The 65,187-nt window shown below is 32.2% G+C and overlaps 2 protein-coding genes across 3 annotated transcripts; both read left to right on the top strand.

The window, feature by feature from the left end:
- Positions 1 to 8,678: 8,678 nt before the first annotated feature.
- On the top strand, positions 8,679 to 43,270 carry LOC134243673 (uncharacterized). 2 transcript variants are annotated; one of them, XM_062725909.1, is made up of 4 exons: positions 8,679 to 8,973; positions 16,254 to 16,634; positions 16,895 to 17,266; positions 42,888 to 43,270. In XM_062725909.1, exons 1-4 carry the CDS (start codon positions 8,721 to 8,723, stop codon positions 43,268 to 43,270), a joined length of 1,389 nt encoding a protein of 462 aa, XP_062581893.1. In that variant the 5' UTR covers positions 8,679 to 8,720. The 2 variants fall into 2 exon arrangements, with proteins under 2 accessions (XP_062581893.1, XP_062581894.1); XM_062725910.1 differs by lacking the exon at positions 42,888 to 43,270 and adding an exon at positions 31,145 to 32,960.
- On the top strand, positions 39,420 to 41,149 carry LOC134243675 (uncharacterized). Its single transcript, XM_062725911.1, has 2 exons — positions 39,420 to 39,689; positions 40,879 to 41,149. The coding sequence occupies exons 1-2, from the start codon at positions 39,527 to 39,529 to the stop codon at positions 41,082 to 41,084; spliced, it is 369 nt and encodes a 122-aa protein (XP_062581895.1). The 5' UTR covers positions 39,420 to 39,526; the 3' UTR covers positions 41,085 to 41,149.
- Positions 43,271 to 65,187: the final 21,917 nt, after the last annotated feature.

Here is a 65,187-nt window from a genome sequence, read left to right as displayed (position 1 = left end):
TTACCTAAGTGTAACTAAGAAAAACGCTTTTCATATATGAACATTTGACAAACAAAACTCCTGTTGATTATGGTATGTATTGGGGCATATTGGTATATAAAATATGGAATTTTCATCTCATTTTGGAAGTTTTATGACAATTTATCGTAAATTTTACATGGAGTGTCTAAACATATAAGGCCTTGAAATGACGTAAAAAAGGGAGGGGTTTCCTTATCTATTATTCTACAAAGTTTTGCCCCTGACAAAAATGGTAGAGACCTAGGAAATGTTGAAATTGGCTACGTAGAGCATCCAGAGTACTTGTTTTCTAATGCAAAAAGAGATTCAGAAAGAAAAGGGATGCAAAAGTAATGTCGATTTGTAGTCAAGGTGTGAAAAGTCAATCACGTCAAAATTACGCTGATCAATGTGTTAAAAATATTAAACTCCAAAAAGTAAAGAAAGGGGTCGCAAAATCAAGCGAAGTTTCCTTCCAATGTATAAATCCATATGCAATATTATATACATTGAAAGCCGCTGATCATTGTAAAGTCATATAAAAGACGGTTATTAATGTGTATAAATGTACATATATAACTATGCAAAGATCATTGTATTATTATTTATATCTGTACTGAGGAAAACAAGTAACAGTTAAACGAAGTCTGTAAGCATATCTAATGTTAATTTTAAATTTCTGTTGAAGTTACTCTTATCATTTCTTAAGTGTTGAAAGATTGATTTCATTTCTTTCTTGAATTCATTCAAGAATATTGAAGTAGTTTTTTTATTCTTATTTTCATACTTGATGCTGTTTCTTGTTTTCCATATTGACCACTTGTATATATAAATCAAGTTGTTAATACAAATTCGAACATTTTTGGGTTCTCCAACGAATCTCAATAAAACAATACATACATCAACTTTGATTGGATTCACTACAGAAATTTTTAACATTATATTTTGAACCACTTCCAGAAGTGGTTTGACATGTATACATTCATAAAATAAATGTTTCTGACTCTCTATATTTGATTTACAGAAGAAAAAAAACATTTGCCATTTGATAAACATATTTTACTTAATTTTTCTTCAGTGTACAAGATGTTATGCAAGCATTTCCATTGAAATTCTTGAATATTTTGTTTTAACCTAACTTCGTAAATTGAGCCCCAAGTTCTTTTCCATGTAATTTCAATTTGCATCAATTTCTCCCATTTTTCTTGAGATTTTGGAGTGATATTTTTGTTTAATAATCTTTGTATATCTTTGACTTTAAATCTTCAAAATGTATGAACTTGTTTGTTCTTCTTTCAAACAAAACATTTTCACGCAACATTCTATTTACAGTATTTCTACCTTCAAGAATGTCAAGATATGTTAAAGGTATAGCGGCTTTAATTTTACTGTATTAAAAAATCCAACTCCTTTTGTTAAGAAGTTTTGAAAATATGCAAACATTAGTCTTAGAATCGGTATCCAAAATATCTCCAATAGTTTGTAAACCACATTTAATAAAAGACTCTATATATAGGCTTTTGCCCCGAAATTATATATATTTATTTTCAAAAATCTGACATTTAAAAATTTCATCTTTGCTTTCTGGTTATAAGTGTGATCTAAATTCACTGACGGCCAATAATGCGTTTTTATAAAATGTGGGTAGTTTATTAAAAGATATGTTCATAAGGTAAGAGCAATTAAAATAAAATATTCCTGTTTTGGATAATATTTTTTTTTAATTTTCTATTAATTTGGCAAAAAATAAAGGTATCAAGCTAAAATTTTTAAAATTTCTGCCCTATTTTTTGCTGTTGTTGTTTTATATTCCTTATCATTTTTAAAAGCACAGAGTACAAAAAACTAATTCTACAGTCTCAGTCCACAATCGTTTTGATAACCCCTCGTATTAAAATTAACTAAAACAACTTCTATTGTTTTTACATATCGTTATAAAAAATACTTGTTGAGATAAAAATACAATTTAAAGTTTCTTGTTTTATAGAGCGCCGGAAGCGAATATTAATCCTAATCCTTGGCACTAACGTTGAAATGAAATTTTTTAGCATTTATACAATCAGCTATCCCATCATACCTTATACTAAGAAGTGTACCAGCTGCTGTATTTGCAGTCTGAGTACATGAATGATATCAACAGTTGAATTTTATTTCAATTTCAACATTCTGACTATTACTTCATTTACTCAATAGCTGAGGTGACTAAATATTCATTAATTCGATATTATGTCTTGAATAGTGGTATTCATGAATGAAATGATTCTTAAAAACACATTTACATATAATAATGTTTCATAGTTAGTCAGTAATAAATAATAACATTTTATAGTGAGGTACGTGTTTTATTTCCTTTTAGAGTAACATTGAATCATTCCAGCTTAATTACGTACATCATCGCCAAAACTCTTAACAAACTGTGGTCACGTGCTTGAGTCAAGTATAATGAAATATAACGTGTTATATTTTTGAATGCAGTCAGTGATCTTTTAACTTTTTCCAGGGTAAGAGCATTAAATTATTAAGCATGTTTTAAAAGGGAAAATGCATGCTAGTAATAGTTTGCGTTACGAGCAGCAATTCAATATACTTGTTACAAAATATATTTTACTCCGCTCTTGATAATAAAGAAAGTAAGGGTTAATAGTAAATGTGTAGATAAAAAGCCACTTTACACACACACACATACAATATATATATATATATATATATTAGAAAAAAATGACAAGGCAACAATGTTAGTAAAACGTAAGCGCTTTCTTCATTATTTCTTCAGACGTTTTACATTTCAAAACAATTCAAAAATGTGACGTAATAACGTTACCTGTAGATAACGTCAACAACAATGCAATGACGTCACAATGCTAAAAGAGGAAACAATTATAGCGTCAAAGTAAAATAACATAATTCATAGCGTAATAAATAAGTCATGAGACAGTCTATTTTAAACTATTTAAAGATGGTTTAAAAATCTTGATAAAATGTTTTTCTTTTTCCCGTCTTTCTAAAACGTTTTCTGTTTTGAGTTTATAAAAGGGATAAACTGTGAATTGTCCCTGTCCACAAACAGCAAGATGTTCACTGAGTTTTATTTTTCTGTACTCGGGTTGGCTGATATGCTGTCTGTGTATACGTATTCGAGTGCGAAGGGCGGTCCCGGTTTCTCCTATGTATAGTTCTCCGCATCCAGCGCATGTTATACAATAAATCAGGTTTTTTGATGCACATGTCATATCTGCATTTACGGTAAATTTCTTATTTCCGAGTGTAAAAGTACTTCCCTCTTTAATATATCGGCAAGTTCCACAACGTAAGTCGGAGCATGTATTGACCGTGTATGAAATCCGTTGTTGAAATAAAGATTTGCACAATATTCTCCGGAGGTTTTTAGGTTGTCTTTTACTGTTGATGAATTTATATTTTTCCAGAACTTTAGACATTTTCTCATCAGTCTGTAGAAGGTTGTTGAGGTGACGCACTGTAGGAGTAATATTCCTGTTCTTCGGATTGTAGGTAGTTACAAGCGGTAATATTGAGGTATCCGGGTCGTCACTTTTTGAGGAATTGATAAGTGTTTCTCTGTCGATTTCTCTGGCCTTTTTTATCCCGTCCTCAATGATTCCGGAAGGGTAACATTGTTCAAGTAAATATTTTTTCAATTCATTTAGACGTTCATCTCTTGTTCTCTCGTTGCTAACTATTGTGCAGACTCTTCTAGCTAAATTGTACGGGATCGACCGTTTCGTATGGCTAGGGTGACAGGAACTGAAATGGAGATATTGGTGGGTGTCCGTCGGTTTGTAGTATATGTCTGTAGAAATCGACAGAGAAACACTTATCAATTCCTCAAAAAGTGACGACCCGGATACCTCAATATTACCGCTTGTAACTACCTACAATCCGAAGAACAGGAATATTACTCCTACAGTGCGTCACCTCAACAACCTTCTACAGACTGATGAGAAAATGTCTAAAGTTCTGGAAAAATATAAATTCATCAACAGTAAAAGACAACCTAAAAACCTCCGAAGAATATTGTGCAAATCTTTATTTCAACAACGGATTTCATACACGGTCAATACATGCTCCGACTTACGTTGTGGAACTTGCCGATATATTAAAGAGGGAAGTACTTTTACACTCGGAAATAAGAAATTTACCGTAAATGCAGATATGACATGTGCATCAAAAAACCTGATTTATTGTATAACATGCGCTGGATGCGGAGAACTATACATAGGAGAAACCGGGACCGCCCTTCGCACTCGAATACGTATTCACAGACAGCATATCAACCAACCAGAGTACAGAAAAATAAAACTCAGTGAACATCTTGCTGTTTGTGGACAGGGACAATTCAGTTTATCCCTTTTATAAACTCAAAACAGAAAACGTTTTAGAAAGACGGGAAAAAGAAAAACATTTTATCAAGATTTTTAAACCATCTTTAAATAGTTTAAAATAGACTGTCTCATGACTTATTTATTACGCTATGAATTATGTTATTTTACTTTGACACTATAATTGTTTCCTCTTTTAGCATTGTGACGTCATTGCATTGTTGTTGACGTTATCTACAGGTAACGTTATTACGTCACATTTTTGAATTGTTTTGAAATGTAAAACGTCTGAAGAAATAATGAAGAAAGCGCTTACGTTTTACTAACATTGTTGCCTTGTCATTTTTTTCTAATATTATTTACCGGACACTGTGCCAATTCTTTTCATTTTGGATATATATATATATATATATATATATATATATATATATATATATATATATATATATATATATATATATATATATATATATATATATATATTCAAAAAATTATTTTTCCTTGGTAAAGGGATAAAATAAAATCCAAATTCAAATGATAAACTCAAACTTTAATCTAAAGCGCTTTCGCCCCATGCAGGCTCATCCGTAGATTTGAAATTGTAAACAAGTTACATTATGACGTCATTCTCGTGACGTTATGTAGGCAACGTTAAACATAATGATTATGTTTAACGTTGCATACATAACGTCACGAGAATGACGTCATAATGTAACTTGTTTACAATTTCAAATCTACTGATGAGCCCGCATTGGGCGAAAGCGCTTTAGATAAAAGTTTGAGTTTATCATTTGAATTTGGATTTATATATATATATATATATATATATATATATATATATATATATATATATATATATATATATATATATATATCCAAATTTGAAAATTTCACAGTGTCCGGTTTTTATATAGGTAAAATTAAAATAAAAAAGGCAACACAGATTAAAACGTAAGCGCTTTCATTACATCTTCAGACGTTTTACAAATGCATTCTTTATCCTGACTGCAATGTCTTACAAAACTATTAATACTTTAAAAATCATTATCTATAATTGAATCTGACAGCAAGCAATTAAATGCTTGCAGTTTGTTCACACCTTTGAAACCAAATCCGACATGTGTTTATACTCTTAGCCGGAGAACATCGAAAGGTTACACTCTGTGTGAAAGTTTCATCAGAAATCAAATTAAATTAAACTATTAAGACTGGGATTAAATTTTTGAATGAAATATTTCTCTTTTTCTCTTCTTTCTGTTATATTGTCTTGAAAAAGTTTATAAAAAGGGAACACTTTAAATTGTCCTTGTCCGCACCTATCAATGTGTTCGCTGAGTTTGATCTTACGGTACTCAGGAACTTGAATATGCTGTTTATGCACGCGAATTCTGGCTCTCAATGTGGTCCCCGTTTCACCGATGTAGAATTGGTTGCATCCTCCGCAAGTAATAACATATATTAAATTTTTGGACTCACATGTCATGTCTGAATTAATAAAGAAATCTTTTCCTTTGAAATTAAATGATGTTCCTTCTCTTAAAACAGAACATGTGCCACATCGCGGATCTTTACACTTTGTCACGGATTTTGTAGATTTCGTTATTTTGGAAGGACAGAGTATTCTTCTGAGGTTTTTGGGCTGCCTTTTGCTGTTTATAAACTTGAATTTTGAAAGAACATTTGACATTTCTTCATCCGTTTTGAGAATTTCGTTCAGATTTTGAACGATAGGTGTAATATTTGGGTTTTTAGGATTGTAAGTTGTGACTAGTGGTAATATTTTAATATTTTCCTCATCATTAGGAGTTGGATTAATTAATTCTTCTCTGTTTAATTCCTTTGCTTTTCTGATGCCGTCGTTGATTAAGCTTAAAGGATAATGTTGGTCTGTGAGAAATATTTTCAATTCATCCAGACGTTGATTTCTGGTTTCCTCCTCACTTACTATTGTGCATATTCGTCGGGCTAGGTTGTAAGGTATTGCTCTTTTAATGTGTCGCGGGTGGGAAGATCCAAAATGCAAATATTGATGAGTGTCAGTACTCTTATAAAATATATCTGTTGCAATTTTGTTGTTTTCCTTACAGATTAATACATCTAAAAATGGTAATTGAGTAGAACTTTTTTCCATTGTAAATTTGATATCTGGGTCTAATTCATTTAAGGTATCATTTAAAATGATCAAATCTGAATCATCTTTTTTCCATATAATAAAACAATCATCCAGATATCTTTTCCAGTTTCTTTTAAGATATTCGCAAAATTCTGCATCAAACTGTTCATTAGCTTTTTCATATAGTGCTTCTTCTAGGTATCCAAGGGTAAGTGTTGCATATGTAGGGGCCATTTTGGTACCCATGGCTGTACCTTTCACTTGATGAAAATATTTGTCATTGAAAGTAAACACATTGTTCTTTAAAACTAATTCGGTGGCTTCCAGTAAAAATTCTTTTGTAAACCGGTTGTCAATTTCATTTCTGTGATTTTCAATCCAAAAATTTAAAGCCTTGATTCCTAAGGTACTGGTTATATTGGTGTACAGATTTACTACATCTAAAGTTACAAGTTGTGTATTAAAATCGACTTGTTTAGGTAGATGTCGTAAAAAATCTAAATCGTCCCGAACAAAACTTTTAACGTGTTGACAGAGAGGTTTCAACACTATATCTAGTAGATTGCTGAGACGTTGGGTAGGTGCTTCGGGTCCTCCAACAATCGGTCGGAATGTTAGATCTTGTGGATTTTCACAAACAATATATTCGGCGTTTTGTTTTTTTATAGCTTCTTTGATTAATTTTGATTTGTGTATTTTAGGTAGCCCATAGAAACAACTTTCCTTATAGTCAAAATTAATTACAAAATCTTCCTCCTTTTCTGATAATACTGAGGAGTGTTTATGTAACAATTTCTTAATTTTTTGCATCGCTTTTTTATCCTGGTTTTCAGCAACTTCTGTGTAGAATTCTGTATTGGAAAGCATATGTGTTATCTTTCTTTCATAGTAATCGGCGTTCATAATAACCACAGCTCCTCCTTTATCAGCTTCTTTAATGATGATAGTTTTATCGCTTGCTAAGGATCGTAAAGCTTTCTCCTCGTTTTTGGACAAGTTATTTCTTACTGATTTATTATGTGTTGTATCAAGTGTTAGACTTTGAAGAGTTTCACAAACAGTATCTAACATACCATTTCGTCCTTTTTTGGGATTGAAATTAGATTTATTTCTAACTAAATCCTCCGGTTCATTTGAATCCGATTCATCACTCTCTGTGGTGTTAAAGTATTCTGCTAGTCGTAATCTACGTGTGTATTCTTTAATATCTTTTTTTTGATGAGGAAAATATTAAAATATTACCACTAGTCACAACTTACAATCCTAAAAACCCAAATATTACACCTATCGTTCAAAATCTGAACGAAATTCTCAAAACGGATGAAGAAATGTCAAATGTTCTTTCAAAATTCAAGTTTATAAACAGCAAAAGGCAGCCCAAAAACCTCAGAAGAATACTCTGTCCTTCCAAAATAACGAAATCTACAAAATCCGTGACAAAGTGTAAAGATCCGCGATGTGGCACATGTTCTGTTTTAAGAGAAGGAACATCATTTAATTTCAAAGGAAAAGATTTCTTTATTAATTCAGACATGACATGTGAGTCCAAAAATTTAATATATGTTATTACTTGCGGAGGATGCAACCAATTCTACATCGGTGAAACGGGGACCACATTGAGAGCCAGAATTCGCGTGCATAAACAGCATATTCAAGTTCCTGAGTACCGTAAGATCAAACTCAGCGAACACATTGATAGGTGCGGACAAGGACAATTTAAAGTGTTCCCTTTTTATAAACTTTTTCAAGACAATATAACAGAAAGAAGAGAAAAAGAGAAATATTTCATTCAAAAATTTAATCCCAGTCTTAATAGTTTGATTTAATTTGATTTCTGATGAAACTTTCACACAGAGTGTAACCTTTCGATGTTCTCCGGCTAAGAGTATAAACACATGTCGGATTTGGTTTCAAAGGTGTGAACAAACTGCAAGCATTTAATTGCTTGCTGTCAGATTCAATTATAGATAATGATTTTTAAAGTATTAATAGTTTTGTAAGACATTGCAGTCAGGATAAAGAATGCATTTGTAAAACGTCTGAAGATGTAATGAAAGCGCTTACGTTTTAATCTGTGTTGACTTTTTTATTTTAATTTTACCTATATATATATATATATATATATATATATATATATATATGTGTGTGTGTGTGTGTGTGTGTGTGTGTGTGTGTGTGTGTGTGTGTGTGTGTGTGTGTGTGTGTGTGTGTGTGTGTTTAAAGGTTTGAGTTTTGTTCTTCATGTGACGAAGTTTTGGAAAGTAAGCACTATGGCAACAGAAAGAAAGATAGTTTTTTGGACTATTTTATCCGCAATGCAATTGATATATTCCTGCTCAAGCCAAACCCTTTATTCTGACTCGGACACGTGTTCTGAACAAGATGAAATAAAGACATTAAAAGATCAAACAGCATTTCTGAAGCAGCTTGTCAGCAGGCTCAATCAATCCAAAAAAGATCAGGATATTAAAACGGAGATGCTTGAGAAAGAATTAAACTCAGTCAAGGAAACACTGTTAATATGTAAGAATCTTCTTAGATTTTAATCGAATCATATATTATAAAACTATCAATTTTGGCCATCACCTTCTCGGGTAATACTAAATCATCTTTTAATTGCGATTTGTCAGTTTATCTCCAATTTAAGAAGCATTCTGTACCAAAACAAAACAATTGGTTACATGTAGCAGTGATTAATATTTGCTAGTTAAATTAGGTTCTAACACTTGCGTATGCGAATAAAAGTTAGTTTTGCAGTTATTGTAGCAATTAATTTTCCTATGAAATATCTGTTAGATGTCTAACTGAGTGACCTCAAACCTTATATAAAAACAAATAATTCGTTTTGTTCACCTGCTCGTGGCATCCACGTGCACAAAAAGATTTTTTCAACATTAAATTAAAAGTACACCTGGACATTCCAAAATTATAAAATAGTACTTTTCTTTCACCCATTTTCCTCTCGAGTGATGAAATTATGATCGTTGTTGGAATTGGAAGGGAGGAAATTGACTCTTTTCTGACTTAATTATCTGTATGAACGTGAAAACTTATATTCAACGTAATATGAAAATATTCATCAAAAAGATACCCCACCTGACATTGAAACCTAACCCCCCTCCTTCCCAAATAAGGTGAATAGAGAACGTCTCCATTTTAATTATTTTTGGGGGGAGGGGTGGGAGAGTAGGTTTTTGTCGTTTTCAGGCACAATTTATGCTGTCTTTTCTATTTCATTCATCCCCCTTGAAAATAAATCCAACTTTTCTGATATTAGGTGTTTATTCCACATTCCATGTAACATAGAAAATTGAAAAACAATAAATTCTAAATTTATAACCTGGTTATCTTAATTTGAACTTAGTTTCTCTTATTGTGTTTGGCTGGGACTTCAACTATATACCCAATTAGTAGGGTACCCGCATCGTTATTCTTCACAATTCGGTCGTTTCCTATCGTGTGTGTATCCTATCGTATCGTGTTTTCTGTTTATCGTGTTTTGCGTTTTCTATCATGTTTTCAGTTTATCGTGATTTGCGTTAATCGTGTAGATCCTATATCAGGTTTTATCGTGTATCGTGCTTTGCGTTTATCGTGTATATTCGGAAACCCTCACTTTTTATCTTTAATATAGGAATAAATGACCAAGGTGTTCCGAGTTTCGTTTTCGTTTTGTTAACTAAAATAAGATTTCTTTAACCGAGAAAGAGAATAATGTACCACTGTCAGTATATCGCTGTATCATACCGCCCTCCAGCACCCTTCTGAAGTTTAAACTGTTATCCCTTAGTTTTCATCATTAAAAGAAATATTAAAGCGTAGAAGGAAAATAATAAGTAAATTATAATATTTATGAAGAAATAAATAAATTAATAATAAAATAAATACCCGGGTAAATCAAATAATTATGGTAAAGCAGACAGTAATTATCAAAATTTAATATATATTTGATATAATAAATCCCCTGTTTTCTTTTTAATTTATCGAATTTTATTTTTTTTTTTTAATTTATTTTTTTTTGGGGGGGGGGGTGATTAAATAGTATTATTATGATTTTCTTAAATTAGTCAGAGTTACTTGAGGAAGATTTTCTGTAAACCACGATGCATGCGTATCCCCCCCCCCTCGAAAAAATATAAATAACTAGATGAGATCTCGTTGCGAGCAACGAGTAGGTCTTTTGTTGAATTTCTCGATGAGATGAGATGTGATTTTGACTGAGATATTCGTTAAAAGCGAATGTCATTAAGTTTTTCGTCATATAATTTAAAGTTTCTGATTTATATCAAGATATCTTGAACATCTTTTGTTTAATATGGCTTATTAAAATACCATCCCCCACCCCACCCCCCCACCCTTTTCAAGATGTACAACCTCAAAGATATAGCATTTTGGCCCCTTGAAACCCCTCATTACGTAACATATGACCAAAATTTTAAAATACTAGTATGTTGTTGCAAATCGTTGAGAAGGATATGGAGATAACGAACAATATTCAATATCAAAGTTCATAAAAAAAAATACAAAATAGCAGAAGAGGAACACGGACCCTGAAACATCAGAGGTTGGATCAGGTGCCATATCTTTTCTTCTGTAATGTTTCACAAAATATTGATCGTTTAAGAGTTAAAGATGAAAGGCTTTTTACCCCTCTGAGCCCCTTATTTAAGGAGTCAGCCTGTTTTTCTTGATATCAAATAAAAGGTCTTGTAATTTCAAAGACTTTTTTTCAACACATATTCAGAGATTTCTTTTCGTTGAAGATATTTTCTATATGGAAATATTTAGGGTTCATCTCTCCAAGTCCTTAATGGGGCTCTTTGTTAAAAATACAAACAGTGCATATTGTTTGGAACATTATTCTGACCATCTTTAATTTTGTTCAATATTGCTTATCAAAATATTCATGCTTTTCAAGATATAAGCCGTCAGATATATAGCATTCTTGCCCCTTGTGACCCCTTATTACGTAACATATGATCAAAATTTTATAATATGTTTATTGCAAATCGCTATGATGAACACTTGTACTTCAGTTATGTATGACAAAATATTGATCATTATAGAGCTAAAGATGAAAAACGTTTACCTCTCTGAGCCCCTTACGTGAGGAGTCAGCCCCTTTTTATATCAAATGAAAGGTCTTGTGATTTCACTGACTTTTTGTTCAACATTTATTCAGAGATTTCTATTCCTTGTGGAGATATTCGGAATGGATGTATTTAGAATCCACGAAGTAATAATGCAAAAATTACGCATATTGCTTAGATCATCATTCTAATCAGCTTTTGTTCAATATTGCTCATCAAAATTTCCCCCTTTTCGAGACATAAAGCATCAAAGTTTTGGCATTCTGGCCACTGTTAAGCCCTAATTACGTAACATATGATCCAAATCTTATCATATATTGTTGCAAATCGTTAAGATGGATACCTTTGCTTCAGTAATGTATAACAAAATATTGATCATTATAGATTTATAGATGAAAGACTTTTGGCCTCTCTGAGTCCCTAATTTGAAAATTCAGCCCCTTTTTGATATCAAGTTAAAAGTCTTGTGATTTTGAAGATTTTTTGTTCAACACGTATTCAGAGATTTTTTTTCGTTGTGGAGATATGCTGAATAGAAAATATTAAGGGGCCATCGCCCATGGTCTTTAATGGGGCCATTTAATTTAAATTCAAAGTATGCATATTATTTAGAACATCATTCTGACTCAATATTGCTAATCAAAATAGTCTTCCTTTTTTTGATATAAAGTATCAAAGATTTGACATTCTGGCCCCTTGTAACCCCTTATGACGCAACATTTGATCCAAATTTTATCATATAATGATGGAAATCGTTAAGATGGAAACCTTTGCTTCAGTAATGTATAACAAAATATTGATCAAAATAGATTTATAGATGAAAGTCATTTGGTCCCTTTGAACCCCTAATTTGAGGGATCAGCACCTTTTTCTTGATATCAAATGAAAGGTATTTTAAATTGAAATACTTTTTGTTCAACACTTATTCAGAGATTTCTTTTCGTTGTGGAGATATGCTGAATAGAAATATTTAGGGGTCATCTCTCCAAGTTTCTAAAGGGGCCGTTTTACAAAAATTTAAAGTGTGCATATTGTTTAGAACATCATTCTGACCATCTTTTGTTCAATATTGCTGATCAAAATATTTCCCCTTTTTGAAATATAAAGCGTCAAAGATTTGACATTCTGGCCCCTTGTGACCCCTAATTACGTAATATATGATCCATATTTTATTATATACTGTTGCAAATCGTGAAGATGAATATCTTTGCTTCTGTAATGTATCACAAAGTATTAATCATTCAAGAGTTAAAGATCAAAGACTTTTGGCCCCTCTGAGACCCTATTTTGATGAGACAGCCCCTTTTCATGATATCATATGAAAGTGTTTATCATCTTGCACAAATTTTTTTAAATTGTTTTAACAAATTATGACCAGATAAGAAGATTTGAAACAAAAATTTTGTGTGATGTTTCTGAGACATTTTTTCGGGCCCTACCGAGCTTCGGCGATTTTTAGCACTAGAAAGTTTTAAGCACACATTTGCAAATCTGCAAACCTTCCTCTTACTTCACTGAAAATTTTGACTCAATATCTTAAGCCGTTTAGGAGGAGGTCCCCGGACAAGCAGACCCTCTGAAAAATCAGAAAATCCTTAATATCTCGAGATAAGAAGTGACGTTATCAATAAAAAAAAATTCCAATAAGGTTCAGATCAATACCTACTAGATCTGAAAGTTTCATGAAAATTGGACGAGTTGTTTCTGAGAACTCGCGTGCACAAAATCGGTTAAAATAATAAAAGGGAAAAAGAAACCGAACGAAAACAATAAGGTCTTCCGTTGGAGACGGAAGACCTTAATAAGCAGGAGATTTAAATGTATCTTTTTTGAATGCAATATTTATTTTTCTGACTTATCGTCTGATAACACGCCTCTGATCTGCATGTACATGTATGCACGATTATTTAAAATCTTGATATTACAAAAATTACAAAGCAAAAGACATTGATCCTGTTAACTTGAACACCGATTTTGTCCGTTTAAATTAATTTTTATCACTATTTCATTTGCTAAATTCCTTGATATGTCTAGTTTGAAAAATAATCAAAATTTTAACCTATAATGCAAGAAAATGCTCTACCCAATTTATCACACCATACCACTTACTATGAAATAGAAATTTTTATTTATTTTATTTGGCATGCATCAGATAATCTAAAAATAATAAACGTGATAAATACAGTAAAAACATGATGACTTTTAACAGCTTACATTTCCGGCGTGGAAATAAAATTAAAATAAAATCAGTGTCAAATCGAAGAGCTATCCTTGCCAGAAAACTGACACGTATGTGTACCTCTCTAATCAGCATAGTCACTGCCTTCGTGTGCGGTCAACCTCCCATCCTCCTTCTCACCTATTCCCCTAAATGACACCTCGACCCGTGTGTATTAACAGTCAAAATACCTGTACTGCATTATCACCTTGTGTGAAACAGTATTTATTTTCGGGATTCTGTTTATACCTTGTGTAAACAACACTCATTAGAGATTTAAATCTTTATAAATGAAATAATAATACAATTTACGGATTTTAAATCATACAATTAAATGAAATAAAGTCCCTAAACTCAATCCCCTGATTTATTTAATCTGTACAATATTTCCATAATGTTTATGTCAATGAGTCATAAAATAAACTTTAAAAAAAAATAATGCACTTAAGGAACAAGTATTTGAACTTTTAGATCGTCGTGTTTTCTTTGTAATACAGACATAATAAATTCTAGAAAACAATTTCATTGATCGTAGAAAAGGTAAAATAATTCTAACATTCTGAACTATAAAAAAATTGCTCGCATTATTTTTTACGGTATTTTACTACAAAATTAAAGCAGTAGAACTCGTCTGATTCCGATGTGACCATGCAAGATGAGTAAATGTATAACACCGAATGAATTTGCAGTAGTAATCAATTTCCTACGTCTTGAACTTTATTTAAGAAGTCGATTTTATTTTTGGCTATTTGGTTAGATTTTTTTTTATCTGGTTATGAACTTTCAGCATTCCGCCCCTGAATATTCCTCATATGAGCGGTTTTAATCCATTTCCCGACTTAAACCTATTTTATTTTTTTTTGTAACAGGATATACACACAGAGTTTAAAAGCAATGATTTATATTTATTTTGTCGGAAAAGTCGCATTTCACTCTTTTGATATTGATTTATTATTTTTTGTGCTTTGTATTGTAAAGGAAAAAGAGCATTTTATCATGTAATGTTCGTTATTGAATACGAGGTTTAAAGATAAATAGATATTTACCGGAATGTACATATATGAGAGCGAAAGCGTTCATGTACGTGCAGGTGTTGCAGATTCATATTCTGTTGACAGTGACAGTTTACATGTATTGATGCAGATCGATATTATATAAACATTTATTTAGATTTCTACTCAGCAAATTATAATTTTCTTGAACTATATAGATGTAGTTCATGATAGATCTATCATGTTTAGTTTATTAATTTTGTTATAGAGGATTTCTTCTACCCATTCTTTCGGCTGGTCTTCTACATTTTTTGTTTTCCTAATATTTTAATATTTAATTGCGATATTTGGATACACTGCAGATTGCAAGCTTTAGAAATTAAATACAAATATTTTATTAATTCATTGCGTCAATTTCTTCCGTGAAATGACTTAGTACTTGTAAATTAATTCCTAAAGTATAAATGTATATTTTTTTCATTAATAATAAAATAAATTTATTTATAGCGTTTAATAAATTTGTAATAGGATACCCGTGCAAAATGGCATATATCTATGAGATTTCCGTGCAGCCATTACATGTATGTTCAAATATCCGTAATAAAACAATTCATAGTTCAACCTTTAGATAAGAATTTCAACATTTACAGTGATAATAGGAAATCTCCACTCTTGTGTAAAAATAATAAAAAAATAATTACAGTCTGCATTTGATAATAATCCATTAAATCATTGTAAAAAATAAATAAATAAATAAAAATTGTAGAATTACCACAGTGATTTCAAGCTGGTTTTTTTTTTATCAAGTATAATACTTTAAATGTACTTTATAATTTATATTTGAAGCTTTGCAAGTATTTAAATTCAGATATATTGCAGTTATCAAACAAAATAATCTCTTCGTCTTTTTAAAAAAAACGTTCCTCATTTTGAATCAATCCTATCAGGTTTTGCGTTTATTCTATCATGAAGATCGTTTATCAGGTCGTGTTTTGTGTGTATCGTGTTTTACGTATATCGTGTTTTGTGTTTAGCCTATCGTCTGTGTATCCTTTCGTATCGTGCATGTATCCCATCCTATCGTGTATCCTGTAGAGAATATTGATGCGGGTACTGTAGGATGGCATAGAAGAAATAACATTTATCATTTGATTTTTATATACTAAAAGATATGAAGCAGCTTTTCCCCGTCAATATGATATCGATGATATAGACATTTTCAAAGTTCCTTATTTACCTCGCAATTCAGGTTTAGTAGTTGATGTACACAACATTCGATTAAATTAATATGTTAACGTTTAAAACAGCAATAATTAAAAACGTTGAAAGCCACATTATATGTATATCTATTTCTTATATCTGAAATGTTTTGCACATGACTAGTTGCATGTATTTTGCATGTTTTCCTTATAAATTCTGTGTATATTTTATGGAAAAAATTATCTTTTCTCCTCAGTTTTGTTATATTTATACATCTATTAAAATGTATTTGAAAATTTACAGTGATGGCGCCTGACCATGTTGCCTTCCATGTGGTAGCTAACAGTAGTTCCGGTCCTGGAGTCATTATTTTCGATCATGTGATCTCAAATATTGAACGCGGCTACGACATTAACTCCGGGATTTTTAGTGCGCCTACAACAGGTTTTTATGTGTTTTCTTGGAGCATAGAGACTTACGGACAGTTGACTGAGGCTGCGCTTTTAGTGAATGGATTTGAAATGGGAACAACAAAGTCCGACCAAGCTTCATCTTACTATGACACAACTACCTCCTTCGCCGTCCTAAACCTCACCAATAAGGACAAAGTCTGGGTCAGAGTCAAAAGCGGGCGAGCTGAAGCGATGCATACCATGTTTTCTGGCTGGATGATCAGTAAAACAGGCATGACTTTCTTCCATTTTTTTTATTAATGGTATACAAAAAGTAACCCTTACGACTTTTTTCCCCCTTTGAATAATCATTTTGTTGAACAATATGCAAATTGGTTGAAAATGTTTTAGCCTCGAAATTTCGCTGTACAATGTATACATAATAACATTTTCCTTATCGTCCATTTTTAAAATTTTCCATGTTTTATTATTTCATTCATATGAAAAAGAAACTAACATGGATTACACCAAACTGTTAACTATCATTTCCAGATTGCACAGCATTTTATGCTTCCCTTTCGCATGAGGTGAATGGTTCTCGCATTATCTTTAACAACGAAACCCTAGACACGGATGATGCTTACTCAACGACTACAGGGAAGTTTGTGGCGCCTCGTTCTGGTCTTTACGTTTTCATGATGTCAGGACTTATCTATGGAAATTACGATTTTGTGTGTAAGTTTGTATTCAGTAACGGTAATTCTATGCCAGTAATTTGGGTAGACTCGAGCAGCGGGAATTATGACAGCAGCAGTTACATGACGTTTGCCTGGATGAACTCTGGAGAATCTGTGTATATCGACGCCAAGAGAATGATAGCCACATCCACGTTCGCAGGATGGCTGATGATTGAAGACACAAGCGGTAAAATTGATACTTTTTGCATAAATATTTTTGCTATGAAACTTTCACAAGTATTTTGAAATAAAAAGATTACATGAGGGATTAAATTTGATGAAACTGACACTGAAAATAACATAAAAACGTAATTTTATTGTCTGTATTTTCCTTTCCTGGCGTGATAAGTTAAAAATGATAACTTTTTCTTTCCATTTCTTGTATTAGAATGTGCTGGATTTCTTCAAAGCTTATGTAATTTTTTGAAGATCATAGAAATAAATCATATGCTTGCAAGAGTCTTGTAAACATAAAGTGGCGATGGAATAAATTGAATATATATTTTCTATCAATTACAATTATGGAATTTAGAGACACTAACAAGACCATCAAAATATAGATTCTATGCACTGATAGTAATTATTATAGAAACCATGAATTTTGCATTTCGTAGAGGTTATCTATGGAAGGGAATTACCGCCTAAAGTCGATATATCTTGCTTTTATTCTTATTCTGCCTTCTTCTACGTTCTTTGCTTCTATTGTTACTATATGTTACTTTATTGACTACATATTCGTCTTCATTACATTTCACTTTTTACTTCTATCATTCTTCATTTTTCATCATTTATATGTTGCATTATTTTTGCAAAACCATTCTACTTTCTTTAAAATTGATATAGTTTCTTAAATAAATCATTATGATTATCTCTATTACAAACGTAAATTCAATCACGCAAACAACAAAGCATATTTAATGAAGACGAGTACAAGTTGTCAAAATTAAGTGCGGCATAATAACGCTAGGTGGCATGGTGTTCGCTACGAGGTAAGTAAACTCGGGCCGGGATTATTCGAGTTTTTTTTTTAACTTTTGCCTTAAATCTTTATCAATCGAATTAAAAATTTTCAATGATCATCGTTATAAAATCAGGCGACCATTTCACTAACAAATTGCAAATCGTAAACGTACGATAACGTTTACCATTGCTAGAGGTGCACGTAAAGGAGCGTTTCGCAAAACTTAGCACTTAGGACTGGGCAGATACGACCAACTTATTGGAACTCTTCTGACAAAGGGGGTGTATTTGTATTTGCTTGAGAGTGAGAGAAGAGGAGAGAAAACGAAAGAAATCTATATCATTACGAAATAAAAATAAATATCTTTCATTATTTGTCCTTGTCTTCAAAGAGAGAGAGAGAGAGAGAGAGAGAGAGAGAGAGAGAGAGAGAGAGAGAGACAAAGAATGGAAAATAGATCACTAAAATGAAAATACCTATTCTATTCCTTTTTATAACTAGGATCAAATTATATGTATTGAATATCTTTATTCGTTCTCGCATTTAACGTATCTTAATTACAATATTAAGTATACGCCACAATGGTGTATAATGTTTTATTTTACCTAACTCTAAAAGTTATTTTACTCCCTGCTAAAAATTTTGACACACTCGTGGTGATACAAAACAAAACATATTACAAAAGTGTTGTTTTTTTTTTACCGGACTGTATATACATATTGACATTTTCGTTTTATGTTTCTGTTAGAAATTAAAACTGCACGTGATACAATTCAGTGGCGGATCCAGAGGGGGGGGGGGGGGGTTACGGGGGTTGCACCCCCCTTTGGATTTGCAAAAAAAGAAAGGGAAATAAGAAAGTTCCAATTTTTTGTGTTTTTACTATAGAAAATGTATGATGAAAGGCCAATGTCGTAACATATAAAGAAATTTGGTTGTAAAAACAAAATAAAACCCCCTCCCTTTACAAAATAGGATTTTCAGGTTCGTAGATTTATTTCCTTTCTTTTTCAAAAACTTTCTGGTAATTTATACAAGTACTTTTTCCCAGATTGATCAACGTTTCACTTTCAAAAACCATATTCCATCCTGTATCGATATTCTATTGAGTTATTTAACTATATATATATATGTGTACAACGTACGTTTTAACTGTTTTCGCCTTCAACCCCCCCCCCCCCCCCCTTTGAAAAATACTTCAACCCCCCTTTGAAAAATTTCTGGATCTGCACCTGCAATTCGTCATGTTTATTATCTTAAATATTGCCAAAACTCATACGCATGTTTTAAAAATTTAGATTAGTATAAATAAATAAGCAAATATGTTAGCAAACTATTCATTGCAATATCCCGTTCAAAGCATAGGGAAAATAATACAGGAAAATATTTTACTGTTACAATTTGCAAGTTAATCTTATAAAACAAATTTATTCAATCTAAATCTCTAAATTGATTCAAATTGTCTTTAACAAACGCTGATCCAGCAACCGACAAAACCCTCCTTGTATATCTTGTGTAGGTTTTTGTATATATTGGAGCTTTGCCCGTAACAATGGTTTAAAAAAGGGGGGGGGGGGGGGGGCAAGTTCCCAAAATTTTACATGAGAAGCAAAATGAAATCAAATAAAATTTAATTGTAACCCCCCTCAAAAAATAAAGAAGGGGGTAATTTCCAAGAGTAATCTGACAAGCAAAGGAAAATAATAAAATGTCCAACTCCTAGAATTTGCCGGTGCCCGACCAAAAAGCAACAAAAAGTAGAAAGGGATAACAACATAGCCTGTCTGAAGAAAATTCTGCTATGTAGCAATATTTATGCCAAAAAGTGGACATCCTCCGTGTTCTTCTGACCTCTGTTTACATTTACGTATATTAGTTTTCATAAGTTAGAAATTGTTAGTTTGATTTTATTTTGAGTAATCCAGTAAGTAACTACATTTTCATTTTAAAGAAATTCGGTTATTTTCACAAATTTACGTATACTGTGTTCATTTTCTAGCAAATTAATTTATTTCGAAAAGAAAAATAAGAATCAGTGAGGAATAGAGTTAAAATTCTTTTAAATTTATTTTTAATTCTAATTTCATTTCTATGTCACTATTTATTTTTATAAAGGGTGTGCAGAATACGTGCATCTATCTTGTAAGCTATCTTATTCAAAACTCATTCGATCTAATTTTAAACTGCATTTTTAATTGCTTGATTTTTATGATAGAGAGCAGAATATATTGGGCTTTAAAATAAAATTGAAAATTAATAGTGTTTATATAATTGTCAAATGGATGTTTTTTTGTATTGTATCTTTTTTTTTAATTTGGACAGTGTGATTTTAAGATCAGACACAGTCTAAACAAAATATACTTTTGTTGTTAATGAAAAACAGACAGAAGTGTAAGAAAGTGACAAATCACTTAGTGTCTTGCTTATATTGTCGTTTTTTTATTTCTTTTTTCATGAAATTTTGTGCACGTAAGTATTTTTAGAGTGCCGCTGACTGCTCGTAGATTTACGATCAAGTTTAATCGTAATTTGCAAATCGTAACTCTTAGTGAGTAGCACTTACGTGCTACGTTCAAGTTTACGTCTACGTTTACGAACTATACCTGTTAGTGAAGCGGTCGCCAGGTATGTACCCGATGCATATTTTTCCCTCGGGTATCTCTCTAGATGGTAAGATCCCCCAAGAAGACTGACTATATAGTGTTGCTTTCTTCGAAAGACTTTCAGTGAGACTTCCCCCGGGGAAGTCTCAGTATGCAGCTAGTCTTCCGTGGTCAGTCGTTCACCTTCATAGCCCCTAAATACTATCGTTTTCAGTTTTTTTAATTAAAGTCATCCGTCCTATATGAATGAATAAGAATATGAATAAATATAGGTATACTATTTTTATGTTTTTATGATTAAATCATTTTAACCATTCAGGTAAACATAGATAATCTTCAAAAGTCTACGGGTGATGACATATTTACTATGTTTAACTAATTGTGTCTTCTTTTTCTTACCCCCCCCCCCCCCTCCAAGTCACCCGCGTGACACTGTGGTTACTGCGTCTGCTCTAGAGTCGCAAAGTACAGTTGAAGGAGTCAATCTTTACGTCACAGGATCCCACTATGGGACATGGACTTCGGTCCTTCGGATGAGACGTATATTCTTAGGTCTCATGTCGCAGCAGATGCTGACACGAAATAGACTCCTCACTGCTCAATGGCTAGGATTGCCGAGTTAAGGACAAAATTTGCAGCTGTTCACTGGCAAGAGATGGCTTCTCCATGGCTATGAGTAAACAATTCTCGAGAGGGATGTTATACAGATGTACAAAATAATGCTACGTCTCTAGTTGTAGCTCACCTGAGCCGAAGGCTCAAGTGAGCTTTTCTGATCACACTGTCTTTCGTCCGTCCGTCTATCTGAAAACTTTTCACATTTTCGACTTCTTCTCAAGAACCAATGAACCAATTTTAACCAAACTTGGAACAAAGCATCCTTGGATAAAGAGGAGTTAAAATTGTTAAAATGAAGGGGCAATTCCATTTACAAGGAGAGATAATCAAGAAAAGACAAAAATCGGTAGGGTCAAAACCACTGAACCAGGAAAGCTTAAACGTATGTGGAAGCATCCTGGTGTAGTGTGGATTATAAAGTATAAACACCATAAAAAGGAAGGGAGTGGGGACACGATAGGTATAGCAAGAAGGGGAATCTGGTAAAGAATAAACTGTAAGTTACTCAGGTGAGCGATGTGGCCCATGGGCCTCTTGTTAGGTGTATTCGTACTCCTACAAGTAAGAACCTCGGTTAACGTCCCTACACTCCTTATATACCTCGAACTCTTACATTCGAAGGCATTTTCTAACGAGCTTGATTCGCCAGAGAATTTGGGAGAAACGTACTATGCGTGAAATAAACAAGTAATTTTCGATTTGACTTCACATTAAATTTGCGGATTGCTATCCAGAAAACGAAATTTTCTTTGCGGGAAACTAGTTTCGTTTCGTCAGAATTTCTGCATTCCATTCCCGAATTTTAAACAAACAACTTGCTTCAATTTCTGCTTCGATTTTAAAAATAATGGACTTTTTGCTTATACGAGAGATAAACATTGTTTTATGCGCAAGTTTTATCGTAAATAGTGAGTATTTTACAAATCGTGCCATTCGTTAACATACAAAACCTTATTTTTAATTAAATAAATCATTTCCACTTGAAGTTTCAGCGGCGAGAATTTTTTTTACAATGAATGCCAAGTCAAAAGTATCTCACCGTGAACTCTAGCATGCTGCACCCCGTGGGGATCCGGGTTAGAATATTCTTCAGTACCCCCTTGCTTGTCGTAAAATGCGACTAAATGGGGCGGTTAAACGGATAAACCGAGGCTCCGTGTCACAGCAGGTGTGGCACGATAAAGATCCCTCCCTGCTCAATGGCCCTGAGTGCCGAGCATAGGCCTAAATTTGCAGCCCTTCACCGGCAATGGTGACGTCTCCATATCAGTGAAATATTCTGGAGAGGGACGTTAAACAGTATGCAATCAATCAATCAATCAAGCTAGCAAGCTGCAGTAGGTGTATTTACTGTAAAATTGCAAATATATTTGAATTTATATTTTGAAAATCTCAATACTTTTGATTATTTTTGGCGATGTTAGACTGGTCCTGATTTTAAAAAATAAGGCTATATTACAACTTTCTTTCCAAAACATGCACACAATGTGATTCCAGATGATAAATTTTGAGAATTTTCTTGCTAAAAGAATGACTTTTCTACCCTTCAAGACGACAAATCTATACGAGGTCACAATATAAAGAGCTACATGTCTTGAATATCGAGAGAATATCTTATATCCCCCGCTTGAAAAGCGGGAGGGTATAGAATAATCGGTACGCCCGTCCGTCTGTCTGTTACACTTTGGGGTACCCATCTCTTATCCGCAACTCCTCTCATACCACTGAATGGACTTTGATGAAACCTTCAAAGAATCTTTATTACATATTGCCACTGTGACGTTTTATTTTATTTTTTGGTACGACACATATTTTGGGTTTCCCATAGCAAAACATGGACACTATCATTTTATTCATATTGGAGACGAGGTATCATTTACTGAGCTAATTGCTCACAGTACTTCTAGTTCATTTTGCATGTTAAGGTTTTGGAAACCAAAATATACTTTTAACATTTGACCATAAATTTGTTATTCCTTGAGTGTTGGTTGATTGAGTTTTGCCGAGTCGGCAATTTTTCAGCCATGTTCTCCGGACTATCAGTTTAAATAATCGGTTTTTGAGAAAAAAATGGTTTTTCTGGCGGCCCCCAGTGAGCTTACTCTTATTTACGTGCCAAAGGGATTGTCATCCTTGACACGGGGCGCCATTTTACTTGAGTGTTGAAAATACCAAATTTCCGAAGACAGACTGAAACATAAAGCAAAAAAATCTGGAATAGAAGATGGGGGATAAAACTAACTTATAAGTGCTAAAATGCTAGAACAAAGTGTTCGATGAAATCGGACAAGAATTTCTTCAGCTTTATGTAATGATGTGCCGAGTGATGTTGAGGTAGAAGAGCGAATTGATAATGACAGGATTCAGGGTTGATTTAAGGTTAACAGGGGCTGAAAGGCTTTGGAAATCATACTTTTAAATACGAAGGGGAAATTTGGAAACTCTTAAAAGTCGAGTTTGTATTTAATATTTCCAGAGAAAAATGAATATTTTCAAATATTATTTTTTTTTGTTCATATTTAATGGACTAATCAATATACTATATATATATTATATATGTAAAAAACAAACTGTAATTTATTGTGTGCAAAGCGACTCAGAATTAAGCAGTTTCTGCGAAATTCGAGTGTATATGATGTCATTTTGAGTAAATTAACACATTTCAAATTTAAACGACTAAATTTTCCGATTTAAAGTGATCAAATTAGTGTTCTGTTGGCATTTTACATAGTGGTACTACGTTCAGTAAGGTATTTACAAATTCTTTCTCCTTTGTAAACGACATTAAGAAATGATTTGAAAAAAAGATGAATATCCGCCATTTTGAATCCCCATTTTGACTCCTAACTTACTGCTTCACCATCATTCAGTTGTCGAATAGCGAGATGCAGAGGAAAAATACAAATCTGCAGTGTATGGATATTTGCAAATGTAAATCCTAAACAAAGTAAAATATAGAACAGAAGACAAAAAAAAAAAACAGAAAAAATTCGAATTAAGTGTAGAAACGACTAAATTTTCTGAGTTGAACTAATCGTGTCAGCATTCATTTTTATACTTGTAGTACACTCAGTAAGAAATTCACACTTTATTTCTCCTTTTAAACGATATTAGGGGAAAATAAAAAAAATGATGTCCACCAATTTGAAACGCGATTTTGACCTCTTTTAAGCTATTTTTACGAAGGCCAGCATATTTTTTTCGGATTCAGCATACTCGAAATAGGAAAAAACTATGCTGGACCAAATAATAATTATTTGCACGCAGCTCGGTTAAGGCCGCCCATAGGAAATAAGCCTTAAAATATTCCAAAAAAATCAATATAAAGTTGATATTATTTTTATTAGCATGAGTTTTAATTTAATTGGAACTATACTAATGCATATGTATGTATGGGATCTCAAACGAGTTTGGCCAACGCGACTTCAAGTACATCAGCTGTTTGTCACGTGACATGTTTAAAATAAAAAAAAAATATGTACGGATACAAAGATCGTAAAAGTTCAACGATATACGGATAATTTTTCACTATGAAATTGATTGTATTTTCTTTAAGACAAATTTTTTAAACCGAAAAGTGCTGGGAGCAACTTCTCCATGCCCGGAAATTATATCAATTTTGCCGGTGTAAAGACGAATAATGACCCCCATCGAATAATGACCGGGGGTCATTTTTCGACAGCGAAAAATGACCCCGGTCATTATTCGACGTAGAAAAATGACCCTTTTGCCCGTAGAAAAAGTGTCACTTCCCTAAAAAGTTGCAGAACCCACGTGAAGAAAAAAGACCCCCGTAGAAAAATGACTCCCTGTAGATTAAAGCTAAAATTTTTAGGGGGCAGAAAAAATTAGATAAAGAAGCATATTGGACAAAATGTTCACCTGAGCTTATTGGGAATAAACTGATGATATGTTGATCTCATAACATTATACAATTATTGTCATATTTTAAGGTAAATGAAATGATTCAGAATCTAAAGGAGTAAAAGATTTATCAAGCCTTAAGGGTTAGGTAAACATTGATTTTGATGGTGGAAATGATCGAACTGACTGAAAAAACCGCATTATTATATATTATTTTATCCTCCGCTTGAAAAGCGGGAGGGTATATAGTGATCGGGATGTCCGTCCGTCCGTCTGTAACGCTTTGAGGTATCCATCTCTTATGCGCAAATCCTTATAAATAAAAAGATGTGTTTGTGAAACAGCTATGCCCCTGTATGGCAACATGGCGAAGATTAAACTTTTCTTAAATACAATTTAAATATATTGTAACCCAAAGCAGGGTCTTCTCACAAGAAATACAACTGCAAAATAGGAAAGCCCTAGCTAGCACCACTTGTTCAAAAGTAATGGCTAGGGATAAGTTTTTGAAAGATAGGTCAAACTCAAAGGTCAAAATTGATGATTTCTTAAGAAAATTGTTTAATGTAACAAGGATTACATATGTGAAGTATGAATACCCTAGCCTTTACCGTTCAAAAGTTATGGCCAAGGTAAAAAAAAAACATAAGTACGGAAAGCTCCAAGGTCAAGGTCAAAAGGTCAATGTTTTTAGTATCCAATGAAAGGTAATGCCAAAAAAACTACATATTTGAAGCATGAGAGTACTATTATCTACCATTTAAAAGTTATGGCCAAAGTAAAAATTTGGCATTTTTGTGTAAAATGGGACAAACTCCAAGGTAAAGGTCAAAAGGTCAAATTTAGTGGTACCCAAAGTAAGGTCTTGTCACAAGGAATATACATATTAAATATGAAAGTGAAAGCTCCAATAAATGAAAAGTTATGGTAAAGGTTAAGGTTTTTGCGGACAAACAAACCGCCAGATAGACATACGGACATACAGACGAACACGATAAAACTATATACCCCCGAATCTTCGATTACGGGGACATAAAAAGAAATGGCCTTCAATTAACTTTTCATATTAAGATACATTATAAAGAAGACGTTACAAGACTAAAAATGTTTGTTCTGATTTTCATATTAAATTCTCTGAAAAATATACTCAGAACTGAGTAAAAAGGTAGAGTAAAACAAGAATTAAGGTAGAAACTATGTTGGAAAAGTCTTTGTCACAATATTTTCAAACTTTTCAAAATGATAAATTAGTACTTGCTGATCAATCAGTTAAGATATCATGATATGTTTCCTTGTTTTTTAATCTAGAACAGGCTGTGAAACTTGGTATGGTATTTACATACTGCGACTTCACATTTTCAATTTTTTTAGGGGTACTTGTTATAAAGGGAATATGAAAAATCACAAAAATACTTCTTCAAACATCGTCGTTTATAAACTTTTTTAAATGAATAATATTAAACAATATTTTATCAAGAATAATTTCTTTTTCATTCAATTAAAATAAAAGATAAGTCCACCATTAAAAAGAAAATAGTCAAATGAACTCTATTATTTTTAGTCAATTATGCACCCTACATGTGTATTTGTAAATATTTTTTAGAAGTCTTTGTCACAATGTTTTCAATGTTCAATATGATGAAGGACATGAAATGATTACAAAAAATGATTAAAATATATACCTTTCCTCTCTAACTAATGAAAGATAGGCTATTTACCGATTCTCATATTCTTGACCTTTTTGCACTTACACGTGATTTAATAATTAAATGACTGTTTGGGGTTACTTTCAGATTAAATATTTATCAGAAATTGTACTTTTACTTTAAAAAGATCATATTTAATTAAAAAATTGTAATCAAACAAGAATATGAATAGGTAACAAATAATTGTTAAAAGGAATGCACACCATTTCATTACAGATATCACAAAAATGTACACACGAACAAACGATCTACAACACGTACATCTTTGACTTAGACACATTTCATCAAGATATTACACTATATAGCTGGCAACTAAAGCTTTTTTACGATTTATGCATTCCTTCAAAATGGTTACATAACATTCAAATTATTAGGAAAGTTGTATGTACATTGTAATTTCATTACACTAGATAGTCTTGGGTTTGTCTACTTCCAGTCTAGATCTAGTAAATAAAAGGTGCTTACATATTTTCTCTTATTACAGAAATATATTGCCATTAAGCATTATAGACCAAAATATATATATATGAATGGAATTAAGATTATGTTGGCATGATTGAATTCTGGGAATTTCAAAATGCAGTATTTTCGACCATTTTTATTGAAGCTGTCAAGTACGGGAAAAAGTGGCATTGAATTAATTATGACGTCTTTAAAATGGGTTAGCACAGGTTTAACACATTTACCAGTTATGATGTCATACGAAGTAGGTTCTACGTTTAAAGAAATGTAATGAATAATGTGTGCTAAATCAAAAGTTTATGTCTACATGTATAGTTTTTGCATTAGAATGACTGTGTATTTTACACTAGCCCATAGCTTTACAGAGCATATTTTAGGTCTTATACTTACCCCACCCCTTTCTTTTTTAGGAGGAAGTCAATATTGAACAAAAGCAAAAAAAAAAACAAACAAACAAACAAACAAAAAACACCCTACCTTTATTTTTCTATAAGAAGGAATTAAAAATAAGCTAAAAATAATCTACTATTCTACAAATTTTTAACTGTTACTTTGCCACAATACTTTCAAGTATACCTCCACCAATATTTAAAGTATGCTTTAATCATTGCGAAGTAAATTATGATATGATGGTACTTGTGTGAATCTTAACTTCATTTCAATATTTTATCTAAAGCCTCTTTCAGAATTATTGAAAGGTATAGAGTTTTATTTATATTTTTGCTTTTCATTTATTTTTATTTTGTTTTGATTTAACGTAATGTTCTTTTTTTTTGGGGGGGGGTATAAAAATTTTCTCCTCTTTTATTGTCAAATAGGATATTGCCAAACTTAAACCATCTAAAAGTTGAAATGACAGAAAATTAAAGTTTTCCTATTAAAGAGTATTTAAACCTGATTTTTGCATGGTTTGATTTCTAATATAAAAAGAAGTGGAATATCATTCTTTAAGCACCTCTATAAGGAGGAATATTAAAAAGAAATTTTATTTACTTGACAATTAAAGAATCTCTTTTAAAACACAATTTTAGCATTGAAAGACTACGTGAATCTCTTAATTATTTCATACGACTTCTTGTATTTTTCTGATTACAGAAATTGTAAAAATTAATTTTGCTGTAAAAAAGATATCAAACAGTGTATATTTTGTATCACTTTAAAGGGGTTAATTTCTCAATGGGGTCATTATTTTATAGGACTAACGTATAAAATAATGACCCCCTAGGACCCTTTTCCTACAAAAAATGATTTTTTTCTACGGGTTGGGGTCATTTTTTGTCGTTGAAAAATGACCCCCCGGTCATTATTCGATGGGGGTCATTATTCGTCTTTACACCGGCTTTTGATAAACTATGTGCATTTACACTATACGCATTGAAGAAATGTAAAACTACGGAAAAAATCAACAGCGCACAACTTGCTCCCAGCATTTTTCAAAATAGTAGGGACAGTAGCTACATGTGTATAAAATATTATGATTTATAATCAAGCGGATATTGTTGAACTTTTGAGATTTTAGGGGGTTGTACACGTGATTGAAGTATGTTTCTGCATAAAAGTGCATAACTGCTGCTTATAAGAGACATAATAGTTATCAATTAAATAAGACTGTGTACTATTGATTAATGCATTCAAAAATATGAATCAGTTATAGTCAGATCATGCTTTAATAGGTTTAATTTCCATATTTTCAGTTCCACTAATAGCTTTATCTGCGTCTCAAGTACAGAGAAACTGCGTGTCAAACTAGCCTATGACTTCATATCTGTTAGTACAGTGAGATCAAGTTGGCTTTGATTTTACATTCGAATAAGGTTATAATGACAAGATAAGTTACACATTGATTAATATTTACAATAATCACGAGAAATCAAAGTATGTACAATGTAACAGTATATGAAAAAGAAAATTATCATTTATTCGCCAAGATTCATTTGTACAATATCACCATGACGTCATAATCGAATTCCCGACGCTCTGCATACACTGATCTACCTTTGGGTAGCCTTTAACCTAGTTGTGCAGTTAGAAGTACTTTTCCTATAAATCGGACAAGACTATTTTCTACTTCCAATTTCCTAAGATGGGTGAGAAAAATTAAGCCAAAAAGTAGATTTTTTTTTGGGGGGGGGGGGGGGGGGGGGGGGCTAAACGAGACATTGACAAAATAATTTTTTGAGTTACATGTATTCTAATGTCAAATACTGTGTGCTTACTCAAGGATATTAATTTCTTTATTGAACAGTGCTATTTTTATACAAATACATTGATACATATTTTCAAAAAAAAAGACCGAGGGAAGTCTCAAGTATGCTTGGTTCTAGCCTGGTTCTGACTTGAAATATCCATAGCGCCCGAATTCCTATGCAAAGCCCTGGTCCCAGGATCACGCACATGAGCAGTTACTATCGTGAAATAAAGTTAAATTCATTTCAATGGAAGGTCCTAAAAACAATTCAATTTACAGCCATGTAGCATCATTTCTGAAACGGGGGCAGCCAGAGAAATTGTTTTGTACTAACCTAAAAAAAAGAGTAGCAAAAAACTAAGTTGCCCTAAATCGAAAATACTTTTATTGGGGAAAGGAGGTGGGTAGAAGGCATTTCTTTCGATGTAAACTTCTTTCAATACCAATTTTTGGACTAACAATACTACATTAACCTTACTTAAAAAACAGTTGGGGGAAGCAGCCTTTCAATGAACATTTCCATCTCCCCCTGCACCCTGAGAAAAAATTTCAACCTATCTGCATAAAAAATTGAAAGGCGAAAACCAAAAAAAAAAGAAAGAAAAAGGAAGAAAAAACAAAGAAAAGAAAAGAAGAAGAAGAAAAGTAAATTGTCCTACCCTAAAAATCCTATTCGGGGTGGAAGGTAAGGGTTGGAGATGGGGTGAAGGGTGTTAGGTTCAACTTCTTCCAGTACCAAATTTTCTTCCTACCATACTATATTACCCTTACTCTTGCAAAATGTGTGGGGAGAGGCATCATTGAAGTATTTTAAAGAATGCCAGCCCGGGTTTGCTTACCCAATTTTACCAGCACTCGTAGCAAACATCCTAGCGTTATATATCCGCACTAAATTTTGAAAAACTTGTATTCTTCTTCATTCCTTTATTGTTTGCGTGATTAAATTTATGTTTGTAATAGAGATAATCATAATAACTTATTTAAGAAACTGTATCAAATTAAAAGAAAGAAGAATGAATTTACAGGAATAAAGCAACATACAAGTGAGGACAAAATGAAGAATGATAAAAGTTTAAAGTGAAATGTAATAAAGTCGACTATGAAAACATTAAAGTAACATATAGTTACAATAGTAACAAAGAATGTAGAAGTATGCAGAATATGAATAAAAGCAAGATAAATAGTCTTTTGGCGGTAATTTCCTTCCACAGTTTTCATTGCATTTTATTTATTCTAAATTCAACACCGTTTCAATTCCCCAAAATTTTCGATCTTGTATATTTACATGTACGTTATTTTTAAAGTTTCTTTTACAGCGACAGAAAATATAGATGAAACTCGTAGGTGTCAGAATACGCTTCCCTCATTATCATGATAATGCTTCCTTATCATCTATTGAATTCTATTAAACACTAAGCAATAAATACAACGTAGTAAAATGGTGATGACCATTATTATTATCATTATCATCATCGTTGTGAGCGTTGCACTTTACGTTCCACTTCACGTTGCACTCAACATTTTGAAGCCATCTTTTTTAAGAACTAAAGAAAAGGATGATAGAAATTTAACAAAGAATTTTTTAGTAAGTTTCTTCAGATTTAATAGAATTAAATCGTAATATTTTTTCTTAAACACCTTTTTTTCTTTGTTTTCTTTTCAGTGTCAAAATCAACTTTTCCAGCTTTTCTCGCTCACGCAAGTCGTGACTCTAACAGTACTCCAGTTGTTTATAATCAAGCTCACGGTAGTTATCACCATGGCTACTCAACAAGTACAGGAATATTTACTGCTGATCGGGATGGGTTTTATTTGTTTTTGTATAATACTGAAGCTTATTCAAGGGTTACAGTTACTGCTCTGAGAGTCAACGGAGTGGAAATATTCGAAACGAGGTCGGACGGACGCCGTTCTGATTATGACGACACTTCCGCTGTCACTGTTCTTCAGTTATCTAAAAACGATCGTGTTTCTATAGGAGTTAAATCTGGGGAAGTTGACGATGGACAATCACTTTTTTTTGGCATACTTCTTCTTTAATTTGTATCCGAATCATATTTTCTATTATTTAAGATGGAAGCATACTATCATGAAGCTTACGTCATTCCATATCTTTAACATTATACCGGGTACTTATGATTTCTATCATCTGATCGTGAGGAATCTTTCTGACTTTTTATTTGACACTCCTGACCTGAAAAATATCATCCATTAAAACAAGAAAATGGAGGCCAATTTATTATAACTTTTAAATAAAGATCATTTTCATTTAAGCGCCAATGACACAAGAGGACAATGGACCACAACACTCACCTTATTTCACTGTTATAGGATTGATTGATTAATTGTATATTGTTTAACGTCCCTCTTGAGAATTTTTCACTCATATGGAGACGTCACCGATGCCGGTGAAGGGCTTCAAATTTAGACCTATACTCGGCACTCAGGGCCATTGAGCAGTGAGGGTTCTTTATCGTGCCAACGCCTACCGTGACACGGGACCTACGTTTTTAAGGTCATATCCGAAAGACCCGTGACTTTCACTTCTAGTGCCGAGCGCTTGGCGAAGGAACAGTCACTACCTATGTTTACGTCTTAGGTATGACGCGGCGCCGCGATCGAGAATCGAATCCGGGCCTCCCGATCACGAAGCAAACGCTCTACCACTAGGCTACCGTGACCGGTACTGATTGTCTATTTTCGAAAAAACAATACCCTAGGAATCATGAATTAAACATTTATTTTCTACTTACCTGAGGATGCCTCCATATAAAAGGACTATATACTTTCACTACTCTTCAATTTTTACGACGACAATACCGGCGATGATATCGACATAGAACCAATTTTGTTCAAAAGAAAAAAAAAAAACCTTTATTGAGCCCCCGGATCTGGAGAGCTAAGAGTCATTGATATTTTTTGCATGCTTTTCACGGTCATTTGATACTGAAATTGAGAAGATGAAAATATATTGTACTAACAAATAAAGAATTAGGGTTTGTCCCTTGACAAATGGCCACTGCATAAAAACATAAGTTTCCCCTTCATTCATATAATACCAGGACCAAATGTTATTATAAAACATCATTAAAAGCGAAAGATGGAATGTTCATTTTGTTCTAGAATTTTGATTAATTTAGTTAATTATACAAAATTTAAAATACTTTTTATTAATGCTTTACAAAAGTTTTGTTTTCTTCAAAACAAGAGATTCTTTCAATAATTATTAAACATTTTACAAGCGGTAAAATAATGTCTAAGTCTGTTTAATGATCCCGGGACCTGGACTTACACAGCATTAAGAATTGACTCAGTGTTTATTGTATGGTATATATTGACCATAGTGGTAGGAAACAGTGTTAACACGTCAACCTTATTACATGACTTCGATTGCCGATCAACAGGGGCTTATCCCGTACAACATTTTGTGTCCTGGATTAATCGCAGTCATGCTGCCGACACATCAACATATCATATAATTCTTCACTTTTAATTTTTTAACAGTATCATAACTAATTAAAGCAAGATCATTTTTTTGCTTTGAATTTAAGCCATCCAGTGGTCACAAAAGTTAATTGATAATGGATGCTGCAGCAATTCAATGTTTATCAATTCCAGGTTAACATTTCCTGATTTCATCACATTCTGACAAATGCAGAGAAAAGTAAACCCCTAAATTTTGACTTAAAACCAAAAATGAAATCCCAGTTGACATCAAAAAATTAGATTCATAAAGTCTTGAAGAGGATTTAAGTTTTACGGTTGATGTCTTTAAATAAATTGAAGTATCTGCTAATATATGCACTGAAATAAAAATGTGGCATCATTAGGAAAATGACAAATTTGTCTTAGGAGAAAGTCAGGGGGGAACAAACATTGCATGCTTTTACTTTGGCTGTTTTTGTTTGCAACCTTTTTGCTCATTGTTATTTTATGGATACTGGAAAGTTAATTTTGATATATTCTAAATAAAGTTTGAAATATAAAAGTGATCAACTAATATATGGTATTTGCACAAAAAATTTTCAGTGATGTATTGTTTGAGAGTGATCTCCTTTTATCTGACTTATCTTTTATTTGTTTGTCGTCATTTATACATATATAATAAATGAAATATTCATTCATCAAACATGTTGTTTGTGTTATTTTTTATGGATATAATATTACCTATAAATTGTTATACCGTGTAGTGCGTTTCTATAGCGGGTGTAAAATTTTGCGTTTTGCTTGCTCAAAGGTATGCAAATAATTTTGGCGGAAACAGAATACCGACACTTTGCAAAAGAGGGGAAAATAATATTTTTGATAAGACTCAATACGTTTAACATTCTTTTGAATACCACTTGACACAAAGTTAAACATGGTTAAGTAAAACAATACTAAGAGGTAGTAAAATTGCTGATGCAGCACTCTGAAAGGAATATTTCTTGTATTCCATGAGCATAATGAGGGGTGAAAATTTGCTGATCAAAATTTTATCAGCTAACCATGGCACCGCTAAAATAAGCCAAAGTGAAGGATTTTGCAGCCTTAGATTCCCGAGGGTAGTACAGAGCAACAATAAGGAATCTACGTTTTACATTTAAAATAAAATATATAGAAACAAAATCTTTTTATTGAGAAACATTGAGCCAGAAAAGCTAAGATTAATCTTTGAAGCATCCTTTGGTAGTATAGATTCTAAATAATGACGCCCCGGGGGACCATGATAGGGAATCATATCTTTACATCGACATATATAGAAAAAAAAAATTGATAAAATCTTCTTCCTACTTAATAGAGAACACTTTGATGGAATTTCAAATATAATTTTTTTTTTCAGTTTTTTTTCCTCCTTTAGTAAACATGCGCTTCAAAATAAGCAAAGAAATTAAGACATGGAAATAACATTCAACAATTTAAATCTAAATTATTTAATTCTTTCATTAACTTTCTTATATATATACTGGTTTATATTTTGGGGCATCGTCTTTGTCCAAAATATAATCAGATTGATTTTGTTAAGTTGCTCTTGGTGACGTTTATGAAGTCTCCTCGATCTCTGATAAAATGTCTTATTCTCTGATTGATATCACAGATCGAATATATGATTTAATTTTTATAACCTAGTCTTTCTTCTCTTTTCAACCCTTCTGTGTCTGAAGTGGTACAATTTTACATATTTATTGGTTTCAATGTGTAATGCTTTGATAAAAATAGTTAATGAAAAAGTTAACAGTGTTAAATTTAGATTTAAACTGTTAGACTTTCGTATCGTATAAATTTCAATAAAAATGAACGACAGATTTTAAACATCTGGAATGACTCGACAAAGACAAGAAAGTAATTAATCTAGGTAATACATTTTCACTTTTCCTGCATTTCTCTGATTGTTACCAACTCTATTTTAAAATTACTCTAAATTATTTCTGAACATAAAATAAACGTCAATTCTAAAAAAAAAACTAAAATTTTTAAAGTGCTCAATTCACGATACTAACCTTTTTTACATAACACAAACAAGCCGGTCGTTAATGTTTAAAATGGTGACCGGAAAAGTTCTTCCAGTCATGATACGTTATTCCTAAAAATTATACCACTGTACTAAAGATGGACAAAATAAACTATAAAGGACAAACTGTCTGACTGTGTTCACGGGAATAGAAACTAAACAATTTGATTTTTCATTTTTTTTTAAATAATTTTTACGAGTGGAATTGGATTATAAGAAAGCACCTAAAACCAGTAAGAAGTATTGAGTAAATCTTTTAATCTCTCGCTGTTTTATTATGCATTTTGTACAATGAAAACCGAATAGAGTTTCAGGACATTTCAATAAAATGAAATTCATTTTTTTTTTTATAAATTTTAAAAACTTTAATATACATTTTAAAAGCAGATGAAAGACCCCGATAAAATTATGCTTGTTTTCTTTTAATTGTAAACACTTTTAATAAGCAAGGGTACAAATTTAGAAATAAGGATTTTAGTTATAATTTTCGCAACGGCTATATACATGTAAGCTTAAGGTACCACGCTGCTAAAATCACGACAAACAATTTTTAAGTTCATATGTTATTGTTACATATAACAGATTATAATTATTGACAAGCAAGTTGATGAAACAAGAATATCAACAATCTCGTTTAAAGTCATCATTTCGTAAATTCTATGGTCGATACAATGAACTTGTCAGCAAATACAATTTATCATTGAATGAAATGCTGACTGACGTTTTTCATACCAATTGTTAGTCCATTATTTATACACTGAATTGACCATGGATTTTTTCCGTTATTTCCTGATTATGACAACGAGCACACGGCGGGTGTGACCGGTCGGCAGGGGATGCTCACTCCTCCATGGCACCTGATCCCACCTCTGATGTTTCGGAGGTCTGTGTTTGCTCTGCTCTTATTTTGTATATTTGTTTAATGGACGTTGAGATTGAATACTGTTCGTTATTTCCATATCCTTCTTACAAGTATAAAGCCAAGTCAGCTGACCTTTTTGAATAAATTTAAGGAAAATAACAGCAGTAGTGAAATTGAAAAATGTAATTTATTGAAGAAAACGACTCAAAACAAATATACACATAGTAGGGGGATAAGAAGAGACAAAATAAATTCTAAAGAACACAAAAATCATATCATGCAAATTGACCCCCTTAATTTACACATAGCATAAAACAGGCACTGATATGACTACCATAAAAAAGTGGAATATAAAAGAAAATAAACGCCACAATCTATTTCGTATTTGTAAATAGATAATAGGCACAAAAATACAAGTATTTCAAGCTTAATGAACCCATATCTCAACGCATTGTAATGAGGTACTACTACAGGAAGTCTCCTAGATAAAAAGTCTTAATACATATTTATAAGACTGATTTTTAAAGCTATTTTGCAACAGACAAGTAGATCTTATGATATAATTTTGTGACGTCATTATAAACTGCAGATTCTTAAGAGGGGGTCATATTTTTTAATTGAAATTTAAGAATCTTACAGTTATATTTATTTAGATCAATCCTATGTATCCTTCGTAGTTTCAGTACTTCATAAAAATGGAAAAATTAAAAGCAATTGACGTATTGAATTGCCCCCCGTAAACCACTGATAGAACTTTTTTTTTCTTTCATATAATAAACAATACATTTTTAGTCATCAAATATTAGACTTTGAGTGAAGTCAATAGTTTTGATGTGATTTTTTTTGAATTGCTAAAGTCTTGCAATTGTTATTTACTAAAAAGAAAAAGAAACGCAGGGTAGCATTATGTTCGACAAAAAATTGAAAAAATGACCGAAAATTACGAAATTGGTCATAAGAGAAATTTAGTAACCGTGCACCAAAATCAGTATTCAGAATTCCTCAACCGTAAAATTTATTAACTCACTTAGGGAAAACGCTAAAAAGCCCAAAACACGCGCAATTTGATAACAACGAGTTTGCCAACAAATCTTGTTGTATTATTTGATGCATATGAGGTATGCACATCGTTTTTCAATATTTAGAGACATTATGAATTTCCTGCAATATTGGTACAGTTTATGGAAGTTCAATGGGGTCTTGTTTTCGAACTGCCTAATTAATGAAAAAGGCAATAACGGTTTACTAAGCAGTTTCTTGTACATTTTCACCCCATAAAACTTGTTACCCGTTGTGAGAGATGGTCTGGAATGGTTTTTTCAATCAACCGTTACGATGACGTTAACGCAAAACAGAGCCATGTTGCGAGCGGGTTATTTGTCCTGTAATCTCTTAAATCGCTACCTTACTACCACAAAACAGCCATTTATACAGTAGATGATTGTAATCAATACATTCATACGAAATTTGAAGGAAAAAGATTCCGCAATTTGGTTTTTTGAGCAAGTCAACTTACTGTTGTATTCCTCTCACTGGTGCATGCGCACACCGTTTGTCTTATTTTTCTGCTTGGTTACCCATGCCAAATATAGCCAGGGTTTGAAAGATAAACACTGATGAAATACCATGCGAATGAGAAATAAGGCTTTGACAGATGCACGGGAGAGACATTGAAGATAAATGAGAGTTTTCGATTTTCACTTTTTGGGGGTATCGTCATTTGATCTTCAATGACTCATGAATTATTGGACAAAATCAAATGGGAAATTGGTTATATCTTTCTGAAAGATAATTTCAAAAGTTAGATAGGAAAACTAAAACATATTTTAAGAAAAACAAATTTAATTCACCTCAAAAGTTTACCCTGCGTTTCTTTTTCCTTTCACTATATAATCATATGATAAATCTTTCTGACGTATTTTGAACGGTCTCTTAAATACCCAGACGCTAGATTTTTTACACTTGTCATTGGTATTGAAGTCAATGTAAGTTTCTTATTGTATGAAATTAAAGGGTTTCTCTGTTGCAGTTTTCACATACGTACTTCGCATATCTGCACCTGAGATCTGAAATTCTTAGATGCCACGTTATTGCAAATTTAAAGTGAAGAACCAATCAGGATGAATTTGATGAAATCCATGTGTCCATCAGATCGTCTGTAGGACTAAACTTTGTTAGCAGGAAGCTTTAAAAAGTAATGAAGATAAATCCGGTCAGCAAAACAATCACAGATAAGGAAAGAACAAGGGCACCGGGGAAAAACCAAGTCGGAATTAAATCCCGACAAGCATCATCTATGTACGGTTTCACATTCCGTGTTGAAAGGCCAAAAAAGAAAACATATTATGTTTGTTCCCCATAACAAAACTGACACAATTAAATCGCAAAGACTATAAAGTAAAAATTGTGTTGATGATTTAATATATTTTTAAAGAATGTGAATTTAACTTACACAATTTTTGATTTGGTTTTTTACAGGCATTTTCATTGAATAAAAAGAATTATTTTAAGTTTGTAGAGAGCTATTAAAAAATCCATCTTCGATATCTTTTTAACTCCTAATTAGCAAATACATACTAATCTTTTATATGTCAATCTAACACAAGACCATAAGTTATGAACGTGCTTAGGGACTTCCTTGGATATCTCCTTGCCATTTGTCATGTCATTGTCTTATTAGGCAATGTTTAACATAGAAAGGTAGTTAAGATTTAACGAACAGAAAATGTTTCAGTGTGCACGATGAAATCAAGATAACGAAGGTATGCCAATCTCAACAGTAAATGATAAGTTAAAGGCGTTGGCGTTGAAACTCTTCATGAAATTCACTGGTTGGATTTATTGAAAAAAAGAATCTATTGGATTGTCTTGAATTTCTTGATTGGCAACACAACTGTATAGTGTGATAATCAATAAAAGAGTACAGAAATTTCGCATTAAGTATATCTGTACAAAACAAGTTTACAGTTCTTAAAAAGGAGGTAACAAAATGACAAAAGGACTGTTGATAATTTTAACTACTGCATCCTGGATTAACTACTGCATATGCCAGCGCCTCCATTCTAACTCGGTCACATGTTCTGAGCCAGATGAATTAAATTTTCTAAAAGCGGAACTGATTGATGTCCAGCAGCTTGTAAGACGTCAGTCTATTAAAATGGAATTGCTGGAGGAAGAATTACACTATGTTAAAAAGAAACTGGATAAGAGTTAGTACTGCTTTTTCAAATATTAAAATGGAACTGACTTCTATCTTATTTAATAAATAAAAGAGATGTGAAAATTGCCGTTTGCTGTTGTAACTTATTTTAATCGATCTTTTAAATCATTTCATATCCGAACATTATAAAGATTCAAATTCATTGTAGTTTTGATTATAGCTACATATATTTCTTTATTTAAAACACGATTATAACTGAATATTTTGTTTAACAAATATAAATATTTTCACAAAATCAATCATTTCATTTTTTCCAGTAATGCCTGAACAAGTTGCCTTTCATGTAGTTGCTTCTAGTCGCTGCCGTCCCGGGGTAATTTTTTTTGATCATCTGATAACAAATATTGGATTCGGATACGACAAATGCTCCGGAATATTCACTGTACCAACAACAGGTTTTTATGTGTTTTCTTGGAGCATAGAAACTTACGGACAGTTGACTGAGGCTGCAATTTTAGTGAACGGATTCGAAATGGGAATATCGACGTGTGACGAAGACTCAACTTACTACGATTCGTCCACTTCCTTTGCCGTCCTTAATCTTACAGTGGACGACAAAGTATGGATCAAACTAAAAAGTGGACGTGCAGAAGCGATGCATACCATGTTTTCTGGCTGGATGATCAGTAAAAGCGGTATAGTATTCTAACATCTTTGAAAAATAATGGTAAAGGAGAAAAAAGTCTGACAACTTTATCTTTTCAAATGTAATCGCTATAAGTATAATTACTCTTGTTAAAAATGAAATGCAATTTTAATACGATTTGTGGAACTTACAATAAATTTTGTAAAACATCCGTTTTACCGGCTCCGCTTACGCGTCGCCGGTAAAACTCAGTTTGCGACCGTTAGATCAGCATTAACGGTCGCAAATGCCAAATTAGAAGATAGTTATTCCCTTATTTATATGTACATATAGAATGCTGAAATACAATTTCAAAACCCCATCATTACTGCATGATACAATGTTACCTGTAAGTGGACTTGTGTTCTCATTTTATGACTTTTGTTCAGCGTAATGAAATTAAAATACATATAACTTTCCATGAATTAGTAATTATTTAAGTATTTCTTAGGATTTTTTTTAATATTACTCAAGCTGAATTTAATTCTTTTTAAATAAAATCATAAACACCACACTGTGCATTAGCACCCAAAAGATTGTGAATGTTTGTGTCTGCAAGTTTTGGAGGTAAACAATTTTAGTGAAAACGTTATTTATTTAAATATATACATCTGTGGTGTCTTTCTATCATATAAACATGCAGAGAGAAGATATCTACATACTTACATAGTATGAATATTATCAAAGGTCCTAGGTCACTGTGTGACCTAATCACACGACGTAATATAATCTGCAGAAAAGGACATACCCTACTTAGCAATTAGCATGTTTTTCTGTTTAAAAATGTACAAAATATACAAGTAAAATAATAATCACTTCATTTTAAATGTAAAAAAAATATTTATTTAAGTGTTTTCAAGCTGATTTTCACCTTGCACATTTTTGTCAAAATCGCATGTTACAAGAAGTGCAAAATTTTTGTTTTTGTTAAAAATATGCTCGTATGAATCATTTTCGCCCAATGAAATTTACGCACTATAAAATTCGTAAACAAAATAACCCCGTTCAAATTTATACAGATGCCCTTGTGTTGAACAAAAACCGATCTGGTCAAAACCAAAATAGAGGTAAAATTCACAGTAATTTGCATTCAGCAGGTTCCTTTCTACCCCTTTTAGATTCCATCTTATATTTATTCTTTCTTTGACAAAAAAGAAACTATAATGCATTACACCAAACTGTTTTTTGTTTTTTTTTAGATAGTACAGCATTTTATGCTTCCCTTTCGCATGATGTGAATGATTCTCGCATTATCTTTAACAAAGAAATTCTGGACACAGATGATGCTTACTCCACGTCTACAGGGAAGTTTGTGGCGCCTCGTTCTGGTCTTTACGTGTTTATGATGTCAGGACTTATCTATGGAGGTCACGCACTGCATTGCAATTTTTTATTCAGTAACTGAATTTCACTGCCAGTAGTTTGGGTAGAGTCGAGAAACGGGAATCATGAGACCAGCGGTTATATGACGTTTCGCCTGGATGGACTCTGGAGAATCTGTGTATGTTCAATCTCCGAGAATTACGGCCACGTCCATGTTTGCAGGGTGGCTGGTGATTGAAGACACAACCGGTAAAATTGATACTTTTTGCATAGATATTTTTGCTATGAAAATTTCATAGGTATTTTTAAATAAAAAGATATGTAAAAAGCTTACAGGGGGATTAAATTTGATGAAACCGACACTAAAAATAACATTTAAAAAAAAAACGTAATTATATGGTTAAAAAAAACATCTTTCTATTTTTTTTTATTCGAATATCAATTTCTATCAAATACAATTATGAAATTTAGAGACACTTACAAGAACAATTAAAACAAAGACTTTATGCGCTGATAGTAATTATTTTACAAATGATGAATTTTGCATTTCTTAGAGGTTTTTCATTTGCATTTTATTTTTTCTAAATTCAACACTGCTTCAATCCCCAACATTTTCGATCATGTATATTAAAATTTAAAACATTGCTGTTACGTCATGTCTTTGTTCTTGCAGTCTAAAAATTTACCTGTGGCCGTCCGATAATAATAATTACCAGTCTGATAATATATTATCGGATGGCAATTATATCAAAATCGGACGGTATTTAAAAACCAAAAGAAGAGTGGAATAAACTAGATATGTCCACCCTCCTAACCCCAATCCAACCCCCACCCCCACCCAAAGAAAGGAAAAAAAATCAGGGAAAGCAATCGCAAGGAAATTTAGTTGTTACAAAATAGCAAATCCATGAAGAAATCGAGTTTAAACCATCCTCAAAATTAATACTTCCCATCTTAAAGTGTTTTTGATTCGGCACTTTGAATAAGCGAATTTAAATCCATTTCTGAGAAATAATCGGCAAATCTTTTTATTTTATAAGAATGTTTCTAAATGGCTGCACTTGTAAAACCTGATAATTTCCATTATATAAACTAAAACTTCAGGATGAAAATCCGCATTTTTTTTACTTTCCAAGGTGACGGTAATAATTCCACTCAAAAAAATATGTATCAGGTCAATTTATGCACAAAATAATAAAAATTTTCCAAAATAAAAAGGAAATCATTCCCCACCAGACCCCTGTCTTGCTTATCTAAACGACTGCCATTGAATGAATGAAATGAAATAAGAGTTCATCCACTGCTTTTACTGTCTCTTTTCTTTTGTCTACTTATTACACGGGTATAAAACAACTGACACCTAAACTCCCATTGTGTTATTATCGGACTCCTCCAGGTTACTTTTGGACATTTAAATGGCAATGTTTTAAGTAAGATATATGCCTCATACTATTCTATATGTAAAATTATCAGACAGTTTTTGGCCCTAACAGGCCTCAAACAGTCTGATGATTTTACATATAGAACAGTATTCGGCATATATACATTGCGTACTTCATTCTGTTACAGCGACAGAAAATATAAATGAAACTCGTACGTATCGGAATACGCTCCCCTCATTATGTTTCCTAATTATCAACTAGTGAATTCTATAAAATAAACACTACATATTAGTTAAATGATAATGATTATTATGATTTTCATTATCATCATCGTTGTTTACGTTATAGTTAACATTTTGAAGGCTTCTTTTTTTAAGAACTAAAGAAAAAGATGAAAGAAATCTTACAAAGATATTTTAAAAATTTTCTTCAGATATTATACTCAGAAGTAAACCGTCATATTGTTGTTCAACACCATTATTGTTTCTTTGTTTTCTTTTCAGTGTCAAAATCCACTTTTCCAGCTTTTCTCGCTCATATAAGTGGTAGCTCTAACAGTACCCCAATTGTTTATAATACAGCGCACGGTAGTTATCACCATGGTTACTCAACAAGCACGGGAGTATTCACTGCTGATCGTGATGGACTTTATTTGTTTCTGTATAATACTGAAGCTTATAGAAGGGTTACAGTTACTGCTCTGAGAGTTAACGGAGTGGAATTATTCGAAACGATTTCGGACGCACGTCGTACTAATCATGACGACACCTGTGCTGTCACTGTCATTCGTTTATCTTCAAACGATCGCGTCTCTATAGGAGTTAAATCTGGGATTGTTGATGGTTGGGAGTCGCTGTTTTTTGGCATACTTCTTTTTGATATCTGATTTTAAAGGTTTTGATTGAATTTTTTTTATTTGAATTTAAATTTTCTCTTTTATTTAAGACGAAAACATAATTTCATAAAGCTTTTCTTTTTCTATATTGGTAATATAAACTATGATTAAAATCTTTCTTGAAGCATTTTTCTGATTTGTCCTAATAAGATCTTCATGAGGATTTCAGTTTTGATGTAGAACACGTTGATAAACAAAAATCTGCATTGAAAATGAAAGTTTGGCACCATAGGATAAATGACAACATTGGGTTTATAGAAGGTAAAATATGTCTCTTTAGTGTCAACTATTTTTTTTTAAATAAAATATTGTGTTTTTCAATTTTTTTTTCCCTCATATGAATAAAGACCCCACCACTTTCCGATGAGAGTTTGCAAATTACAGTACAATACTACGCACTAATCGACGTTGAGAAAGGGTTTTTTTTAGTGCCAATACTTACCTTCAAAGGGGACCTCAATTTATATGATCTAATGCAAAAAAAGAATCTTCGTACACATTCCGTAGAGGAATTAGAACCTGTGATGTAAGGATCAACTCCTTATTTTGTGTGACAAAAAGTGTATCAGTAATGCTTTAAAATCTGCTCTGTGGTATTTAACAACCATTAATGATGAATAAAATTTATGATAAAATTTCCAAAATTTCAAAATATGTGGCCCAAGGGTCAGTGGTTCCTGTGGGTGGGGTGCTCAACTGGTGGTTATAAAGTGGGAATGCATTTTTTCTTTGTTACTCTGATCTACCTCTGGGTATTGAGTAAAGTAACCCTGCTAAGTGTATAATTATTAAAAGCAATGGTGCCTCTTTCAAAATTCTGAATTCCGTGGCTTTTGGTTTAAAACACAAACTAAATTCAAATGCTGGAAAGCTATTTTATGATACTCGGGTGACCTTTAAGGCCAGTGGGCCTCTTGTTTAGTTAAATTCTTGGTTTGGCTTCTCCTTTATTTATTAACCCCCCTTTTTATTTTAATTTATTCATTTTTTATGGAATGTTGGGGTGCCAGGGCTTTCTCTATCCCCTCTGTTTACATTCCTGTCATCATTTATATTTCTATCAAACATTATCAAACGAACACTGTGATTTCAAAAAGAAAATCCTTAGGTTTCTCCTCTAGTCACGACCTTTTAGTATTGTTGCAACGACAACTTTTATAATGGAAGGAATTTCTCAAGCCCACAATTTGCCAATTTTAATGTGATGGAACTTTTAAACAAAACACTCAAAAGTAAGAGTATTTATGTTCAGACACTTCGATCATACAATAAACGAATTATAATCGCTATCTCTTTTGGTTCAAATTTTACCCTGCGTCAATGAACACTCTTCTTCGCATTCGTATTCAACTATTTTCGGTTTCTTTTATTCTTAATTGACTATATGAAGATCTTTATCCAAGTCTAGACATTGCACTTAGTTTCTTCACCTGCACAATACAGGCTAGTGTTTTTTTTTGTTGTTGTAGTTTTTTTTTTAATTTAAATTTTATTTTAACTTTCACATTTAAATCAAACAAGTATATACAAAAGTATGTTCACAAATATATCTTCCTTCAAGTATCTATTATAGATACCGTATACAAGTATTTAACAGGCTAGTGTTTTTGATTACGGGCGCTGCCCAGCACATACTATTTCAGCCACATTTGTGTCATACGATAATCCTGACTTTACCTGAAGGCACCTTAAACTTAAAATTTCAAGCACAGGAATAAATGTGTGAATACAAGTGCATGTACCATTTTTATTTCATCATATTTCAATGAAGTCTACAATAACAACAGCATTTCCTACATGCACATATTCTAACACATGTCGGTGGAGAGCTGAAAAATTAGACATGTACTGGGTACTCTCAGCCTTTGGACATCTTTTCTTTGCCAACATAAACTGAACCACAGATCTTACAACAGGGATTAAAATATTTTTTTTGCAATGAAAATGTAATAAACAGAAAGGAAACGCATATTGTTTTACTCACCAAAGTTATTTCTAAAGTATATGGAACAATTATCTTTTTATCATTTGGTACCTGTGGCCCATTTAAAAGACAACACGAGGTTTGAAAACATAAGTGTTGAATTATTTCCCTTGATAGATAATGTGAATGAAAAAAATGTTTTTTCATGATTTCCTGTACATAAGGTGTCAATTTTCATAGATATTTTGGATTAAGAGAAACAATTATTACTCTTTCTAAACCAATATTTAAGATTCTATGGAATGTTGATGATGCAATGTCACGACCTAACAAAGATGAACACAACCAGGCTAACGATGATGGTATCCGAAGCTACGCAACAGGGAGTTGAGAGTAGCTGGTATTCGTCCACGACATCCGTACTTTGGAATCCCTCTTGCGCTGAGACTTTGCAAAGGACGTATCGATTGGTATGTCCCTAGAATTTGGGGGTGATGGAAATGATATCAACTAAACATTTCAATTCGCAACATAGAACATGATTGACTTTTATAACAACACACAAATTCCTTTTTAAAAAATTAAGGTTTTAGCTGGAAACTAATACTATCATGTGTATTCTGAACCTTTTTTTTTTGAGTTTATAAATCATATGAGACATTTAACATGCTATAAATGAAGGTACCAAAAACAATCAAAACCTGTATCTGGCACTGATTTGTCTCATGAAAATGTTCATTTAATTTTCTTAACGTTATCCTAAAAATATTATCTTTCTGAAAAAAATATATTCCCTACTTGCATTTTTTTTCCCTGTATTCATTGAAAAAAAAGATTATCATTAATGACTGCTATAGTGATAAACAAGAACAAACAAAGATAATGTGTAAATGTCTCTCAGGACATTGACAATTTTGATTCTAAATCTGTGTAAACAGACTCTTCTTTAAACATTCCTTATATTAATTTCTTTTAAATGCATTCTTTTCTTGGAATGCAAAGACGTCAGAAAATAAAGATTACATATATATTCAGGACTTTTGTTTTTTCTTAAATATTTTTCCCGTTTAATTTTCGTTTCTGTTATCCTTCGAATTACTGTTTTTCTTCCTAATTTTTCTTGGTATTTACCAGACGGATGTCAGATAATCAAGTTAGGAAAGTTTTTTTCAAATTAGTTTAAATTTTTTGCATTTATTTTCTTTTATTTTCTCCTGTCTTCGTCTATTTTTGCTTTCTCTCTCCTGGTTTACAGATGATATGTTGATCTTCTCTCTCTCTCTCTATCTCTCTCTCTCTCTTTCTTTCTCTCTCTCTCTCTTGAAAATGGTAAAAAAAACAATTTCAGCAAATTTTAAAACACTATCATTCAAATGTAATGAAAGATATTATTTTGCAAAAAAAAAAATTGCATTACGTGATTTCAATAACTTATCTTTACTCTCGCCCTTTCTCTCAATTGCCTTGAATAATGATAACAATTGGAACACTAGAAAACGTTTTGAATTTTTCTATATGTACGGGTTTTCTTTTTCTAACGTTGAGGAATCTTTATATCAGCATTGTACTTAAAGATATATATGCCGTAATAGTGCTTTATTTTACAAGTGGTAATCCTACTTATATTCATACTTCTCTTTCTAAGGAAGAAATTCTTCAAAATCACCTATCAGTTTTGAATACTTTTAATATTCAACAGAGTGAAAATGAATTTGAACTTCCTTATATATATATATATATATATATATATATATATATATATATATATATATATATATATATATATATATATATATATATATATATATATATATATATATATATATATATTGGATTCCAAAACTTCATAAGAATCCTTACAAACAAAGATACATTGCAGGTTCCAGTAAATGTTCAACCAAGCCTCTTTCGTTACTTCTCACTAAAATATTGACAGTAGTGAAGGAAATGCTTTAAGAGTACTGTACAACTATATATTCAAGACGTGGTGTAAATCAGATGTGGATACTTAAAAATTCTAAAGAACTTTTGGACAATTTGAAATCACAAGACGTTACAAAAATCAACAGCTTAAAAACTTACGACCTTTCAACTTTATACACAACAATTCCCCACTACAAATTAAAATCCAGGCTTTTTGATATCATTGACAGCTGCTTCTTCTACAAAAAATGGAACTCGTAAATTTACTTACCTCGTCATTGGTCATTTGAAAAATTATTTTGTTAAAACAGATTCTGATTGCACACATAAGTACTCTGAAGATGACATAATGAAGATGCTTGATTTCCTGATTGACAATATCTATGTGGTTTTTGGAGACCAGGTATTCCAACAATCTACTGGAATTCCCATGGGTACAAATTGCGCTCCTTTATTAGCAGACTTAGTTTTATATTCATATGAAGCAGAATTTATGCAAAATCTTATGAGTGAAAAGAAGAAAACACTTGCTGTGGCCTTCAACTCGACATTTAGATATATCGACGACGTATTGTCAATTAATAATGATAATTTCCATTCCTACGTCGACACGATACATGTGTATATCCTGGTGAGCTCTTGAGATAAAAGATACCACAGAGTCCGACACTTCTGCTTCATACTTGGATATTTTACTTGAAAAAGACACTAATGGTAATCTAACAACCAAGCTATATGATAAACGTGGTGACTTTAACTTTTCTATCGTCAACTTCCCTTACTTATGCAGCAATATACCTTCATCACCTGCATACGGAGTATATATATCTCAGTTTATTCGATACGAAGAGCATGCTCTTCCTATGAACAATTTCTTAAACGAGGTAAATTATTGACAAGTAAGTTGATGAATCAAGAATATCAACAGTCTCGTTTAAAGTCATCATTTCGTAAATTCTATGGTCGATACAATGACCTTGTCAGCAAATACAATTTATCATTGAATGAAATGCTGACTGACGTTTTTCATACCAATTGTTAGTCCATTATTTATACACTGAATTGACGACAGATTTTTTTCCGTAATTTCCTGATTATGACAACGAGCACACGGCGGGTGTGACCGGACGGCAGGGGATGCTCACTCCTCAATGGCAACTGATCCCACCTCTGATGTTTCGGAAGTCCGTGTTTGCTCTGCTCTTATTTTGTATATTGTTTAATGGACGTTGAAATTGAATACTGTTTGTTATTTCCATATTCTTCTTTTAAAAGAAATATATGTGGTGTCTCATCAAGTTATACAAGTTATATACGTTCTGCAAATAAGACAATTCCACTCCATCACTTTTAAAAGTTATGAAATATTATTTGGTAAAAATTGTTTTCTATCCCTGTCGGATAAAAAAAACCGCCTCTTATTGATTCATAATCACGTGGTCTCGCAGCAAACAATGGTCAAATCTCGTGAATGAACCAAAAAGCATGATGGTCTACTACGTTTTTACTACAAACACGTGAATTAGGTATTGTCAATACGTGAGCGCACCTCAGAGTTGGCTGCTTTTTGTACCGAGGAATAATCACGTGCAATTGTCTTTTCAATGGACTTTTTCGGTTGGGTGAACTTCTACAGCTGTCAGCGACTATGGATAAAGAAGTGTGGAAACCATGTTGGGCCAAAATGAAATAACTAATGCAAACAAATGATATAATTTAATCGATCAAAATGGTTATTAGATACATTCGATTCTGCATTTCTTAATAGTTCAAAACAAAAAACAAAAGTATTCCACAAAATATCATGTATGCACAAAATACAAAATACTGAACAAAAAATGTTTTACTACTAAATAATATAATTATAATATTTACATATGAACCACAGTATTTCTGACCCCTTGAAAATAATTTTTTTAAAAATTGCAAGCAGGTTATCAGCATTGGCTCGGGCTAATTTGAAAGTGAAATTTGGAATTTGGCAGTAAAGTTAAAAAGGGTAAATGTTGTAGAGAATAAACCTATTTTATTTGTCAGGTTTCTTCGAGCTAGTCGATTTTTATTCTAACTGTTCTATCCCTCACACACTTTCACAAAAACGATGCTACCTACCTGAATTAATTTTTCTTAATGGTGTTCATCGAAATGCTTGGTTGTGCCCTCAAACTGAAATAGTTGTTAGGGTCCTGCATGGAATTCTTAAACCAATTTTATTTTATTAGTCCAACTATATTTTTAAGAAGGCAAGATCTATGGTATGTAAGTTTCATCTACATATGTTAGGTAGTTCATATCAAAAACCCCTAAGGAATAATTGACGATATCCCATTCAGGTTGTAAAAATAGCAGTTTAAATTACTTTATATACATTGTAATTTACTTAAAATATTTTTTGCGCATAATGCGCTCAATACTGAAGATCCGTAAATGTTCAGCCAACCGAAAATGTCCACTAGCAGTACAGCACGGGTAAACTCTAAACTAACGGACCTGTACAATGGAGTGGGGAAAAGTTTAATTTATGTCCCCTGCTTTTGCGAAAGCGAGGGGACATTAAATCTCATTCGTCTGTCCGTCAGTCTGTCAGTCTGTCAGTCTGTCCGTATGTCCGTCCGTCACAAAAACTTTAACCTTGCCCATAACTTTTGATTTAGTGGAGCTCTGACTTTCATATTTCACATATGTATTTCTTTGTAATAATACCTTTCTTTGGGTACCACCAAATTTGACCTTTTGAGCTTGACCTTGGAGTTTGACCCATTTTTACACAAAAAATTTCATACTTTTACTTTGGCCATAACTTTTGAATCGTTACTACTAGGACTTTTTAATTTAACATATACATTTTTTATGGGAAGACCTTTCATTGGATGCAAACAAGTTTGACCTTTTGAACTTGACCTCGGAGATTTCTGAATTTATGAAAAAATTTCAACATTGACCATAACTTTTGAACGGTACGGGCTAGGGCTTTCATACTTTATATATGTAATTTTTGTGTGAAGGCCTTTCATTGGATACCAAGAACTTTGACCCTTTCACCTTGACCTTGGAGTTTGGCCTCCTTTTAAAAAACTATTACCTTTGCCACCACTTTTAAACAGTAGATATTAGGACTTTCATATTTCACACATGTATTCGTTGTGGCAAGTCTTTTCATTTGATTTCAACAACTTTGACCTTTTGAAGTTGACCTTGGAGAATATTCGTACTTATGAAAAAAACTTTAACCTTTACCATAACTTGTGAATGGCAAGGGCTAGGGCTTTCATACTTTACCTATGTAATCCTTGTAAGAAGACTGTTCATCAGATACCAAACAATTTAACCCTTTGACCTTGACCTTGGAGTTCAGTGATAATTTCTAAAAAAAAAAAAATGATATATGATAGGGTGTTCATATTACACACAATATGTCATTAAAAATGACATCTCACCCACAAAAATACCAAAAGCGGGGGACCACAATTCCTTGAATTTGCTTGTCATCATTGTTAATAATTGGTATGCAAATATGAGCATGGGACTAGTAAATAATAATTTACATAATGAATATCGTGTTTTTTTCCCGACCAGTACTTTGTTAATACCAAATAAATTTTCGTCGAATTTGCAGGAATGCTTCTTTGTTGATAGCTTCAGAATTTTTTGTTCGGTTTCAGCTGTGCAAAAATACTGCTTAACACGGTATAAATATCTTTAACTTTTTTATTATAACAATTTGCAAAATATGAAGAATAGACTTTTCAAATTACCTACAAAATCTTTTAGAAAAAAAGTATCGAGTTGGATCCCTTTTAAACAGTGGTAATAAAGTCAAATCCGCATCTATAAAATATACATAAATAAAAAACACTTCAAAATATATGGGCACGAGAATGATTTTAATATATCAAACATTATATGTTCAATTTTCTTCATTTATTTTCAATCGTATTCTAAGTTTAGAAAGGTTGTTTTCTTTGAAAATGTTACTTTTTTCATAATACACTGTATTTCGAATGATGTGTTTTGAATTATTCTTTATCGAATCCAAGGTACAAATCTTTCAATAAGATATTTTTAGGCATTACTTTAAACGTGAACATAGTATTGATCACGCACTGCATTAATGTTTTTTGTGTTATCTTTGAGCAAGGAGAGCTGCGGAGAAAGTTAAAATTATAATCAGAGATATATTTCATAATATTAGATTTATTTTGCCTAATATTTTGCAGATTTATTTTTGATAAATGTCCCAGAAGAATGCCCTTTTATAGAAAAGTAACAGGCTTAATGAATAAAAAGTGTATTCCTTCATTGCTACAAGAAAATAAACATATACTAAAAGAATTCTTCACTCTTTTTTTACTTTCTACATTAGCATTATAAATTTATAAACAGATAATTTAATGAAAACTGCGGTTTACCATGATTTAGGTTTTTTCATCTTTTTAAATCGAATTATTTTCAATCTCAAAACTCTCAAAATTTTAATCTCCTTCTCAAAATCAAAATGAAGAAGTGAAGATGACGACCATTTGTTTATTTGAATAAGTAAGAAGACCCATGGGACAGGTTGCTAATCTGAGCATATTGGAGAAAAAAGGAGAAATATAAGTGCATTTTGGTAAATATTAACACGCATTCTCTGTAAGCACCAAAGAAATCTTGGAAACGACATGTCTCAGATTTTGATGAAATTTTCACCATAGGTGTGTCTTAGTACAAAACTAGTAAATATGGTGTCGGAAATTCCACACGTGCACCTGGTTGCCATGGACACGGATCCATTGATTTCGGCCATTTTTGGCCCTTTTTGACTAAATGAAATCATGAAAATAGAAGAAATGTAAATGAATATTTATCGGTGTCTATTACACTCTAACAAAAATCATTGGATCATATGATAACATGAACTTTTAAGGTACACAGGACATACTACCATTAGCTGGTATGGATAATGGTTGAGGGGAATTCCCATTTCTAATTTTAGTATCAGGTGGCTAAATATAGATATGTCTCTGAATATTAAGAAAAAATTGCAGTTTTGTTCTAATTGGAAACTTCATATAAAAAGTCTTCACATATATAAAGGTGTCTTCAATACCCTTTCAAAATGAACATGTGATTGTACAATAATTGCAACAATATTGAGGTTGGACTCTTGTATTATTTTATAGCAACAATCGTCTAAAAATAGATTCCTTGAATAATTGAGAAAATGTACATTATTGCACTTTTTCAGGAACATTGTAGAAGTCATAGCAGTATAATAAGGAAGTATATTGTTAAATTTGAGATGTTAATGACAGTAGCTGGCCACAACAAGCTAGTGAGGACAAAAGTTGAAGGGGGAGTCCCCATTTCTATTTTTAGTATCAAGTGCCTAAATATAGATATATCTCTAAATATTAGGAAAAATGGCAATTTTATGCTAATTGGAAGCTTTATAGAAAACGTCTAAACAAATATAAAGCTCTCTACAATATGCTTTCAAAATGAAGACGTGTTTGTTCAATAATTGCTACAATATTGAGGATGGACTCTTGTTTTTTTATAGGAACAATGGTCTAAAAGAAGATTCCTGGAATAATCGAGAAAATGTAGTTTATTGCACCTGTTCAGGCAATATTGGAAAGAAAAATCATGTATTAGTTGCCATTAACTAACAAATATAAAACAATGATGATTACCAGTTTTACTCATATATGTTTGAAATATGCTAAATCAATGAGGATTTCAAATTCTATTTATAGAAACAAAGAACAAGGTACAGTTTCAATACAAAATAAGCTCTATATTTTTCTAATACATGAAAGTGATAAAGGAAATAAAAATTCATTCTTTTTAAATCATACAAATTCTCTGCATGCAGTAAGATAACTAAAATTGTTTTCTCATATGACCTTCTAAATGCTAATTGTGACGTCATTAACATGTGCATTTTCCTGTATTTTCTTAAAAGGTTGCAGAAGACATCAATTTTCAGTGGACTTTTCTTTCAGAAAACATACTTTGCCACTCTGGGTCCAAAAAAAATATGAAAGAGGATGACGGTTGCAAGCACTATTTTCTAAAGGAAAATCAGCACAGAAATGATTCATTTTGAGGCTTTTCTGCTATAAATAAAGACGTGTTCTCTCCGAAAACCCAAGGTGCATCAACTGACAAAGTTTGACAATTCTAAGCCAATAAGTACCCTAGAATACTTAAATATAGCTATAAATGTCACAAGTACGTCACAGTGACCTATTTTTCAATCATCATTCTCCGAAAACCCAAGATTCTTCAATTTACAAAGTTTGATGATTCTAAACCAATAAGTACCCGAGATACCTTAATATAGCAATTAAATGTCAAAAGTGGGTCACCGTGACCTACTTTTTGGTGGGGAATCTCGGAAAACCCAAGATGCATCTACTGACAAAGTTTGATGATTCTAAGCCAATAAGTATCTGAGATATTTAAATCTAGGTCACTGTGACATACTTTTTGGTCGACATGCTCAGAAAACCTAAGATGCATCAAATGACAAAGTTTGATGATTCTAAGCCAAGAAATACCTGAGATATTTATATATAGTAATAAGTGACCTTCTTTTTGGTCTTGAATCTCTGACTCAAGATGCATAACTGACAAAGTTTGATGATTCTAAGCCAATAAGTACCTAAGATACCTAAATATAGCCATAAAATCGTGACCTACGATTTAGTCAACGATCTTCGAAAACCCAAGATACATCAAATGACAAAGTTTGATGATTCAAGCCAATCAGTACATTGTACCCGAGATACTTAAATAAAATGTCGAAAGTTGGTAACCGTGACCTACAATTAGTCGACATTTTCTGAAGACCAAAGATGCATCAACTGACAAAATTTGATGATCATAGGTCAAATGGTATTCAAAATATGCCTTTTAAACAATTTGAAAACAAATGCCTGCAAAGTTCAAAAACTACGTCACAGTGACCTACTTTTTAATAGATATGTTTTTATGCCCAAAAATGTATCAACTTACAAGATTTGATGATTCTCAACCTCTCGGTGTCTGAAATAATGTTTTAGAAAAGATTAGCTATGAAATTCAAAAAGTAGGTAACGATGACCTTTTTTTAAGTTGATGTTGTTTGAGAACCCAAGATGCATCAACTGACAAAGTTTTATAATCATAGGCCCCAAAGTGTCCAAAATATGCCTCCAAAGCAATTTGAAAACAAAAGCCCGTAAAATTTAAAAAGTAGTTCCCCGTGACCTATTTTTGTGTTTACATGATGTGAAGTCCTGAGATGCATAAACTCACAAGACTTGATTATCCTTACTTTATAGTAAGCAAAATATCAACGTTTTTATTAAGTGTAAATTTTGGTCAAATTTGAAGTGACCTTGGAACCACACCCTTTGCCCCAGGGTCAAGTCTTGAACAATTTTTAATTTTCAACATATCCCGACCCTTGTATGTAAGTTTGGTGCAAATCTGCGAGGTGGCTCTGGAGAACAAGATTTTTTAGCAACCAGTACTTTTGATTTAATTTTCCTGATTATCTCCCCTTGTTTTAGGGTCCTACCCCTAGTTTTATTATAAACGGAAGCCCTTGGGCAAAGGATACCTTGTGACAAATTTGACAATGGTTGGCCAAGGGTTTTTTTAATTATGGCCCATATTCTAAAACGTTAACGCATACCGCACGACGCATACCGCACAAATGGCCATAGCATTAGTTCTTTGAGCCTTTGGCTCAGAAGAGCTAAAAATAGAAAAGGAACCTGCCCCCCTCAAATATTGTCCTCACTAGCTAATTGAGGCCAGCTACTGTCATTAACATATTAAATTTAACAATATACTTCCTAATTATGCAGTAATGCCTTCTACAAAATGTCTGAAAATGTGCAATAATTTACATTTTAACGATTATTCTAGTAATCTATTTTTAGACCATTGTTCCTATAAAATGATACAAGAGTCCATCCTCAATATTGTAGCAATTATTGTACAATCACATGTACATTTTAAAAGCATATTGTAGACAGCTTTACATTTGTTAAGACTTTTTATATGAAGCTTCCAATTTGAACAAAAATGCAATTTTTCTTAATATTCAGAGACATTTCTATATTTAGCCACCTGATTCTAAAAATAGAAATGGGAATTCCCCTCAACCATTATCCATACTAGCTAATGGTGTCCAGCTCTTGTCATTAAAATCTCAAATTTTACAATATGCTTCTTAATTATGCAGCAATGACAATTAAAACTTTGCCAAAATTTGATTTTTCACATTTTTCTAAAATATATCTATTTATAAATACATGTTACTAAAAATAGGATCAAAATCCAACTGATATTTTTTCATGAGATGATTCAACTTATTCCCAAGCATAATATAGGCCTTTCAACTGCCGCTAGGGGTCGGTGTTATGAACGATAATTCAATGCTTAAACTTGTTTAGAGCAGGCTCGGGGTATCTAACTGTTTACACGCAAGGCAGTTTTTAGCATTTCCCAAGTATTTCTTTGCTCTCAGTAGAATCCAGTGGTTTTAAGATTTAGCACCAATGTAAAACTTATTTACTGTATAGTTCCGGACACCGGTTTACTGCATATAATTAAAATCTTTAATTAAAATAAAAAGTGAAATCTACCCTCCTTCTCAGTTCTAACCTAATTAAATTTTTATACTCGGTCGTTCCCCTTCGTGCTTAGTAACACAAATAAGATGATCAATTGTTGCATTTACTTGTAAAAATATATATATTTACACAGGAAGCGAAAAAGCGCGAACACAAAAAACATGACATTAAATTTTCTTCTTCGTGATAATCGTCAAAGAGAGTTAAAACTATTGAATATAGTCTGTTCCCCATTCATTTGATCCTGTTATTTCAGGTAGAGTGAAGGCATTCTCTTTCTCTTGGTCAAAACTTTTTGTGTACAAAACAATGTAAGGAATCCTTTTGTGTATATAACAATACCAATGCTGAAGCAGCCTATATGTCATTCCTATAAACAATAGAGAGGTTTAGCAAACCAACGTGTACGCGTACGTGTACGTGTAACACCAAAAATCTGTGCATTACGTCATCACTTTTGCTAATGACGAATTTCTACACGTATCTTCTTACGCAAATTACGTGTACATAGCACAGTACACGTAAGTTAAAACTTGTAGAGTGTAATTCTTTAACTGCTGTTTATTTTTCAAAAAGTGTGCGTTTTTCTGAAACCTGAATATATAATACAAATACTGATATAAGAATTGAACGTCAGTAATTGAAAAATATTAATTTATAGGGAGTTAAAATTACAACATCTTGATTTTCGAAAAAGACTTCGACCGATTAAAAATATAAGAACTCTGTACAATATTTATCTCATAATTACAGGCATATATTTATGTAGAATGGTGTTATACGTATTAAAATTATTGCTTTTGCGGATGATTTTTAAATGTAAACCACTTTTACATTTAAAAACTTACAAGTACAAGTACAGGTTATAATTTGCTAAACAAGAAAAAAATGTTAACGTGTACGTGTAATTCTAACTTGTAGTTTACACGTACATGTACACGTACAAGTGAGCTTGCTAAACCTCTCTATTAACTCATAAATCGGCACTAAGTTGGTCATTTTTCACACCTGAGTTACCTGTCCTTAAACACAACATCGGAAAAGTCAATTATAAATTATTAAACTTTTTAATGATGTAATTAAAAGTATGCATAAGTTATTATATTTTTTGATAATTTCATATACCTATAAATCTATCTATACAATGTTTTTTACCATAGGTGCAACTTGAAAAATTAGTTGAAAGGCCTACATAATAGCACACATAAGATTTGGAAAATTTCCGCGGACAATTTTTCTTATTTAGCCTTAAAGATCTGAAAAAAATGCCAATTTCCCCATTTTTCAATTTTTTCGAAACCATGTCAATTTGCATGACCTTTTTCTTACAGGAGGAATATTTCTAGAATAATTGATTATATGCCCTGTGTACCTTAAAAGTTCATGTTATCATATGATCCAATGATTTTTGTTAGAGTGTAAAACGTTCGATAAATATTCATTTACATTTCTTCAATTTTCATGTTTTCATTTAGTCAAAAAGGGCCAAAAGTGGCCGAAATCAATGGATCCGTCTCCGTCTTCCGACACCATATTTACTAGTTTCGTGCTAAGACACACCTATGATGAAAATTTCATCAAAATCCGAGACATATCGTTTCCAGCCCTATAGTAAATTTGTTGGTGCTTACAGAGAATGAGTGTTAAAGTACAGTCAAAGAACTTTATTCGGTAATAACCAATATTTGCCCCCCAAATCAAACTTTGATGGAGATATATTTAACTGAGTTCTTAAACAGGGGAGCATATGCTGATTTCAAAGCACTGAAGATTTTCATATGTAATATAGCCATATTACGTAATGACGTCACAAACATGACGTAAATTTCAGTTTTTTATGAATTTTACAGAAAAATGTACATATTTCGTCGATACTTTGAGTAAAAGTCATCGAGCGCATGTGTGTTCAGGATCAATATTTTGATATAATGTGACACTACTGAATTAAATATCCCCTTAGATTCCGAAAAAATCCCCTGTTGTCCCCCTGTCAGTCCCTGACATTTTCCTGTCTTTCCCTGTCTTTCTCCTATGATCCCCTGTCGTTGTCCCTGCTCTCCTTGTCCAGTCCCTGTTGTCCCCTATCGTTGTCCCTGTCTATACTGACTTGCCCCTGTCGTCCCCTGACAATTATTTTGGCCGAGAAAGAGGAGATTAAAATATATTTTTGTTGCATTTAAGAGTGATAAATGATATAGTCTTGAAAACTTTAATATATATTTTTTTTTTTGAAAATATAGACTTAGTAAACAGTTAACACATCTTTAAATGCATTAAAAACTCCCCTGTAAGTTAGTTTCTATTACTTATATCAATGTGATTATTATAGTTTGGTAGCATTTCAGGGGAGAACGGCAAAGAATTACATCGATTCTAACGAGAAAATAAATTACCAATTTATTGCATCTTGTGACGCTAGACGGCATATGCATTGTACTTTATGAACTTTTTTATATATATTTATAAACTTTTTCATTTTTTTATCTACTTTGAAACATCTTTGAGCGTAATAACTGTCTTTGTAAAAGAACTAGATTTAAACATTTAGGAAAACATTATAAAATCTATGCATATGGTAGATCGTATTATATATATCGAAGAAAAAACTGTAGTGCCATCAAGACAGTTTTTACCGGATACACATGAAGCTAAGGCTTTGATCTTTTTTTCTCATTTGTGACTGAACGAATTCATCAACTAATCTGAGTCAAGGACGAATAAAGGAAGCAATCGCTTAATGATGGCTTAATGTTAACTAAATGGGGATAATTCCTTTCAGCTACCATTAAGCTGCACACTATTGGTGCTTTATGACCAAACTTCATTAAGTTATATTCACAAGTACCATTAAGCTACCTTTTAGTAGAGCGAAATGGTTGCTTGATAGCCAAACCTAATAAAACTATCTTTACTTGTCCTATAAAATATCTTTAAACTCACTTGTTCAGTTTAAACTTATTTCAATTTTCTCTACATAATAATTTCTATATAACATTTCTGTCAAGATGAATAAACTTGCGCACTGAGAATAAATTTAGTAATATTGGCTTTATTCCCTACCAAAAATTTAGCTCTTTTCACTTCCAAATATAAGTTTGTTCTATTCCTCGTTCATCAACACAAAAAATGTATAACTTATTTCAAAACAAAAAAATGTATTTTACTGTCATGTTTGGAAAGCATAATCCCGCTGCTGAATACATATGGATATGGAATCATTTTCTTTGGAAATAAAATAATCCCTAAGTCTCTTTTATTCGGGGGAAGGTAAAAAAATGTTCAAAGATTTTTAAAGATTGACTGCTCAGTCAATGAATATTAATTAAGTCGTGTTAAATGACACTATTTGTTAAATAATGCAGCGGTAAGTTACTGTCAAAATATAGTCGGTTTTCAATAATTGTTATTACAAAAACGATTTTCAGAAGAACAGCCAATCAGATTGGGAAGCGGTGAAAGATTAAGAGATTAACGATGCACAGTATATCGACTGGTCAGATAATAGATCCTTATGAGCTGATTAGGTGTGCCCACCAGTCACCGGTCAACTAACAAAAAAACTATGTATACACAACGTACAGTGACAGATTTTGATGATCAACTATTTTTACAAAACATACATATAACGCAAGCATATGACAAATTATAAATTACGATTCCATATAAAAGGACAGTTATTTTGATACCCTTTATGCTATCAAAAGAAATTAAATTGCAGATGATGTTCTCGAAAATGATTTTGTAAACGTAACTGTTATTCAAGGATTGTTACTGTATTTTAGTCACAGAAAAAAATAGGTCAAAACAGATTTTTTTTCCATATATGTACAATTACTCTTCCTTTAACCAGTTTGTATTGCTTTCTTTCATTAATCATCTTTTATTAACTTTTTTTTCTTCCGTGTTCAGAAAAACATCAGAAATTACTGATAATATTCAGGACATTCTCACAACTAAATTTAGACATTTAAAGTTTACCCTAACCCTTTCGCGAATTTATTTTTCTTCATTAATTTTCTCGGGTTTTATATCAATGGAAGAGCGTCAGGGATTACTTATTTTGTGTCTATGATTGTTCTTTATCATGCGTTTCCTTCTTTTTTAGATATTTTTTAATATGATACCCTCCTTTCTGTGTCCTTTTTTTTTTTTAATTTTTGATGCTTTCTATAGTCTTTATTTCTTTTTATATTACAGATGTTAATACACTGTAATAGTTTAAGGAAAAAACATGTTCAGTATACATTTGAGCATACAATCTTCATCACAGCTGGACTATTACAGAGTTAGTTTATATTGAGAGAAATTAATACTTTACTACGTTTTTTTTATAGAAAAGATTGAACATCTAGAAGAATAAAAAAAATCTTATTTTTGAATAACGATGTACTGATCTTTTTAAAAACCTGTCTTGTGTATTGAACCTCTCTTTTTTCTCATAAATCTTTGAAAGTGTAAATTGAATAACTGTACATTCATTGGTATGAACGTTGTAATCTATTGGGGTATATTTTGGCAAAGACTTTAATGTAAATTATTTGGCTCAAGAGAAGCCAAGAGAATTATTTTTGATAATAATGTTTTGATTGAATTATCGTTGGCGAATTTAAGCAATATTTGCTATTTAAAGCATATTTGGTACACGTTCCTTGAAAAAATTAGCATATATAGAAATACCATTGAATCATCACAGTTTAGGTACTTGTACCATCCGGTCGAAACACTTCACAACAAGTGGTAATGTGATTAATGAAGATATATCAAGTATTATTTTAGGTAGCAGTCAGAAATCTTCCATAGCATCAAAGGTAAGAGACAAATTTCTTTTTCATACAATTTTTATGCAATAATCCAGGCCTTTGTACTTAGAAAAATTGTCAATCATTTCTTCTTAATATTCTTTTTAATGACATTATAGAAGCTATTATATGGATTACTTGATTAGTACATGTATATATTTTTGTAACCCATGAATTGCTATTTATGAAAATAATTCTCTGAAATATGAAAAAATGTACACATCTTTTCACATTTATGCCATTCTGCATTCACCCTTTTCAATCTACACATCTTCAACATTTTATATCAATTTTAAAAAAAATGAGAAAAAATAATGATACATGTAATTATTTTTGTTTTGTTGGAGTCAGTTGTCGTCGATAAACAAAATTTAGCTTTTTGTCATTGGGACGTACTTCGTAGATAATTTCGTTTACAAAAAAAGTAGGATAACATAGAACAATTGTTGACAAAATGATTATAGGGTGGCTCACAATATCCACGAATATTGCACCTCCATGAACAATTATTATTCCACGCATGCGGTTAAATTTATTTGTTTTACTAATATGAACAAATCTGTACAATTTTCCAAACATTTCAATTTTTTACTCTTATCTGAGTTTTTTAGAGCTTCTGTCTTTTCCCAAAATCGATGTATTTTTTTTGTTGTATTGTAAGTTGTCCTTTTCTTGGTAAAACTTCCTTGTAAATAATGCATACGATTTCTTATCATTACACGCAGGGGTTGGCATATAATTTATAGTTAACATAAGTGAATTTCAAGGGGAGATTAAAACAAGTCAATTGATGAATTGAATATAGACTATTTTGTTTTTTATTTACACCACAGATTAGCTATCTGTTTAAATTACAGTTTAACCTATTTAAACTGTTCATTAATTAGGCACAGTAACAAAACACAAGCGCTTTTCATCGTAGGGTGATTCTAAAAAATACCCCGTAGAAATCCAACTTTTGCTACTTCGACTATGATTTCATATTTAAACATAGTACTTGAGAAACAAAAATCTTCTTCTTTCCTTTTGATATGTAAATGATTCAATATTTTTTTCCCTTTTCAGTGAATTTGTATAACTATATGATTGATTGTATATTGTTTAACGTCCCTCTCGAGAATTTTTCACTTATATGGAGACGTCACCATATTCCGGTGAAGGGCTTCAAATTTTGACCTTTACTCGAGACTCAGGACCATTGAGCAGTGAGGGATCTTTATCGTGCCAACGCCTGCCGCTGACACGGGGCCTCGGTTTTTAAGGTCTCATCCGAAGGACCCACACCTTTCACTTCAAAGTGCCGAGCGCATGGCGAAGGAACAGTTGCTACCCATTAAAATGACTAGGTCAGTCGCGGCCGAGATACGAACGCACGACGGTCCGATCACGGAGTGAGCACTCTACCGACTGAGCTACCGTGAACAGTCCAAAATATAGCTATAAGATAAGAGTGAAATTAACATTGATCCGAAGCTTGTCACAGAATTTTTTTAATGGATACGCGAAATCTGTAAAATAAATTTGTGTCATATCTTTATATCTAGCACAAGAATACCCTCCCCCACCCAAATATATGGAGAAATTGAAGTTCATGATGGATCAGTGAAAGTTTGGCATATTTAAATGGATGCTTTATGTAATTAAAAACGAGGAATAACGTAAAACATTAAGAAATAAGGGTTCATGACGGCATAATTATAATTTTGCTCTGACAAGAAACATGACTTTAAATAAAAAAAATAGCTCAAAATGTGTACATACAGGCACCTTATTGTTACACGATATTCCTGACAGTTTTGTGGGTAATTAAAGTTTGAAAATACTCATAGGGTTTGTTCGTAATTTGACCAGTTGAAAAATTCCACATTCTTTTTATGTGCGAGACTGATAATGAATTTTTTAACTTTTTTATATTTATTTTTTTTTATTCAAAATTCATATATATAGTCTGTGTTGAATAATCTGATACAAATTTAAACAATTCGGTTTGTAAACATTTTCATATACACAGCAAAGTAGGATTGCAAAAATATAATTGCGCGAAAATAACAGTTACAATATAATGTATATGCATCAATTTTTGGGGAAAGAAAATTACGTTGAGAGAGTGTGTGTGAGTGAGTGAGTCATCGAGTCAGGAAAAGTCTCTGCGGAAAGGGAAAGCGATTGAGAGTGTGGGGAAGCCCAGAAAACAATAACATCTTCCAAATTTCCATCAACTAATGAATCATTTTTTGTAGCTTTTGTTTCACTTTCACACAATGCGTTCAATAGATTTCGCTTTACTTATCAGTACATTTGCTTAAAAGTTAAAAGATAGCATGATCTGAATATGTCTTACAAAGTTTAATAAAATAAAATACCCAAATCTTTGTTGTATTCTCTTTTTCTCTTTCTCTCTCTCTCATGAACTCCCTTTCTCTCTCTCTCTCTCTCTTGATTAAGTGCCGAAAGACGACAATAAATTTCACAGATAAAACACAACATTTGGCAATTATGCCATAGGATGTTGAAAGACCAATTTTATGAAGTAAGAACATCGTATATTTATGCAAGGTTGCCATCATACGAAGCCCATTTGGAAAAGTTTTTGAGAAATGTTTCCGTGATGTACCATCAATTTTAAAAGGGGGACAACCAAAAATGAAACTATCTGAAATAAAATTGACAAGCAAATGCAAATTGCCCAAACACAAAGATCCTATGTCGTAGTTTGGGGAGGGGGGGTTACATAGGTCTTCTTTTAGTACCAAATGTTCTACATAAAGGATATGGAGATAAAAATACTATTCAATATCAAAGTCCGTAAAACACTACAAAATAGGAGCAGAGCAAACACGGACCTCCAAACCATCGGAGATCGGGATCCGGTGTCATCGATTAGTGAGCATTCCCTGCAAATTATGGACTAAAAATAAGTATGGAAAACGTCAGTCAGCATTTGACTCAATGATGACATTTATTTGCTAAAAAGTCATTTTATCGACCAAAGAACTTACAAAACGATGACTCTATGCAAAACTGCCGATATTCTTGTTTCATCAATTTCTTTATCAACAATGTATCTCGTTTTAGAAATTGTTCATACTTCATGCTCTTGCGTATCGAACAAAGTGAGATGTATTAACGCCCTATGCAGGTGATGAAGGTATATTGCTGCATAGAAAAGGGAACTTGTGATAGAAAAGTTAAAGTCATTACGTTTTTCATAGAGATTTGTTGTTCAGTGGCATTAACGTCTATGAAAAAAGAGAAAGTTTACGATCAAAGAAGAATAGTGGATTATGCAACAACATTTGTTGGGATTTACTTGTCATGTGTTTGAATCATTTGAGATTGATGAAAGCTCAAAATAAGTAAAGTTTACAGTGCCCCATATTTTCTCCTAAAATCCGATTTGGAGGAGTCGTAGTTGTAATCCCTCGGTAACTTTACCTATTCGCAAATTTAAATGCATAGAAAATGGAATAGACTTGTACATTTTTTTCTAACTTATAATCATTTTTTGAGTCAAAAGATGTTGTGAATTTTCGAGCACCAAAAATGATATGGTATGAAAAAATAGGCACAGTCAGGGGGAAGGCTTTTGTACATTTATTCATTAAAGATACAAGTCCTGTTTCTCAAGATATATTTGTAGAAAACTACATAAATATACTTCAGTTTATATGTTTTATTCCATACATGGAAGACTAAAAGCTATATCTTGTTACTAAAAAAAACTTGATATGCCCATGATATGATAACCGTATATAAAGGATGGCTATAATTAAACCATGAAATGAAAGATAGAATTGCTGATAAACAGTGCCATACTTCTATTCAACATATACACAAATATATACATTTTTCCAATAAAGCCTCTGACAGCACTTTTCCGATATCCTCATTTGAATAAAAATAATTTAGCATGCTGAACATAAGAGATTCTTGTGCCATTTTTGCAGTTATTTTGTCTTAAAAATAAGAAATGGATAAATAATTTAAGGCAAAATTTCCAGCTCTCTTTAATCGTCACAAATTTGTCAGGTCATTTCCTTGAAATGTTTTATTGTTTGTAAGTATTCAGAAATGTTCAAATGCCTTCCGTAATATTATTTCTTAAAGATTACGCAGCAAACGACATGTTCGTTTGCATTCATGTAAATGTAAGTGCTAATTGCATTGATTGGGTCTTACACTAACAAAAGTCATAAGGAAAGAGGGATAAGCCATTAGTTAAAGTTAAGATTAGTTAAAGTTAATTTTCGGAGTCTTAAGGCTTATTTTCTCTTAAGGGTCTTTTCCCGAGACTAACTACTTAGAGTACCAATATTTTGTATACAATTCTATAGATTACTTTTATAATTAACACTAACCATATTTCAATATACTGTAGTAAAAAGTGAGGGGTGAGGGGATATCAGCCTTTCAATAAACTTTTCAAAACTTCAGGTTCTTTTAAGAAAAAATAGTGGAAAGTCAGACCCCCATTGTCCCCCTCTCCCCCGTTGCTATTTGCCTCACGTTATCAGGAAAATTTGGTAAGACTTTCAGATAAATGGATTATCAATCAAGTTAATTCAGAAAGATCGTCTCACAAATAATGCTTATGTAAAGTATTAATGCCCTATCTTCATTTCAAATGTAATCAATACACGTATTTTTGTT

This window comes from Saccostrea cucullata, unplaced genomic scaffold (genome assembly GCF_032062105.1).
Source record: "Saccostrea cucullata isolate Sc308-1 unplaced genomic scaffold, CSIRO_AGI_Scuc_v1 ctg2588, whole genome shotgun sequence".
NCBI classification, from domain to species: Eukaryota; Metazoa; Mollusca; class Bivalvia; order Ostreida; family Ostreidae; genus Saccostrea; species Saccostrea cuccullata.
The sequence above is the reverse complement of the archived record's forward strand: the minus strand, read 5'-3'. Positions and strand labels throughout refer to the sequence as shown.

Excerpts from the sequence above, each read along its gene's own strand:
- LOC134243673 (XM_062725909.1), top strand. The coding sequence starts at position 8,721 with ATGGCAACAGAAAGAAAGATAGTTTTTTGGACTATTTTATCCGCAATG. Across the intron at positions 16,635-16,894 it reads CTGGATGATCAGTAAAACAG|ATTGCACAGCATTTTATGCT; the intron begins GCATGACTTTCT and ends TATCATTTCCAG. Across the intron at positions 17,267-42,887 it reads GATGATTGAAGACACAAGCG|TGTCAAAATCCACTTTTCCA; the intron begins GTAAAATTGATA and ends TTTTCTTTTCAG.
- LOC134243675 (XM_062725911.1), top strand. The coding sequence starts at position 39,527 with ATGGGAATATCGACGTGTGACGAAGACTCAACTTACTACGATTCGTCC. Across the intron at positions 39,690-40,878 it reads CTGGATGATCAGTAAAAGCG|ATAGTACAGCATTTTATGCT; the intron begins GTATAGTATTCT and ends GTTTTTTTTTAG.